The 60948-nt window shown below is 42.8% G+C and overlaps 1 protein-coding gene across 1 annotated transcript; it reads right to left on the bottom strand.

Moving 5' to 3' along the window:
* Positions 1-12822: 12822 nt before the first annotated feature.
* Positions 12823-29102, bottom strand: GFER (growth factor, augmenter of liver regeneration). Its single transcript, XM_073636461.1, has 3 exons — positions 28859-29102; positions 25764-25969; positions 12823-24195 (listed from the first exon to the last, which is right to left on the bottom strand). The coding sequence occupies exons 1-3, from the start codon at positions 29039-29041 to the stop codon at positions 24033-24035; spliced, it is 552 nt and encodes a 183-aa protein (XP_073492562.1). The 5' UTR covers positions 29042-29102; the 3' UTR covers positions 12823-24032.
* Between the last annotated feature and the right edge of the window lie 31846 nt (positions 29103-60948).

Here is a 60948-nt window from a genome sequence, read left to right as displayed (position 1 = left end):
TGACCTGCAGAGAGAGCTGGGACCAACGTAACAAAGGCTACCATCAGTAACACACTACGCCGACAGGGACTCAGATCCTGCAGTACCAGACGTGTCCCCCTGCTTAAGCCAGTACATGTTCGGGCCCATCTGAGGTTTGCTAGAGAGCATTTGGATGATCCAGAAGAGGATTGTGAGAATGTCATATGGTCAGATGAAACAAAAGTAGAACTGTTTGGTAGAAAAACAACTCGTCGTGTTTGGAGGAGAGAGAATGCTGAGTTGAAACCAAAGAACACCATACCTACTATGAAGCATGGGGGTGGCAACATCATGCTTTGGGGCTGTTTCTCTGCAAAGGGAACAGGACAACTGATCCATGTACATGAAAGAATAAATGGAGCTATGAATCGTGAGATTTTGAGTGCAAACCTCCTCCCATCAGCAAGGGCATTGAAGATGAAACGTAGCTGGGTCTTTCAGCATGACAATGATCCCAAACACACCGCCCGGGCAACGAAGGAGTGGCTTCGTAAGAAGCATTTCAAGGTCCTGGAGTGGCCTAGCCAGTCTCCAGATCTCAACCCCATAGAAAACCTTTGGAGGGAGTTGAAAGTCCATGTTGCCCAGCGACAGCCCCAAAACATCACTGCTCTAGAGGAGATCTGCATGGAGGAATGGGCCAACATACCAGCAACAGTGTGTGACAAAAGTAAGTGTAACCTCGCGCCAAAAAAATTGGATATGTGTGACTAAATAAATTGTGAGCTGCTAACCCCCGAACTAGATAGGATTTCTAGTGCAAGTGGAAGAGTATATGTGGTGGGGAGCGCTGAAACTATATATACAGTGGGCTAAATAGCATCTAGATATTTATGCTCAGACAGACTGAATGTAAACACTACAGTGTACCATACACAAAAAAATATAAAATAAAAATAAAAAAATAAAAATATATGTATCAAACTTGCATATTACAAGAGAATGACTACCATCCAATCTCTGCATAAATAGCACAATATTATCTTTGTGAAAAACAATAAGAAAATTCTAATGCTGAAAAAATACTATATACGCCTCTGGCGTGCCTGGTTACACAATCTTCATCCCTTTCCGGTCCGTGTGGTTGTCGGCAGCTGATGGTGAAGCGCACGCCAGTTTCCACACACAGAGCGGAGCTTTCATATTAGACGAGTAGTATAGCCTCAGTGCTGGGCGAGGGCACTTCCTAATGTAAGCAGCCATTTGGCTTTTTTGTTTTTAATCATTTTAATAAATGGGATTACACTATTTTGGACTTTCTTGTATCCTTCTATATATTGCCTGATGTTCCACTGGGGGAGAGGAAGAGGTTACCCACAAGGCTTATCCACATCATGGTAGCAAGCCATTTATTGCTAAAAGCTATAATTGACCTCTTTTTAATTAAAAAGGTCAACATCTTCTGGTAAGCGGACATCCACTTACAGAGCACATAGTGTGTGTTATGCAGCTGGTGAAGGTCGTTTATTCACACAGAGGAAGACTCACCTATATTCACTATATTCATCTTGTGTTATTCTGATATAGCGGAAGATTAATGCATATTGATGTGCACCATTTTTAATTGCATGTGGACTTTATTTTAGTATTTTTTCAGCATTAGAATTTTCTTTTTGTTTTTCACAAAGATAATATTGTGCTATTTATGCAGAGATTGGATGGTAGTCATTCTCTTGTAATATGCAAGTTTGATACATATATTTTTATTTTATTTTATTTTATATTTTTTTGTGTATGGTACTCTGCAGTGTTCACATTCAGTCTGTTTGAGCATAAATATCTAGATGCTATTTAGCCCACTGTATATATAGTTTCAGCGCTCCCCACCACATATACTCTTCAACAGTGTGTGACAACCTTGTGAAGACTTACAGAAAACGTTTGACCTCGGTCATTGCCAACAAAGGATATATAACAAAGTATTGAGATGAACTTTTGATATTGACCAAATACTTATTTTCCACCATAATTTGCAAATAAATTCTTTCAAAAAGCAGACAATGTGATTTGTTTCCACATTTTGTCTTTCATAGTTGAGGTATACCTATGATGACAATTACAGGCCTCTCTCGTCTTTTTAAGTGGGAGAACTTGCACAATTGGTGGCTGACTAAATACTTCTTTGCCCCACTATATATATATATATATATATATATATATATATATATATATATATATATATATAATATATATATGAAATACACTGCAGCTAACTGAATCACCTGCCTGCCAGAAGTATAGTAGAAACAGTACACCACCAGGAATGGACTGCAGTGAGATCTAGCTAAACTGTATGCAGTGGATATATATATATATATATATATATATATATATATATATATATATACTAGACTCACTGTATATATATATATATATATGAAATACACTGCAGCTAACTGAATAATCTGCCTGCCTGCCTGCTCAATCTAAACGATATTCTCTCTCCGTCCATGCCAGCAATGACACACTACACGAGGCTGATGTGCAGTCAGCCTTATATAGTGTGGGCGTGGACTTAGTCCCCCTGAGCCATGATTGGCCTTTGGCCATCTATGGCTCTCTTAGCTGAGGGTGCTGTGATTGGCCAAAGCATGCAGGTCATGGTGCATGCTTTGGCCAATCATCATACTGCAATGCACTGCGCTCCCGCAGTGCATTATGGTCCGTTACGTGCCGCTCGAATTTGGCGTGAACGGCCCATAATGTTCGGTTTTCAACGAACGGGGGAACAGCCAATGTTCGAGTCGAACTCATGCTCGATCCGAACAGAAAGCTCATCCCTAATCACAAGCAACTACTATTAATGTTGAGATGTGCAGCATAAGGGAGGTAAAAGGGTTAATATACAGGTCACTAGAGATAGGATGAAGATCAGATGTACGAGACAGGAGGGGAGGTGAAAACATTGAAAATGATTCCACAATCAACCCCCTCCTACCCTGAATCTGCTGATCCGATGATCTGGAACCAATGCATAAATCATTAATTTATTAGTTCTTCTTTTCTATGTAAGGCAGTGGTCTCAAAACTGTGGCCCCTTACTTGTCTTTACCTGGCCCTTGGGGCACTTTTCCTTCCACTGATACCAACAATGTTTCAATGTTCCTGCAACTGACACCAACAAGGGGACACTATTTCTCCCACTGATGCAAACGATGGGGCACTCGATGGGGCACTATTCCTCAAAATGACTCCAATGATGGGGCACTATTCCTCCCACGGACTCCAGTGATGGGGCACTATTCCTCCCACGGACTCCAATGATGGGGCACTATTCCTCCCACGGACTCCAGTGATGGGGCACTATTCCTCCCACGGACTCCAATGATGGGGCACTATTCCTCCCACTGACTCCAATGATGGGGCAGAATTCCAACATGGATTCCAATGATGGGGCACTATTAATCCAACTGACACCAATGATGGGGTACTATTTCTCCCTTTGATACCAATGATGGGGCAGAATTCCAAAACGGATTCCTATGATGGGGCACTATTAATCCCAATGACACCACTAATGGGGCACTATTCCTCCCCCTAATACCAAAAATGCATTGCTTCCTCCCACTGACGCTAGGACAATTTCTACTCCCAACGGCCACAGTCCAGCCCCACTAAAGTCTGGAGGACAGCAGACAGGCCCTTTGTTTAGAAAGTTTGGAGACCCCTGTTGTAAGGAGAAGGGGCGGGCTCTTCAATGTAAACAGTACACTGTTTGCATATAGAGCTGTTCGGATGGGCTCTGTACACTGTGTCTGTGAACCAAGCCATCCGCTGATTGCTCAATCACAGCCATTAACGGATACACTGAACACGTGAAGGCTATTTCTGAAGTTCCATTTATATAGAGCACTTGAGATAAAGACATCTGCCTCTTAGTACAGCGATGGGGAGTTTATCAAGGGTATGAAAAAATGTTGAAGAGAGCAGCATTTTTACAGCATTTTTAAACTAAGATCAAGAAGAGATTATAACATGTATGGTGGGCTTAAAATAGATCTAAAACCCCAACTGGGTAACATTTATGTCGCTATAGCACTATCATAAACAGCTGCCATTTTTGACTCAAAGCATTGTTCTTCACCTTTTTTGCATCTCAGTGCTGCTGGTCTCCTGCAGCCTCTTCCAGCAAAGTCTTCCTTATAAGCGTTAATTTAATTATCACATCTTGGCGCTACACCAGCTTCCTGATAATGACAAAGGTGGGCTCTGTCTGCCCAGTGTGTGTTGGCACAGCTGCTTATAGTCACAGGAGCACATGTGACAAGTTGACAACTCAGCCACATGAATATTTGCCAGCACACCACTGATCTTCACAGTTGGCACTTTTTTTTTTCATTGAAGAGAGATCACATCACAGCAACAAAGTGCAATGTTTCTGAGCTGCGCAGGACCCCTTCCTTAGTCGTGTGATGCTCCTGAGGTTGACAAGTCAAGAGCACAATAGATAGGGGGACAGTTGTCACCCCTCTCCCATGGCAGGATCACCAGGTATTTTCATAAGGAAAGCCACATTTGCCTGGCTGGCTCTGGCTTCAGTATTACCTAAGTCACAAGCCCAGAACAAGTCTATAGCTAGACCCATTCTGCACGCTTCAGGCCAGTATTGAAGCATACCTCCCAACTTTTTGAGATGGAACGAGGGACACCTACTAGGAAAATATGTAGGCATAGGACACACCCCCTGCCATGCTCCCTTAAAGGAGAATTATACAAAAAAAATGATTTAGTTAAGCCCACAAATTCTTTTTTTACCACTATTATTCCATTATTCTGGTTTTTGACATTTACAAAATGCAGCAATTTAGAAATTGGATGCACTGGGAAACACTTTTTATAGATAAAAGGTGCATTTTATACAACTATATAGATCAGACCAAAATGAGGAACAAATGAATAGGAAAGAGGGACAGAGGGACATTGTTCCAAATCAGGGACAGTTGGGAGCTATGATTGAAGCCATGGGATCAGTACAACAGCCAGACAACTAGCATTTTCAGAAGTAAAACTCAGCTCAGCAAAAGTTTAAATTAAAGGTATCAGTAGCACATTTGTAAAAAAAAAAAAAAAAGCACCACTTACTTCAATAGTGCAAATCATTACTGATCCTCTGTACTGATCTGTAACGATAACCTTTCTCAGAAGAAACAGAAATATCACTTTCATGGACCAATGAAGATATACGAGATGCTGCAGATGACACCTGTATTGGTTACTGATGTGGAAGGATCACCTTTACCAGTGTGTTCTGCCAAGAAAAAAAATATTCTCTTCCAGCTTGACTTGTTTTGAGGCAGGCTCGCCTTTGTGGCACGGATCGCAGATTCCTAGGCTGCAGACGCCATGTACTCATAGCTATGGAAAAGTGGCTCCTTCAGCCCCCATTCACACCTCAGCATTTTGTAGCTTGAAGCTCGAAGCTCAAACGCTGGAGGAAAAAAAAAAAAAGAAAAACAACAATTATTCTCTATGGAGATGGTTCACATTTCCACTACAAGTTGCCTGAAGCTCAAAAAAGTTCTGGAGCTTTTTTTGTAGCTCAAATTGGGCAGATTTGCATGCTTCTTTTCCCAAAGAAATGAAGGGAAACGCACTATTTGCAAATTTTTGTGAACATTTGTGTGTATTGTCGCACATTTTTGCATGATTTTCTGCTCAAATGAAAAAATGTAAAAAAAAAAATAGTAATAATACAGTATCTCACAAAAGTGAGTACACCCCTCACATTTATGTAAATATTTTATTCTATCTTTTCATGTGACAACACTGAAGAAATGACACTTTGCTACAATGTAAAGTAGTGAGTGAACAGCTTGTATAACAGTGTAAATTTGCTGTCCCCTCAAAATAACTCAACACACAGCCATTAATGTCTAAACCGCTGGCAACAAAAGTGAGTACACCCCTAAGTGAAAATGTCCAAATTGGGCCCAAAGTGTAAGTTTGTGTGGCCACCATTATTTTCCAGCACTGCCTTAACCCTCTTGGGCATGAAGTTCACCAGAGCTTCACAGGTTGTCACTGGAATCCTCTTCCACTCCTCCATGACGACATCACAGAGCTGGTGGATGTTAGAAACCTTGCGCTCCTCCGCCTTCTGTTTAAGGACAGACAGATACTTAATAGGGTTTAGGTCTGGAGACATGCTTGGCCAGTCCATCACCTTTACCCTCAGCTTCTTTAGCAAGGCAGTGGTCATCTTGGAGGTGTGTTTGGGATCGTTATCATGTTGGAATACTGCACTGTGGCCCAGTCTCCGAAGGGAGGGGACTATGCTCTGCTTTAGTATGTCACAGTACATGTTGGTATTCATGTTTCCCTCAATGAACTGTAGCTACCCAGTGCCGGCAGCGCTCATGCAGCCCCAGACCATGACACTCCCACCACCATGCTTGACTGTAGGCAAGACACACTTGTCTTTGTACTCCTCACCTGGTTGCCGCCACACACGCTTGACACCATCTGAACCAAATACGTTTAACTTGGTCTCATTAGACCACAGGACATGGTTTCAGTAATGCATGTCCTTAGTCTGCTTGTCTTCAGCAAACTATTTGTGGTATTTCTTGTGCATTATCTTTAGAAAGAGGCTTCCTTCTGGGACAACAGCCATGCAGACCAATTTGATGCAGCGTATGGTCTGAGCACTGACAGGCTGACCCCCCACCCCTTCAACCTCTGCAGCAATACTGGCAGCACTCATACGTCGATTTTACAAAGACAACCTCCGAATATGACGCTGAGCACGTGCACTCAGCTTCTTTGGTCGACCATGGCGAGGCCTGTTCTAAGTGGAACCTGTCCTGTTAAACCGCTGTATGGTCTTGGCCACCATGCTGCAGCTCAGTTTCAGGGTCTTGGCAATCTTCTTATAGCCTAGGCCATCTTTATGTAGAGCAACAATTCTTTTTTTCAGATCCTCAGAGAGTTCTTTGCCATGAGGTGCCATGCTGAACTTCCAGTGACCAGTATGACAGAGTGAGAGCGATAACACCAAATATAACACACCTGCTCCCCATTCACACCTGAGACCTTGTAACACTAAAGAGTTACGTGACACAGGGGAGGGAAAATGGCTAATTGGGCCCAATTTGGACATTTTCACTTAGGGGTGTACTCACTTTTGATGTCAGTGGACAATGGCTGTGTGTTGAGTTATTTTGAGGGGACAGTAAATTTACACAATGTGTATGTTGAATACATCTATGTAACAGAAGTCACAGTAATTCTTATCCTATTTAAGAAAGTTACTTTCTCTGTCAGTAAATCGTTCCTGCAAGGTGCAGGGCAGGTTTACAGCACAGCATTGTATAGAAGGCAGAGAAGGTCAGGACTCACATGTGGAGAAGATGCAGGCTGCCATCCATCCTCTGAGATCTTCACTCTGCCCCAGGGAGAGCTGTGTTGTGTGCTTTGGCAGGAAGCATGATCGGAGCTGTACTGATCTCTTCCTGCTCCGCCCACCTGTACTGATTTCTTCTTGCTCCACCCACCTGTACTGGAGCTGTGAAAGCCCCAACTCAGCCAGAGAAAGGAGGACCTGAGGAGGGAGACAGTCTTCCCTTTTCAGCTTTCTGAAGCAACACAAAGCATAGAATGGGGTGGGTTCTGGTAACCACTAGCTCCTGTGAAGACTGCAGTCACCAGCTGTGAAGTAAGCAGTGAGGAGTTATTCCATGCTGCCTCTAAAGTCCCGGCTACAGCATCTCTGATAGCAGGTGGTGGAGTGATATTCAGCTGTCAGTGTCAGGGATGCAGTAGCCGGAACTACAGAGACAGTATCGGAAAATGCAGCTGCCTGCCTGCTTACTCCACAGCCAGTGGCTGCAATTCTCCCAGGAATTTGGCATCCAACTGAAAGATAGTCCCACTGGCACCACTACAAGTTAGCAGGGGTGCTGAAATATAGTTATCACAAACACATTCTGACCCTGGGGCACACCCAGCACAGCTGTGCACACGTCTATGCCTGCTCCCCATTCACACCGGAGACCTTGTAACACTAATGAATCACATGACACCAGGGGAAAAAAATGGCTAATTGGGCCCAATTTGGTCATTTTCACTTAGGGGTGTACTCACTTTTGTTGCCAGCGGTTTAAACTTTAATGGCTGTGTGTTGAGTTATTTTGACACCAAATTTACACTGTTATACAAGCTGTACACTCACTACTTTACATTGTAGCAAAGTGCCATTTCTTCAGTGTTGTCACATGAAAAGGTATAATAAAATATTTACAAAAATGTGAGGGGTGTACTCACTTTTGTGAGATACTGTATATGAATAGATAAATGTAAAATAAATACACAAATAACTAAAAATCATTATAAATAAATAAAATAGATTAAGAATATGTAATAATACATAAATAATAATTAACGCCTACCCTAAAAATAATGTATTAGCTACATTATTATTAATAATAATAAAATAATAATAAACACCCAAACCTGAACAAAAAAAGTAAATTATTATTAATAATAATCATAATAATAATTTATGTATTTTGTGTTAGGGTGTTTAATTCTTTTTTTAAGGGTTAGGGGTTAAGATCGAGGCTTAATAATTTACTTATTGTTACATAGTATTCATTTTTTTGTATTTATGTATTATTTGTGTATTTATTTTACATTTATTTGTTCATTTTTTTATTCTCATTATTATTAGTAGTAGTATTAATAACACTCTAACCCTAACAAAAAGAAATAAATAATAACCATAACCCCTAATCCTATCCTAACCTTTATTCTAACCCCTTACCCTAACAAAAAAATAAAAAATAAAATAATAATAATAAATTAGTAATAATAAAAAAAGAAATAAAAGCAGATGGAAAAGCTATAAAAGCTGGAAAACCTAACAACAAATGATGCAACAGATGATAGTTTTCTCTATTGGTTAATTAAAAAAAACCACCAAAGCTCAAAAATGCAGTATAAAACTGCTCAAATCACGCATAAAAATGCACCAAAATCATGAATGCAGCCTCAAAGAGCAGTGTCACCCAGAACAGATGTGCCAGGCAGAATGTGCACAGTCATCACCATGTGAGCACAGAACAGCACGTCCCTCGTGTGGCTCATCAGTGTCAGTACCAGCACTTACAGAACATCAACGAATTCCATGCAAATATAGGTCATTATCAGGCTCACAATGCAGATGAGATTTGCTGTTGAACAGGATTGTGTTAATGGACTTGTAAACAGCAAAACTCTGTTACAGCGTAAATGATCGTTAAACCTGCACTCAGAGAAGTACGGAGGATGCAGTTACTGGCCTCGTCTTATGAAAATGCGCCTTGCCTGGCTGCCATGCCGATGGTTTCAATGTTGATATGGGTTTCAGCATTAAATGTACCAGACACGGTATTAAAACATGAATGGAGCAAATAACCGCTGAACCAGTGCAGTTTAAAAATTGGTATCTGGGATTCAAGTGGTTAATAAAGCAAATGTGATAATCACATGTGATAATAGAGTTCGGTATCACACTTTTAAATTGTGAGATCACATTTCACAGCTGGATGATTCAGGCCCATGGCAAGTTAAAGGTCAAATATAAAAAAGTGTAGCGCTAAAAATAATACATGAAGTGATAAAAAAATGTTTCTAATATTTATAAATGTCCATTATATACACTAGTGAATCATAGTCCATCGTTGTGTGAAACCATTGTGGTCACCATGTGCGTAAACAACTAGTGAGAATACCATCACCAAAATAAATGGAGGCGTACCAGAAAGTTTGAACCCGAAATAGCATATGCTATGTGGGTCAAACCAGCCTATATTGCCCACCGGCAATGGTAGGGAAGTTGTAGTAATCAGCCAAAAGTATAGTCCTGGAAGCCTTCACGAGAGTGTCGTATATATAAATCAAGGATGTGAAGATACCACCACCCAAGTGAACGGAGGCTTACCGGAAGGTTGGGACCCAAAACAGCATATGCTGTAAGGGTCAGACAAGCTTATATTGCCCACCGGCAATAGAGGGGAAACCCTAATGGCCAACGGGGGATGAGGTCCTAGGAGTCTTCACAGAAGTGTCTTCTCCATACAGATGTTTAAACGTCCCCGAACATAACCCATATAGGATAAAGAAGGGACCATATAGTGTAATTCCGTAAACAACGTAAATTTTAATAAAAGAGAAACACTTACATTTAAGTAGTTAAAAAAGCGCTTGTGTGTAAAATAATGGCGGCAGTGGAGCCCTCTCGTGAAGGCTTCCAGGATTATACTTTTGGCTGATTACTACAACTTCCCTACCATTGCCAGTGGGCAATATAGGCTGGTTTGACCCACATAGCATATGCTATTTTGGGTTCAAACTTTCTGGTACACCTCCATTTATTTTGGTGATGGTATTCTCACTAGTTGCTTACGCACATGGTGACCACAATGGTTTCACACAACGATGGACTATGATTCACTAGTGTATATAATGGACATTTATAAATATTAGAACATTTTTTTTATCACTTCATGTATAATTTTTAGCGCTACACTTTTTTATATTTGTCGTTTACAGCAAAATTTCTATTTGTCGTGTTAGCCGCTTGCACAATTGAGTAAGCGCAAAGTTATTTTGTTTTTTCTGTACAAGTTAAAGGTCATGCTGCCACTGCGTCACTGGAAACGTTTAATCCTTAAGCAGGCCATACATGGTCGAATTTCAAACAAATTTTCTTTTTAAAATCAGAAAGTTTTTTTTTTGTGATCCTATGATGCCACCATTGATTTTCGAAATTCGGCCGACCAAGTCTTCAATTTCACCGCATGTTGCTACAGAAAAAAATTTTCGTGGCTGGGAATCTTCTTTTCTCTCCATAAATTTTCTTTTCTTATTTCATTTCTCGCACGATTCTCCCATCATTGATTAGAAAATCGTTTGTTTTTCTAAAAATTTCCAACATGTCTGATTCCTCAAATTTGATTGCCGCACAAAAATCAGCCGTTGTTGCAGCCCACTAATGGTGCGAAATTTGTACGAAAATTCTTTCATACGATTTTCGAAAGAAAATTCTTACGAAATTCGAACCGTGTATGGCTGGCATTACATGGAGTTCCAAAATGCACTGGTCCAGTAATCAGATGGTTCCAAATACTGGAGCCTTGGTCATGTGACCATATCTGAAAGGGTTCAAGCAAAGCTTGCCATTCAGGGGCACTTTCTGAATTCTGTTCTCCTCTTTCAGGAGCGAACATGTGACCAATGCCTTTGGTATTTGATCACATGAATGGTGCTAGTGGTGGGAAGCTATTATGGCTCACCAATGAGAGAAGAATGTACAGTAAAACTTTGGATTGCAAGTATAATTCGTTCCAGAAACATGCTTGTAATCCAAAACACTTGTATATCAAAGCGAATTTCCCATAAGAAATAATGGAAACTCAAATGATTGGTTCCACAACCATTTATTCATAAGTCTTTTAGTTTATAGTCCATATAAAAAGATTATAGCAATGTGATAGGTTGTGTAATTATAAAATGTCCATCCTCTGTGACAAGACGCTACTTGTATACCAAGTCAAAATTTATTAGAAATGTTGCTTGTCTTGCAAAACGCTCTCAAACCAAGTTACTCTTAAACCAAGGTTTAAACCATTCTCGAAAGGCGGAAACATAGCGTGGGTCGAGGTCAGGGGTCAGGAGTCAGGAGGACCAGGATTCATCTGTCCTCCCACAAAGTTACAGCTGGCCTGCTCCCTGCCGCAAAACAGGACCCTGCACTGCAAGCAATGCTTCAATCCTTTTGAAAGTGGGCGCTGCTGCGGTCAGGCTGAAATGGGGGGTATGGAGGGATGGGGCGCCAAAATTCAAATCCAATCCGGGGACAATGTCCTCCCCGGGGACTGTCCCTGGAAACTGGGGATGTCTGGTCACCCCATCCTGGGAAGCCGGCTTTGAATGCCATGGACTGCTAGTTATCTCAGTGGCTGGTGTCCATTCTGTTATTTCCTCTGTCTCCTCCCTATTTAGTCCAGTGCCTTGAAGCTACCCCTCGCCCATGTGGCTTGGGGGAATATTGGGGGCGATCTTCACCGCTGATGGCCATCTGGTGATGAGGGGTATCAGTTACACCAAATAAACTTTTATTTGCTGTTGGAAGTTGTGATATTTTCGCTTTTGGTCCCTGAAGAAGCATCTGTCCAAGCTGCGAAACACGTCAATTTGAAGAAGGTGCTAAAAACCAACGAATGGACTATGTATACCTTTTTCTTTAGTATGGGAAAATGGTACTGATTTATGATATGTGTAAAAATCACGGAAGTGTATCAATGCAACTAGTTGTCATTTTATCAACCAACTGTGACTAATAAAATTAGAATTTTTATACTTCTTCTGTTAAAGAGGAGGTCCGCCCACTGCTGCAAAAATTAAAAGCCAGCAGCTGCACATACTGCTGACTTTTAATAATCGGATACTTACCTGTCCTGGAGTCTAGCGATGTCGGCACAGCAGCTGATGTTTCTATCAGCTGTCTGGTGCATGCCGCCTCCATTGCGAGTAAGGGAACCTGGCAGTGTAGCCTTTCAGCTTCACGCTGGGAACTCTACCGCGCATGCACTTTTGGGTGAAACTCCACTTTAATGTTGCCTCTAGTACAGTACCTTTAAAGTCTAATGCAATCAGTTGGTTCCTGAATATATTTTGAATATATATATATATATATATATATATATATATATATATATATATATATATATATATATAAAACAGAGAGAGAGAGAGAGAAACACACACACATACATACATACATACACATATAGCAGGTAAAATAAGTATAGCACACGATGGTGATATTGACAAATTAGTTTTATTATTATAATACAGGATTTATATAGCGCCAACAGTTTGCACGGCGCTTTACCACATGAGGGCAGACAGTACACTTACAATACAAATCAATACAGGAGGGATCAGAGAGCCCTGCCTGTTGGAGCTTACAATCTAGAAGGGAGGGTCAAGTGGAAACAAAAGGTAATAACTGTGGGGGGTGATCTGATGGAGAAAGTGAAAAAAAAACAGTTGTTAAGTGTGGGTAGGGTAGGCTTCTCTGAAGAGAAGGGTTTTCAGGTATCGTCTAAAAGCTAATAGAGTAGGAGATAAGCGGACAGATTGGGGTAAGGCATTCCATAGGACTGGAGAGCCTTTGGAAAAGTCCTGGAGGCGAGCATGGGAGGAGGTGATGAGGGAGCTAGACAAATTTTCACATGTTGTTAACAACCCATACATACAAAGAGACCAAAACAAATAAGTTCAGAAATAAAGTGTAATAAAATGGAATGACACAGGGAAAAAAGTATTGAACACGCTAACTGAAATGTATTTAATACTTCATACAAAATCCTTTGTTGGTAATGACAGCTTCAAGACGCCTCCTGTATGGAGAAATTAGTCGCATGCATTGCTCAGGTGAGATTTTGGCCCATTCTTGCACACAAACTCTTCAAATCTTGAAGGTTCTGTGGGCTTCTTCTGTGAACTCTGATCTTTACTTCTTCCCATAGATTTTCTATTGGATTCAAGTCAGGTGATTGGCTGGGCCATTCTAGCAGTTTTATTTTATTTCTTTGAAACCAATTGCCTTGGCTTTGTGTTTGGGACCATTGTCTTGCTGAAATGTCCACCCTTGTTTCATCTTCATCATCCTGGTAGATGGCAGCAGATTTTTATCAAGAATGTCTTGGTACATTTTTCCATTCATCCTTCCTACAATGATATGAAGTTTGCCAGTACCATATGCTGAAAAACAGCCCCACGCCATGATGTTCCCACCTCCACACTTCACTGTTGGTATTGGGGTGTTTTTGAGGTGATGTGCAGTGCCATTTGACCTCCAAACATGGTGTGTATTATGCCATCCAAAGAGTTCAATTTTGGTCTCATCTGACCAGACTATATTCCCCCAGTATTTCACAGGCTTGTCTAAATGTTGTGCAGGAAACTATAAACGAGCTTCAACATGCTTTTTCTTCAGCAATGGAGTCTTGCGTGGTGAGCGTGCATACAAGCCATGGCGGTTGAGTGCATTACTTATTGTTTTCTTTGAAACAATTGTACCTGCTAATTCCAGGTCTATCTGAAGCTCTCCACAGGTGGTCCTTGGCTCTTGGACAACTTTTCTGATAATTCTTCTCACTCCTCTGTCAGAAATCTTGCAAGGAGCACCTGGTAGTGTCCGGTTTATGGTGAAATTATGTTCTTTCCGCTTCCAGATTATGGTCAAAACAGCGCTCACTGGAACATTCAGACATTTAGGAATCCTTTTGTAAACAATGCCATCAGTATGTTTTGCAACAATAAGGTTGCAAAGGTCTTGAGAGAGTTCTTTGCTTTTACCCATCATGAGAGGTTTCTTGTGTGACACCTTGGTAATGAGACACCTTTTTATAAGCCATCAGTTGAGACTGAACCAGCTGATATTAATTTGCACTGACAAGGGGCAGGATTGCTTTCTAATTACTGACAGATTTTAGCTGGTGTCTTGGCGGTCCATGCCTTTTTGCACCTCCCTTTCTTCATGTGTTCAATACTTTTTTTCCCTGTGTCATCCCATTTTATTACACAACTTCTGAACTGATTTGTTTTGGTTTAATTGTATGTATGGATTGCATGGGTTGTAACCGACATGTAGTGAATATTTCAGGTCAATAGCACCTTTAGAAATATATTTACCTAGAAAAAAGGTGACAAGTTCAATACTTATTTTATCCGCTGTACACACACAACCTTTTTTATTTATTTTTTTTATAATTGATCACATACGCTCTGTTTTCTACTGCAAAAAGAGCTCAGAGAGCTGGAGGTGAATAATCAGCAGCACACTGATCTTCCCCGTAAATGTTTGTGCAGGGGGTGGAGTGTCAGGACAAGTCTGATCATTGGAGGAAAGCGGGCACAGCTAGAAAACAAACCACTCTGGGCTCTGATGCTTAGTGGTCATTTTTTAATAGGAAAGCAGAGGGACTGGCAGGAACACCAGGGATTTCACACAAAGGAAGCAACACAAAGAACATGATATTTTTCTATACAGGTACATGGTACAGCAGGCACATATCAGGAATATGAAATGTTGGATTTCAGCATACTCTTAGGGGTCTATTTATAAAATATTTGCTGCACAAACATCACAAGCATTCACGCAAATTGAACAAAATGTTCCTATTTTTTTCTAAATATAACGCCTGTATCACTTGCGCCATCTAGTGCCTGTACTGCAGTATAGTTTTTTCATTGAAGTATTTTAGTTATCTATACTGAATGTTGGTCGCCAGATGCAGCTGATAATACAGGCCTTCATCTGTTAGAAAAAATACAGGACATTTCATTCAACTTTTACAAATACTTCTGACATTCACGTAACAAATGTTTTATAAATACAGTAGATCCATTGGTGTAAAGTGATTCTGGAAAGTGTAGGAGGGGGTAGTGCCAAACAAATCACATAGGCTTGCCCTTGCTAGCAGTTCGGCCATGCAAAATAAACGGATTTCACGATTTAGGCAATACGCATGGACCTTTAAAACTACATGGTTTTCAAGAGGACCCGTTACCACCAACAGGCTGCATTTGTAGGTACCTTTTTGTTGTTACTCAAGTCAGTCAAATCAGATTCTTGCAGAACAAAGCAAAATGTGATAAAGCATGGCAATGCGTGTTACTGCATGGATTAGAATGAGAATATGTCCTATGTGTAGCCAATACATCTCAGCCCTGGATATAAAATGTGACATATGTTCATGTTGTGGTGAACCGATAATAAAAACTACAGATACATATTTTTCTATTAGCAGACAAAAGAAAAAAAAAAAAAACAATTTCATATTTTATTTATATCAAAACATATACAATATAGAAGTTGCTCTGATCAACTATCAAACATTTCAACAAAATAGATCATTTCAATTCTGATCACCGTACAAAATCACAGAATGTTCAATAAATAGATCACAATCATATAAAATGATTACAATGTTTGGAGCAGAGTTAATCTGGCTCACACATTGGAATGAGCCTGTACAATCTCTAAGATTCACCAACAATTACATACAATGGCTTACCTAGTCAGTTCAATCAATTAATATCCAAGTCAGGTACAGTGCCTTGAACAAGTATTCACACCCCTTGAAATTTTCCACATTTTGTCATGTTACAACCAAAAACGTCAATGTATTTTATTAGGATTTTATGACTAACACAAAGTGGCAATGATAAAAAGTTTTCGACATTTTTTACAAATAAATTTAAAAAGTGTGGGGTGCATTTGTATTCAGCCCTAGTCTGGTTCTAGTGGAACCAATTTCCTTCAGAAGTCACCTAATTAGTAAATAAAATCCACCTGTGTGTAATTTAATCTCAGTATAAATACAGCTGTTCTGTGAAGCCCTCAGAGGTTTGTTAACTGAACAAACAGCATCATGAAGGCCAAGGAACACACAGGACACACCAGACAAGTCAGGGATAAAGTTGGAGAAGTTTAAAGCTTGGTTAGGTTCTAAAAAAATATCCCAAACACTGAACATCTCATGGAGCACTGTCCAATCCATCATGTGAAAATGGAAAGAGTATGGCACAACAGCAAACCTACCAAGAGATGGCCGTCCACCTAAACTGACAGGCCGGGCAAGGAGAGCATTCATCAGAGAAGAGCCAAGAGGCCCATGGTAACTCTGGAGGAGCTGCAGAGAATAAACAGCTCAGGTGGGAGAATCTGTCCACAGGACAACTATTAGTTGTGCACTCCACAAATCTGGCCTTTATGGAAGAGTGGCAAGAAGAAAGCCATTGTTGAAAGAAAGCCATAAGAAGTCCAGTTTGCAGTTTGTGGGAAGCCATGTGGGGAACACAGCAAACATGTGGAAGAAGGTGCTCTGGTCAGATGAGACCAAAATTGAACTTTTTGGCCTAAAAGCAAAAACGGTATGTGTGGTGGAAAACTAACATTGTACATCACCCTGAACACACCATCTCCACTGTGAAACTTAGTGGTGGCAGCATCGTGTTGTGGGGATAATTTTCTTCAGCAGGGACAGGGAAGCTGGTCAGAGTTGATGGGAAGATGGATGGAGCCAAATACAGGGCAATCTCAGAAAACCTGTTATAGTCTGCAAAAGACTTGAAACTGGGGCGGAGGTTCACCTTTCAGCAGGGCAACCCTAAACATACAGCCAGAGCTACAATAGAATGGTTTAGATCAAAGCATATCCATGTGTTAGAATGGACCAGTCAAAGTCCAGACCTAAATCCAATTGAGAATCTGTGGCAAGACTTGAAAATTGCTGTTCACAGATGCTCTCCATCCAATCTGACAGAGCTTGAGCTATTTTGCAAAGAATGGGCAAAAATGTCACTCTCTAGATGTGCAAAGCTGGTAGAGACATCCCCAAAAAGACTTGGAGCTGTAATTGCAGCAAAAGGTGGTTCTACAAAGTATCGACTCTGGGGGGGTGAATACAAATGCACACCTGACTTTTCACATATTTATTTGTAAAAAAATTTGACAACCATTTATCGTTTTCCTTCCACTTCACAATTATGTGCCACTTTGTGTTGGTCTATCACATAAAATCCCAATAAAATACATTTTTGGGTGTAAAATGACAAAATGTGGAAAATTTGAAGGCACCGTAGAAAGTGGTTTTAAATGTGTATAGGGGGAGCATAAACCTTTCACCTTTAGGGTGAAGTTCCACTTTAATGAAATTAATTAAAGGGGGGGGGACCAGCCACTGCACTGTAAGGCATTAGCTGGTGTGAACATACCCTTTATCTAAAGCTGGCTATACTGGCAGTTTAGGAAAGCGATTAATCAGCATTGCAATTGAGGAGGCAAATTGCTAGTTCTGATCGACTGCACGGAGACGGGAATGAAGTTGCCTGAATAAATGTGACTGAAAAATCTGATCACTTTTGATCAAAGTGGTGTCACACCCCCCCCCCCCCCCCCCTTCATTCAGATATCATTTCAGTTGGATTTTTTTATAAACTATACTGAACTTGTCATGTTACTGCCTAGTGTTGACTTCACAATCTGCTTAATTTATGAAGGTTGATGGGACTCATGGTTAGAAGATTGCCTAGTTTCTGGTAATTGCCTGCAAGCTCACTTGCAAGACCCAACGCCTCACAAGTGGTTAAAACGTACCAAAAACTGCCATGTGTTTATAGTCAGCTTATGATTTTGCCAACTCATTGAAGCCTATGCACTCGCTGTGTGGCTGACGTCGCAGCAGCTGTCAGGTGGTAAGCAGGTTGATTAGCAACTAGAGGGTCTGTGCAATCTACAAATCTCCATTATATATATATATATATATATATATATATATATATATATATATATATATATATATATATATATATATAAAAAAACATTTATCCCTTGTTCACACCAGTGAGTGCATTACTTAAGTCATGCGACTTGACAGTTCCAAATCACATGACAAGTTGCAGCCCATTGTCAACAATGGAACCGTTCAAATCAGCAGTGCAAATCCCACTGATGTGCGGCTTTGATATCGCACTGAAGTAGCGCAATTTCAAAGCCTCACTGCGTGTGAGTGGGGGCTAAAGAATGAAAGGGCACACATGTGAACAGGTAAATCAAGTGTCCAGTTTAGGTTTGATGCCTTGTCAGTGTTTTATTGCTGTCCGTATAAAGCAAACAATCAGCTTCTATTTCATGAAGCCAGTGCAGATTAGAACACAGAAGCATAAAGCTGATTTTTTGCCAACGGCAACACAGACAGTTCTTCTTACAAACATGCTTATAAATTATGGCTGCCATCTCTGCTCTGGAGGAATCTCAAATAATTATCTAAGATTTACAGAAGCATATTTAAATATGCAAAGAGCAAAGGCACAGCACAAATTAATTTGCCAATCACACCAAAAGAAGAGAAAATATAATCCCTGGAACCATTAACGTTGTTAACATACATTGAATCCACAACACAAGGAGATAAAACAAACACAAGCCTAAGCACAGTACCATTTTAAGCTGTAAATTATATTTACTGCCGCAGCACCTGAAGTTTATGGCTGGAGGGTATGGAAGGGGGGCAGATTTCCACTATAAGAGCCAGCACCAGCATGTTACGTCCATTGTGCCGATTTTGTTTTAAAAAATGGTTTCCTAAATTCAGGCTTTAAGCCTATCCTTGTCATTCTACTGTCAAATACCAGCGCATATAAAATGCCTTCTTAAAGAGGTTGTAACCCAAAAAATAAAAAAAATATAGATATCCTTTTCCTTTAAAGTAGGTTAAACAGCATAGCACTTGTGCTGTCTAATCTGTCCCTTTCTATGCTGTAAAAAACCTGGTCAATCCTGCCTACTCCTGTGTCCCCCTATGTAAACTGACCCTGGTAATCATGGCTGTTGGTCCACACTTCTTTGGTCAGTTTACAAGCCTGCGTCATTCCACTGCTCTTATCTTTCCCCCCTCCCTCCCTGCCTATCAGCTCCTGTGTGTGAGCGATCTCTTCCCTGCCCCTCCCCTCTTGCTGCCATTAGTAGCTGGCAGTAAAGTCAGAGTAGGATTACTGCCAGACCTTCTGTTATACCAAGCTATACAACACAGTGTAAATGTTTAAAATGATACTGCTGATACTGATACCCACCGCTCTCCTCCCCCGATCTCAGAGCTGCAGCCAAAGCCACATGACCTCCCAGGTGACATCCGAGGGGGCTATCAGCCCCTCCTGCTGTAACCCTTAGGCCCCTTTCACAGGGACGGACCATTCAGGTCCCCCTGTCAGTTTTTTAGGCGAACGTGAACGGACGCTCCATGCAGGTCTATGGAGCGACGGACATCAGCGGTGACCATGTCCACTGACATCTGATCCGCTAAAATCCGACGTATGGCGATACGGTCGCATCCGTCCTGGAGGATCGGATGAGATCTGATGAAAACAGACATACTGTCTATTTTCGTCCGATCCCTCCATAGAATCAGCGGCACTCTGACAAGCCCCTCCCCGCTCAGTGAGCAGAGACAGACCTGTCATTCACCGACTCAGCGGAGATCAACGGAGAGATCTCCTGCTGAGCTGGCGGACTCCGCCTCGCATGGAAGGGGCCTTAGATTGGGAGAGTAGAGCGGCCGGAGGTCACGTGACTGAACAGAAACAATCTAAAATAAGGTGTTTAGCGGCATATCTCGATACAAACATTTACACTGTGTAGTATAGCTTGGTAGAACAGAGGGGCTGGCAGCATTCCTACTCTGACTTTACAACCAGTTTAAAGTGATCCAGATTCTGCACACTAATTCACATATTCTGAACAAGCTCTCATTCATATTTGTAACTATAGGCATTGTTAGGAAATTTGTCTTCAAAGTTCTGGAAACTTACCCACCCCTCCTACCAATCTTTTGGACCATCACTACGATGGGCAGCCCCAATGTAAGGTGTGATAGGTAGTAAGACATGGGATAGCCTGCAAACCACCAACAAATGTGCATTAGGAAGCCAAGCTTACTGCATATGCCCATTTTTCCATCTTGGGATAATCATAAATACAGCCAGTTAAAAATGCTCTGTTTTCCTGCAATGGGAGAGCAGCCCAGTATCAGACACCTTGAAAAATTGTGTGTCGATCTTCTCCCTTTAGTCATCCACAGCACAGCAAACTCTGGGATGATGAGGGGCAGCCATGCACATGAACAGAAATTCAAACCCCTCTACAGGTTTTTTTTTTTTTTTTGTTCGTTAGAGCTTACAATCTAGGAGGGAATACAGGGGGGATATATCCATAGTTTTATGGGTCCGTTACTCCAATTAGAAGTCTGATCAGGAGGACGGGGTGGGGAAGGATATAAGCTTTTAGATATAACACTAGTTATGTTAAAAAGACCTTATTTGCGCATTCAGGGCACAGTAACAAGTGTCCTGTATAGCTAGCCCCTTTCCACTACATACCTTTAATTTGGTCCATTATACTTTCTGGAGCCCCCTCTGTAAATTCCAGGTCAATTTAAGTAAGGCTTTACACAGGTTTAGGACATAGGCCCAGGCCCCCCACCCCACTTCTGACAATGCTTGGGCCTAGCGATTGGCCACTTAGGTACCAAGCACTGCAAAAGACACCCATGTAGGGTAAAGGTCATGTACTTTACCCCCCCCCCCCCGGCTTGGGTATTGCGTGGAGCTCTGTAGAGTATCAGCTGCACGGGAGGGCTATCTGGGGAAGATGAATGGCCATATATCTTGGTTTCTTATGCCTGTAAAGGCTCTTGATGTACACATTACCAAAGGTATTGGGACGCCTGCCTTTGCACACATGAACTTTAATGGCGTCTCAGTCCGTAGGGTTCAATATTGAGTTGGCCCACCCTTTGCAGCTATAACAGCTTCAACTCCTCTTGGAAGGTTGTCCTCAAGGTTTAGGAGTGTGTCTATGGGAATGTTTGACCATTCTTCCAGAAGCGCATTTGTGAGGTCAGGCACCGCTGTTGGACGAGAAGGCCTGGCTTGCAGTCTCTGCTCTAATTCATCCTAGAGGTGTTCTATCTGGTTGAGGTCAGGACTCTGTGCAGGCAAGTCAAGTTCCTCCACCCCAAACTCGCTCATTCATGTCTTTATGGACCTTGCTTTGTGCACTGGTCCAAATCATTTGGTGGAGGGGGGATTATGGTGTGGGGTTGTTTTTCAGGGTTTGGGCTTGGCCCCTTAGTTCCAGTGAAGGGATAAATGTCAGCATACCAGGGCAGTTTGGACAATTTCATCGCTTTTATGGACCTGTAACTTGTAAGAAATTGCTTCTGGCTTGTTTTATTCTGGGGATTTACTCCGAGTTTAAAACCTGTGTGTGCAGCACTGCAACACTGCCAATAAAAATGTAATGCCGCGTACACACGAGCAGAATTTCTGACAGAAAAATCTTGGATGGTTTTTCCGACAGAATTCCGCTCAAGCTTGGCTTGCATACACACGATCACACAAAAGTTTGCTTAACTTTCGAACGTCAAGAAAGCGGTGACGTACAACACTACGACGAGCCGAGAAAATGAAGTTCAACGCTTCCGAGCATGTGTCGAATTGTTTCTGAGCATGCGTAGGAATTTTGCGCGTTGGAATTGGTACAGACGATCGGAACTTTTTCCGACCAAAAAATTGAGAACATGCTCTCAATCTTTTGCTGGCTGGAATTCCGCCAGCAAAAGTCCGATGGAGCATACACACGGTCACATTTTCGGACCAAAAGCTCTCATCAGACTTTTGCTGGCGGAATTTCCGCTCGTGTGTACGCGGCATTACACTACACATTACACTATCTGGAGTCTCTTGTCTCTTTGCATATACAAACATCTTGCTGCTTTGGCTGTCTGAACTTCAGGCTTTTGATCATCGCCCGATGCACACAGAGGCCGATCGTGGGACACGCTTGGACACCTCTCTTCAGTGGATCCTTTGATCCAACAAAGCGCTTTGTGACCCCCGAGTAAGGGTGGTCGCAGGCTTTCTGGTAAGCCTTTAATCCTACTATGGTGATTGGCATCACGCTGTCAAGTACCTGATCAATGCTTTACACCAGGAGTATGCAATTAGAGGACCTCCAGCTGTTGCAAAACTACAAGTCCCATCATGCCTCTGCCTCTGGGTGTCATGCTTGTGGCTGTCAGAGTCTTGCTATGCCTCACTTGGGACTTGTACTTCTGCAACATCTGGAGGTCCGCTAATTGCATATCCCTGCTTTACACCTATATGGGATCTCCTTTATTGAATATCAGCTACTGAATTTCAGTCACATATGAACTTTTTTGCTTGAATTATTTTGTCACTATTTTGTCATTAATTATTGCACATTGGTCTTAGTTGTCATTGCACTTTATGGTTTCTTATATGCTTAATATGCATTGTGCTATTGATACATGAATTTAGCTACAGTGGAACCTCGGAAAACGAGCATAATCTGTTCCAGGAGTATGCTCGTAATCCAAAGTACTCGCATATCAAAGCGAGTTTTCCCATTGAAGTCAATGGAAACGAAAATAATTTGTTCCGCATTGACTTCAATGGGATGCAATACCGCATGCGGCCAGAGGCGGGGGGTGCCGGAGAGCCTCGAAAACGGCTGAAAAGGCCCAAGCACACTTCAGCAGACCTCGACAAACCTCGGAAAGGCTCCGTTCAGCCGAACTGTCCTCGGGCCTTTCCAAACGCAGACGATCTGCGACTTTCGGCTCTGCTCGGCTTCGGCGCCCCCCACCTCAGGCCAAAAGCGGTACTGCACTCCGCTTTTGGCCTGAATCCTGCTTGTTTTGCGAGACAACACTCGCAAACCGAGTTAGGATTTTTAGAAACACAGTGCTCGGTTTGCGAAGCGCTCGTTAACCGCGTTACTCACAAACCGAGGTTCCACTGTAATTTATTTTTTGTTTTACTGCATATTAGTCAAAGTTGTCACCATATATTGATTTATTGCACGTATGCACCGTATGTTCATCACATGCTATATATGCAGTGTGTCATCGTGAATTGTTTAGTTTAATTTTAGCGCTGCACTTTATATTCTGAATTACATTTTGGTGCCCAGTATCTGGGTTATAGTGTTCAGCTGCTGTTTTTTTGTTTCACCAAGCGCAGGTATAATTCTCTATATATTAACCCATAGATTTAATAGTTTTAAAAAAAACTGTTACATTTCCGGCGCTGCCCTCAACTAAACTGTCAAACCATCTAATGGCTGGTGTCATAACTGATCACATGTGCAGCGTTATGGCAGTTGAAGATCAAACAGAGGCCAAGATGGCAGCTTCCATGGCTAAAAACGATAGGATGGTTTACTTCCACGTTAACAACTACAAATTGTTATTTTTCTCATGTTTAGGACCTATAAAAAAAAAAAAGCATCGAACTAGTCAGCTGTTGGTAAAAGCTACATTCTGGAACAGCAGAAAGGTCACAACTGAAGAACTAAAGCAAACATAAGTTATGGCTTTGTACTGGTATCTGTTGAAAAGGTATCAACTGTTCTAAAGATCCAGACAAGGAACGTCCAATCAATCACAGGATCCATCCTTCCAGCCGTCACGCCACCTCTCGTCCACCTTGGAACAGTCAAATTCTACTTTGCCCAGCTTCCTGTTGACATCATTATGAAGTATACACATCCACTGGGACAGGTTATGTCTGCTGCTTGTGTCAGGCTGAGTGCTAGTTAGCCTGGAAATGGGAAATTCACACTGGTCATTATTTTACTGGCTTAAAGCTAAACTTCAAACAGCTAAATACACAGGTGAAATGCATATATGGGAGTTGGTTGACTCAACAAAGGATTTGTATTTATGTCCATCTGGTTCTGAAATTTTTACAGCCCTGCCATGCAACACAACCTTATCTGGCAGCTGAGGAGACCTTATCTCTTCCTGCTGCATTAAAATTGGAAATAAAGGCAACATTACAAAATGTATGTGCAGTAAACATATGCAAAGTCTCACCTGCAATAAAATAAACCTACCTGCCTGCTTACAGTCTGTGGCATGTCAACTAAGCAGTGCATGCGCAGCCAAATTTACATCTCCGGCATGGGCCCCATGTGCCGGGATAACGACTCCTGCACATGATAATAAAGTGGAACTTCCACTCATCGGATCCCCCCCCCCCCCCCCTTCCGGTGCCCCAATTGGCACCTTTCAGGGGGGAGGGGGTGCAGATACCTGTGTAATACAGGTATCTGCAGCCACTTCCGAGCTTAGACAGCTGCAGAATATCCACAGATGCCCGCCCCCAGTTGTGTTCTGGGAAACACACAGTTCCCAGCACACAACGGGGACCAGTGCAGAGGCGCAGCGCGACTCGCGCATGCACAGTAGGGAACCAGGCAGTGAAGCCGCAAAGCTTCACTTCCCGATTCCCTGACCGAGGATGGCGTCGGGGGCAGCCGAGAGCCGAGCGGTTGATCGGCTCCGGCTGCCGACATCGCTGGACCCTGGGACAGGTAAGTGTCCATTTATTAAAAGTCAGCAGCTGCAGTATTTGTAGCTGCTGGCTTTTAATAATTTTTTTTAAGGTGCAGCTCCTCTTTAAATAGTGAATGATAGGGGATAGCATACCCGGTTCTGTGATTTGATATTGTTATGCACTGAAGAATCAGAAGCTTGGGAACAGTATATTAGGTCAGGGCAGCAACTACTAATCTCCAGGTGACCTATGAATCTCAGGACTGGGTAGACGAGAAACAAATCCCTTATGCCGTGTACACACGACCGGACTTTTCGTCGGACGGAACTGCGAAGGACTTTTCGATGGAGTTCCAATCGGACTTGCCTACACACGATCACACCAAAGTCCGATCGTTTCAAACGTGATGACGTACGACTGGACTTGAATAAGGAAGTTCATAGCCAGTAGCCAATAGCTGCCCTCGCATCAGTTTTAGTCCGTCGGACTAGCATACAGACGAATGGATTTTTCGACCGGACTCGAGTCCGTCGGAAAGATTTGAAACATGTTTCAAATCTAAAGTCCATCTGATTTTTCGACAGCAAAGGTCCGATGAAGCCCACACATGATCGGATTGTCCGGTGGATTCGTTCCGTCGGACCTTTGCTGTCGAAAAGTCCGGTCGTGTGTACATGGCATTATATGCATTTCATCTGTAAATATAGTCATTTGCCTGGAGTTCAGCAATTTAATATTTATGAAAATAAAAAAAAAGTGATAAATGGTTCTTTTGTATATAGTTAAACTGATACACTAAAAATAAAGAGGAAAAAAAAACACCAACAAACCTCTCTCTTAGGTCATCTGCACATTCCTCACAGGGATAGAATTTGGAAAATATGTTAATGAAGCTTTTCATTTCTTCTTGCTGCTTAGTGCTGGGACTATCTGGGTAATAGGCAGCCATTGTATGTAAGAAAGACCAGGTACTTCGGCCGAGCTCCTCCCGGTCTAGTGGACACTCTGGGGGTCGTTCCTTATCAATGTCAACTTCCTAAAATAAAAACATTTTTTAGACATGATTTTCCATATCTATCTAACCTACCTTGTCGAGGAGAGTGGGGGAAGCTCTTCCATACAAGGCGAGCAGAGTGGGGGGGGGGGGGGGGGGTCCTCCATATAGGGGGAAAAATGGTTCTCCATACAAGACAAGGAGGAGGGAAAGAATGGCCCTCCATATAAAGCAAGGAGGTGGGGTAGGGATTTTGGTCCTCCAAACAGAAGGGGGGGAATGGTCCTCTATATGAAGGGGGGGGGGGGGGCAAAGGTCCTCTATACAAAGCAAAGGGAGTGAGGGGGGAACATTCCTCCATTCAGATGGAGGAGAGTGAAGGGGGGGGGGGTTGTCCCCCATACGTGGTGAGGAGGGGTAGAAGAATGGTCCCCCCATACAATGCGAGGAGGGGGGTGGCGGTATTTGATCCTCCATAGCAGGGGGGGATAGTCCTCTATATAAGGCGAGGCGAGGAGAGGGAGGAATAGTCCTCCATACCGGGCAAGGAGGAGGAAGAGGGGAATGGACCTCCATACGGGGGGGGGGGGGGGGAATGGTCCTCCATACAAGGGGTGGGGCATGGTCCTCCATATGGAGCAATGTGCTCCATACAGGGTGATGAGGGGGGACATCCTCTATATGAGGTGATTGGGGGGGGGGGTTGGAGTTATATATAATATGCGGTAGGGCTGGGAGATCTTCTAAAAAAAAAAATCTGCGATTTTCTTTAAAAAAAAAATAGAAACTCTATTCACGATTTGAATCGAGTTTTTTTTTTTGGACACAGCGCTGGTCCTGAGGAGCTGCAGGCAAGAGTTTTTAGGCGAGGCCGCGGCGTCCAGCCTCGCGGACTAGGCCGAAGCCACGGCCTCGCCTAAAAACTCCTGCCCGCAGCTCCTCAGGACCGGCGCGGTGAAAAAAAAAAAAATCTAAAAAAAATCGATTTGCTTACATTTTTAATCGATTTGGCCTCAACTGGATTCAAGATTTAAATCGATTTTTTCCCCAGCCCTAATATGGGGGGTCCTAGAAAATTAATAAGCGATGGGCTTTCATGTAGAAGTGAGCAGCACTTGTACAGGGCACAGAAGGTCCCCCTCCTCCACCACCAACTTTACTGGACCCTCCCTCACGACGGAGGAGCCCCGAAATATTGTCGCTTGGTCCCACTGTACACTCAGAGGTGAGGAAAGTACATCCATACCCGCCTCTCATTTGTAATGTAAGAAACCAGAAGTGATGAGGATTTTGTCACTTCCAGTTACTATTTGATGTTTACTCGCCATTAGCAGCTTGTACAGCATCTGATCGAACCGATCTCAGTTTATCAGATGCTTTCATGGCGGAGGAGAGATCTGCAGTCTAATAGACCCTAGATCTTCCCATAAAGAGAACTTGTCCTGCTCATTGTTATCACAAGGCGAATGTGTACACAAGTCCCACCCGTATATGTAGATGATGATCGCACCACACATTTGGTACAATAATTCTAGCACCAGTCCTCCTGTGTAACACTAAACTGGTAACCTGTAAAGGCTTTTAAAGCGTCACCTATGGAGATTCTTAGGTACAATAGCTTGGTACCATTTGATTGGTGGGTGCAATTTGTGTGACATGTTAGGCATCCATTTACTCGGCATAACATCATCTTTTAGATTTTCCCAACAGTTAGGTATTGTGTTTGTGTGCACTTAAATTCATCGAAGTGTATTTTCTCCTAAAAATGTGCACGTTAACCACTGCGCTGTATAGTCAAATGACGGCGACTGGGATCCCCTCTCGTTCTGGGACAACATCACATGACATCGCCCCGGTCTCACCCGCGCCCATGGTGGCACGTAGCAGGGAGATCGTGGGCGCGATGTGTTCCCGGGACACGCCGCGACCTTGATAAAGAGCCGATGATGCGGCTCTTTACCAATGTGATCGGCTGTGTCCAATCACAAGTAAGCACTAAGGATGGGCTCGGCAGTGTTCGCACACCCCACGTGCAGAGCCCGCTAGGAAGTCGGCACGGCGCTCCGCTAATCACAGGCAGTGAGACATTTACCCGATGTACGGCTCCAGAGATCGGGAAATGTCTCACTGCCTGTGATTAGCGCTGTGCCGACTCCCTGGCGGGCTCTGCACGTGGGCTGTGCGAACACGCCGGAGCTCATCTTTAGTAAGCACCATTTATCGGCTCTCCTCACCCTGACAAAGTGTGAGGCAAGGAGAGCCGATCAGCCGCATCTCCTCACAGGGGAGACCTGTACAGGTAATCAGTGCAGCCCCCAACAGTGATGCCAATCTGTGCTGCCCATCAGCATCGCCTATCAGTGCGGTATATTAGTGCCACCTCATCAGTGCCCATTAGTAAAGGAGAAAAATTATTTACAAAATTTTATAAGAGAAACTAAGAAAAACATTTTATTTTTTTTCTAAATCTTAGGTCTATTTTCTTTTTTTTAGCAAAAAATAAAAAACCCAGTGGTGATTGAATATCTCTAAAAAAAAGCTCTATTTGTGTGAAAAAAAATGATTAAAAAAAACGTAATTTGGGTACAGTGTCGCATGACTCTCATTAACAGCGCTGAAAATTGGCCTGGGCAGGAAGGGGTAAAAGTGCCCGATATATTGACATGGTTAAAAATGTCGGTGCAAATATTATGCAACATATAAAATTGCAACAGCCACCATTTTATTCTCCAGGGTCTCTGCTGCCAAATAATATACAATGTTTGGAGGTTCTATTTTTGCTGATTTTGACCTGTATGAGAGAAATCATGTCAGACTCAGGTGAATGTCCCTCCCTATGTGGTGATGGGCGGGGAATGTTCTCTATATAAGGTGGGGGGGAGGGGTTCTGTAGATTGAGGTGAATGTCGTTCCTGTCTTCCTCCTCCTCACCTGGGGGGTGGCACTCTGCCTCCTCTGGTCCTTCATCCAGCTCCGGAAGTCCACACACGCCCGGCACGGCTTCTTCCCCTTCCCTTCCGTGCCATGTCCGTCCTCCTCCACCTTTCCTCCGGGCACAGGCATCGGGAAACCAGCCATGGGACCGGCGCGCTGTCTATCACTGGGCGCCGCCATCTTGGATGTCGCAGTGCATGCTGGGGGCGGAGCCCGGCCGCTGGGATGAAGCGCCTGTCCCTGAGGGAGGAGCAGGGGATGACGTCAGCACACCTCCAGGAAGGACACACCTCCTTCCTAAGTAACCACTTGAAGAGAAGCTATCCTCAGGCAGACATGACATGGTAGTGTGACCTCTCACAATACCACCTGCCTGGCTGCCATGACTAACCTGTGTGTTTGTTGCAAGTCAGTACTGACACCAGCAGGTTGGTGTAACAGCCAGGCAACCAGTATGACCAGAGCGGCAGCCTCTGAATCTCTCATTAATTTGGTGTTTTTATGCTCAACTCCGGGCTGCTTTTAGGGCCCCATTTAAACCTAGTGTTGTGCGGTTTTGCGCACTTTTTTTTTTTTTTGCTGGACGCGCATAGGGCGGAGCTTTCATCTGAAAGGGTTACCCTATGCACGAGCAACATACTAAAGAAGCGTCTGCAGCTTTTGGGCGTGGAGTGTTTTTGCAACATGTGTTTTAATGACTGTGCGTTTTGTCACATGCAAAAAATACACGTCTGCTGGCCACGTTTGGGGTGCCATTAAGGATTTACGGTGAGGGGGGAAAAAAAAGTATTTGATCGATTTTGTACATTTGCCCACTGACAAAGAAATGATCGGTCTATAATTTTAATGGTAGGTTTATTTTAACAGCGAGAGACAGAATAACAACAAAAATATCCAGAAAAGAACATTTCAAAAAAAGTTATAAATTGATTTGCATTTTACAGAGTGAAATAAGTATTTGATCCCCATCAATCAGCAAGATTTCTGGCTCCCAGGTGTCTTCTATACAGGTAATGAGCTGAGATTAGGAGCACTCTTAAAGGGAGTGCTCCTAATCTCAGCTTGTTACCTGTATAAAAGTTACCTGTCCACAGAAGCAATCAGATTCCAATCTCTCCACCATGGCCAAAACCAAAGAGCTGTCCAAGGATGTCAGGGACAAGATTGTAGATCTACACAAGGCTGGAATGGGCTACAAGACCATCGCCAAGCAGCTTGGTGGGAGGGTGACAACAGTTGATGTGATTATTCGCAAATGGAAGAACCCAAAAATAACTGTCAATCTCTCTCGGTCTGGGGCTCCATGCAAGATCTCACCTTGCGGAGTTTCAATGATCATGAGAACGGTGAGGAATTTGAACCCTTAGCAAAACATGACTTAGTACTTGGTTGCAAAACCCTTGTTGGCAATCACAGAGGTCAGACGTTTCTTGTAGGTGGCCACCAGATTTGCACACATCTCAGGAGGGATTTTGTCCCGCTCATCTTTGCAGATCCTCTCAAAGTTATTTAGGTTTTGAAGCTGAGGTTTGGAGACTCGAACCTTCAGCTCCTTCCACACTCCCTTTAACCGGTTCTTGACCAGCCCCTGCAGTTATACTGCGCCAGGATGTCTCCCCTGGGTGAGTCGTCGTAGCTGTATGTTGGCTCTTTAAGACGCTGTAGGAGGCGCGTGAGCCCCGGCAGCGTGTCCCCGGAGCCGATGCCAGTGCCTGGCGGGCGCGATGACCGCCGGGCACCTGCGATCGCTCGTGACAGAGTGAGAACCGGGATCTGTGTGTGTAAACGCACTAATCCTGATTCTGTCAGAGGAGACAGATCGTGTGTTCATACTAAGTATGAACGGCGATCGGTTCCCCCCCCCCCCCCCCCACAGTTAGAACACACCTAGGGAACACAGTTAACCCCTTGATCGCCCCCTAGTGTTAACCCCTTCCCTGCCAATGACATGTATACAGTAATCAGTGCATTTTTATAGCACTGATCGCTGTATAAATGTCACTGGTCCCAAAAATGTGTCAAAAGTGTCCACCGCAATATCGCAGTACCGCTAAAAATCGCAGATCGCCGCGATAACTATGAAAAAAAAAATAATAAAAATGCCATAAATCTATCCCCTATTTTGTAGATGCCATACCTTTGGTGCAAACCAATCAATATAATCTTATTGTGATTTTTTTTCTTTTTTACCAAAAATATGTAGAAGAATACATATTGGCCTAAACTGAATTATTATTTTTTTTTTTTTAAATTGGGATATTTATTATAGCAAAAAGTAAAAAATATTGTGTTTTTTTCAAAATTATCGCTCTTCTTTTGTTTATGTAAAGAATAAAAACCGCAGCGGTGAAATATCACCAAAAGAAAGCTCTATTTGTGGGGAAAAAAGGACGTCAATTTTGTTTGGGAGCAGCGTCACACAATTGTCAGTTAAAGCGACGCAGTGCTGTATCGCAAAAAATGGCCTGGTCAGGAAAGGGGTAAATTTTTCCAGGGCTGAAGTGGTTAAGCGAGTGCTCCTAATCTCAGCTCATTACCTGTATAGAAGACACCTGGGAGCCAGAAATCTTACTGATTGATAGGAGATCAAATACTTATTTCATTTATTAAAATGGAAATCAATTTATAACTTTTTTGGAAATGCATTTTTTTGGATATTTTTGTTGTTTTTCTGTCTCTCACTGTTAAAATAAACCCACCATTAAAATTATAGACTGATTATTTCTTTGTCAGTGGGCAAACGTACAAAATCGGCAGGGGATCAAATACTTTCTTTCCCTCACTGTATACCATTACAAGCATGCATTTTAAACACATTTTTCGCACATTCAGGAACTTGCACAGAACTGCATGTTTTTGCATGCCTTCCCGGGACATGCAGGTGTGAATGTAGCCTAAAAGTACCCATTCGGTTGTGTCCATCCCTTCCCCCCGCACTGCATGGATGAAATGGGTAGGGAGAGAAATAGATACAAATACTTATCATATTCCTCACTTACCTGGCTGCCAGCACTACCAGGTGTCCTGGTTTGTTGGCGGGTCCTCACCGTTCTGGTCCTGGGTTGTAGGTGATGACAACAAACAAGCTACTCTTGTGCACGAATGTGTTAGCCAAGCAGTCCAAAGTTTCAGGATGGATAATGGCTAGCGGCCTTGCTGCCCTCCAGGATAGGGGTATCCTAGCAATCAAACAGGAAAACAGAAAAGAGAGGGCGCACCAGCCTTGTGCATTATCCTTTGGTATATTTATTAAGAAAAAACATTATTAAAAACTACTCACAAAGGTAGAAAGAAAATCCCGCTTGTAACATTCTTTGAATTGTGACAGTCCGTCCACCGATCGCAGTCTCCAAGTCTTGAAGAGAGGATGTGCGAACCGCTGCTGGCTGACGCGTTTCGAAGGTTTACCTTCTTCCTCAGAGCCTCAGGATTTTGTTTTACCAAAAATATGTAGCAGAATACATATTGGCCAAAATTTATGAAGAAATTAGATTTTTTTAATGGGTGTGTTTTCTAGTAGAAAGTAAAAAATATTGTTTTTTTTTTTTTCAAAATTGTCAGCCTTTATTGTTTATAGCGCAATAAATAAGAAACGCAAAAGTGATCAAATACTCAAATACCACCAAAAGAAAGGTCTATTTGTGGGGGGAAAAAGGACATAAATTTTATTTGGGTACAGTGTCACACGACCGCAGAATTGTCAGTGTCATCAGGTGACAATTCAAAAAAAAAAAATGGCCTGGTCATGAAGGGGGTACATTTTCCAGAGGCCAAGTTGTTAAAGTATAACAAAAGGCAAAACTTTTTCTTTTTTGGACAAAATGGAGACGGATTAGAACACCTGTCAGTTTTTATTGCTGTCTGTGCTCCAGTCACCCAGAAAATCACAAATTTTGGGTTGTCCCCATAAAATTAATAGAGGGCAAATCTTCCAATGGGTACACTAGTTATAGTCATCTTCAGTGGGGGCATCTGAAGCCACAGTGACCTTCCTGGATTCTGTGGGTGCGTGCACCTAGCATGCACCTGCCGATCTCACGCATGTGTAGTGTGGTGCAATCTTTGTCAGCTTGCCATGCCAAGCTGACCAAGATTTTCCATAGACGCCAATTTTAAATGTTACTGGAGCCGTGCCATGCCAAGCTGACCAAGATTTTCTATAGACGCCAATGTTCAATGTTACTGGCGCCGTGCCATGCCAACCTGACCAAGAATTTCCATAGACACCATTGTTAAATGTTACGGGAGCAACGCCATGCCAAGATGACCAAGATCTCCCAGGAGCCAATGCAAAACTGGATATGACGTATGGCACCGCAGTAGCAAAAGGAGGAGATAAAATTAGATATAGGCATAAATCAGGTAAGTGAACAGAAAAAAAAATGCCAATTAATTTTAAGGATGCACATTAGTACTGCATGGTGAGGAGTGAAAAATGTGGGTGGAACTCTGCTTTAAAGTATAACTAATGGCAAAACTTTTTTTTATTTAAATGCTCCCATTAGGGAGATTTCCCCTCTCTATTGGTCCTTTTTACCATTATCATTGAAAGTGAAAGTAAAAAATAATCCCCAATTTTGGGTTGTCTCCAGAAAAGTAATAGAGGGAAAATGTTCCAATGGGGACACTAGTTCTGGTGACCCGGGGGGTCCAAAGAGATTCCCTTCATTTGCAGGAATTTCCTCTCACTTCCTGTTTGGCTATGGGATGGGAAGTGAAGGGAAATCTCCTCAATGGGACAAAGATGACATAAATAAATCTTACAGGGATTATAATCCTCCCTTAATCTATCCAAAATGGAAAAAAAAAAAAAGTTTTTGCCTGTAGTTCTACTTTAAAGAATGAATCTGAAACAAAACTATTTTTAATTTGTCGTGCACATATTTATAGTGTATCTCCCCAGTAAGTTCTTAGGCAGCAACAAACACCAAAAAAAGGTTATAACCCTTCTACGCTATGCAAAGCTAAATAAAAAAAATAAATAAAGAATACTCCAGAAAACAGCTTCCCGAGAACACTATTCAGACAAAATGCGTTGAGGCGAAGCTGCATCTGTCATTTCTGGTTCCTTGCTGACGTCACATCTGGGACGCAACTTCCGGGTTGGTGTCGTTCCATTCTGTACAAAACCAGGCTGTGACACATTTATGTGATGCTATCAGATTTAAAATAAATGCTATACTATATTAGCTTTTCTTTTGGCATCTGCTTACTCTTACACTTGAGGGGGAAGGAAATGAATGAAATCTCCAGGCCATTCAGGAAAGCAGTGAGCATGTACCTATGGGGGCTTGGAGCAACAAGGCGTTGTTTGACCTTCCTGTAAAAGAGGGTCAAAAAGATTTGGTGAGTTTGTATTCTTTACTAATGCGGTGACACCTTCCTGTCTGAACTCACGGTGAACGAGGATTGCAGAGGACTGTTAAAATTTGGGACTTAATCTTGGTGATGTCGGGGCACTTTCTACTCTGGATTTTCCTTTAGACATATTTAACTACTTAACGACCAGCCTTCGCAGTTGTACTGCGGTAGGTTGGCTCTCCTGTTCGAATCACCGTCATTGTACCTCGGGCGCGTACACGGCGATCTGTGGAGCCCATTCGCTAGTGGGGGAGCCAATCAGCGGGTCCAGCGGACTCGATGTCTGCCGGCTACCCGCGATCGCTCCACAGAGAGTCAGAACGGGGATCTGCCAGTGTAAACAAACAGATCCCCGTTCTGTCAGGGGAGTAGAGTGAGACTGTGTGTTCCTAGTGGTCAGAAACAGCGATCTCTCTCTACTCCCTGTCAGTACACCCCCCCCACAGTTAGAAGCACCTCCCTAGGGAACACTTAACCCCTTGATCGCCCCCTAGTGTTAACCCCTTCCCTGCCAGTGTCTTTCATACAGTAATCAGTGCATTTTTATAGCACTGATCGCTGTATTAATGTCATTGGCCCCACAAAAGTGTCCGACCGTCATTACTAATAAAAAAAAAAAAAAGAATAATAAAAAGTCCACAAATCTATCCCGTATTTTGTAGACGCAATAACTTTTGTGCAAACCAATCAATATACAGTTATTGGAATTTTTTTTAACAAAAATATGTAGAAGAATACATATTACCCTAAACTGAGGAAGAAATTCATTTTTTTAACATTTTTTGGGGGGATATTTGTTATAGCAAAAAGTAAAAAATTCTGTTTTTTTTTTTTTTTTTTCAAAATTGTCGGTCTTTTTTTTTGTTTATAGCGCAAAAAAAATAAAAACCGCAGAGGTGATCGAATACCGCCAAAAGAAAGCTCTATTTGTGGTAAAAAAGGACGTCAATTTTGTTTGGGCACAGCATCGCACGACCGCGCAATTGTCTACTAAAGCGCCTCAGTGCTGCATCGCAAAAAATGGCCTGGTCATTAAGGGGGGAAATCTTCCGGTCCTTAACCACTTGCCGACCGCCTAACGTAGATATACGTCGGCAGAATGGCACGGGCAGGCAGAATCACGTACCTGTACGTGATCTGCCTCCCGCGGGCGGGGGGTCCGATCGGACCCCCCCCCGGTGCCAGCGGCGGTCGGCTTGTGACTGGGAGCGTTGGGAGGCGAGGGGGAGACCATCCGATCGTGGCCCCCCCCCTCGCGATCGCTCCCAGTCAATCGGAATCCTCCCCTGCCTGTGTGTAGTTTCACACAGGCAGAGGATGTGATGTCATCTCTCCTCGGCTTGGCAGTTTCCGTTCCAGCGCCGAGGAGAGAAGACATGTAAGTGCACAAAACATACACACACAGTAGAACATGCCAGGCACATAAAACACCCCGATCCCCCCCCCCGATCGCCCCCCGATCCCCCCCCAGTCACCCCCCCTGTCACAAACTGACACCAAGCAGTATTTTTTTTTTTCTGATTACTGATTGGTGTCAGTTTGTGACAGTTACAGTGTTAGGGCAGTGATGTCGGGGCACTTTCTACTCTGGATTTTCCTTTAGACATATTTAACTACTTAACGAGTGGTAGCCCCCTTTAGGTCTAGGGTACCCCCCTAACCCCCCCCTAATAAAGTTTTAACCCCTTGATCACCCCCTGTCATCAGTGTCACTAAGCGATCATTTTTCTGATCGCTGTATTAGTGTCGCTGGTGACGCTAGTTAGGGAGGTAAATATTTAGGTTCGCCATCAGCGTTTTATAGCGTCAGGGACCCCATATACTATCTAATAAATGTTTTAACCCCTTGATTGCCCCCTAGTTAACCCTTTCACCACTGATCACCGTATAAGTGTTACGGGTGACGCTGGTTAGGTCGTTTATTTTTTATAGTGTCAGGGCACCCGCCATTTATTACCGAATAAAGGTTTAGCCCCCTGATCGCCCGGCGGTGATATGCGTCGCCCCAGGCAGCGTCAGATTAGCGCCAGTACCGCTAACACCCACGCACGCAGCATACGCCTCCCTTAGTGGTATAGTATCTGTACGGATCAATATCTGATCCGATCAGATCTATACTAGCGTCCCCAGCAGTTTAGGGTTCCCAAAAACGCAGTGTTAGCGGGATCAGCCCAGATACCCGCTAGCACCTGCGTTTTTCCCCTCCGCCCGGCCCGGCCCAGCCCACCCAAGTGCAGTATCGATCGATCACTGTCAATTACAAAACACTAAACAAATAACTGCAGCGTTCGCAGAGTCAGGCCTGATCCCTGCGATCGCTAACAGTTTTCTTGGTAGCGTTTTGGTGAACTGGCAAGCACCAGCCCCAGGCAGCGTCAGGTTAGCGCCAGTACCGCTAACACCCACGCACGCACCGTACACCTCCCTTAGTGGTATAGTATCTGAACGGATCAATATCTGATCCGATCAGATCTATACTAGCGTCCCCAGCAGTTTAGGGTTCCCAAAAACGCAGTGTTAGCGGGATCAGCCCAGATATCTGCTAGCACCTGCGTTTTGCCCCTCCGCCCGGCCCAGCCCAGCCCACCCAAGTGCAGTATCGATCGATCACTGACACTTACAAAACACTAAACGCATAACTGCAGCGTTCGCAGAGTCAGGCCTGATCCCTGTGATTGCTAACAGTTTTTTTGGTAGCGTTTTGGTGAACTGGCAAGCACCAGCAGCCTAGTACACCCCGGTCGTAGTCAAACCCGCACTGCAGTAACACTTGGTGACGTGGCGAGTCCCATAAGTGCAGTTCAAGCTGGTGAGGTGGCAAGCACAAGTAGTGTCCCGCTGCCACCAAGAAGACAAACACAGGCCCGTCGTGCCCATAGTGCCCTTCCTGCTGCATTCGCCAATCCTAATTGGGAACCCACCACTTCTGCAGCGCCCGTACTTCCCCCATTCACATCCCCAACCAAATGCAGTCGGCTGCATGAGAGGCATTTTCTTTATGTCCTCCCGAGTACCCCTACCCAACGAACCCCCCCAAAAAAGATGTTGTGTCTGCAGCAAGCGCGGATATAGGCGTGACACCCGCTATTATTGTCCCTCCTGTCCTGACAATCCTGGTCTTTGCATTGGTGAATGTTTTGAACGCTACCATTCACTAGTTGAGTATTAGCGTAGGGTACAGCATTGCACAGACTAGGCACACTTTCACAGGGTCTCCCAAGATGCCATCGCATTTTGAGAGACCCGAACCTGGAACCGGTTACAGTTATAAAAGTTAGTTACAAAAAAAAGTGTAAAAAAAAAAAAAAAAAACACAAGCAAAAATATAAAATAAAAAATAATAGTTGTCGTTTTATTGTTCTTTCTCTCTCTATTCTCTCTATTGTTCTGCTCTTTTTTCCTGTATTCTATTCTGCAATGTTTTATTGTTATTATGTTTTATCATGTTTGCTTTTCAGGTATGCAATTTTTTATACTTTACCGTTTACTGTGCTTTATTGTTAACCATTTTTTTGTCTTCAGGTATGCCATTCACGACTTTGAATGGTTATACCAGAATGATGCCTGCAGGTTTAGGTATCATCTTGGTATCATTCTTTTCAGCCAGCGGTCGGCTTTCATGTAAAAGTAATCCTAGTGGCTAATTAGCCTCTAGACTGCTTTTACAAGCAGTGGGAGGGAATGCCCCCCCCCCAACGTCTTCCGTGTTTTTCTCTGGCTCTCCTGTCTCAACAGGGAACCTGAGAATGCAGCCGGTGATTCAGCCAGCTGACCATAGAGCTGATCAGAGACCAGAGTGGCTCCAAACATCTCTATGGCCTAAGAAACCAGAAGCTACGAGCATTTTATGACTTAGATTTCGCCGGATGTAAACAGCGCCATTGGGAAATTGGGAAAGCATTTTATCACACCGATCTTGGTGTGGTCAGATTCTTTGAGGGCAGAGGAGAGATCTAGGGTCTAATAGACCCCAATTTTTTCAAAAAAGAGTACCTGTCACTACCTATTGCTATGATAGGGGATATTTACATTCCCTGAGATAACAATAAAAATGATTTAAAAAAAAAAAAAATGAAAGGAACAGTTTTAAAATAAGATAAAAAAAATAATAATAATAAAGAAAAAAAAAAAAAAAAAGCACCCCTGTCCCCCCTGCTCTCGCGCTAAGGCGAACGCAAGCATCGGTCTGGCGTCAAATGTAAACAGCAATTGCACCATGCATGTGAGGTATCACCGCGAACGTCAGATCGAGGGCAGTAATTTTAGCAGTAGACCTCCTCTGTAAATCTAAAGTGGTAACCTGTAAAGGCTTTTAAAGGCTTTTAAAAATGTATTTAGTTTGTCGCCACTGCACGTTTGTGCGCAATTTTAAAGCATGTCATGTTTGGTATCCATGTACTCAGCCTAAGATCATCTTTTTTATTTCATCAAACATTTGGGCAATATAGTGTGTTTTAGTGCATTAAAATTTAAAAAAGTGTGTTTTTTCCCCAAAAAATGCGTTTGAAAAATCGCTGCGCAAATACTGTGTGAAAAAAAAAAAATGAAACACCCACCATTTTAATCTGTAGGGCATTTGCTTTAAAAACATATATAATGTTTGGGAGTTCAAAGTAATTTTCTTGCAAAAAAAAATTATTTTTTTATGTAATCAAAAAGTGTCAGAAAGGGCTTTGTCTTCCAGTGGTTAGAAGAGTGGGTGATGTGTGACATAAGCTTCTAAATGTTGTGCATAAAATGCCAGGACAGTTCAAAACCCCCCCAAATGACCCCATTTTGGAAAGTAGACACCCCAAGCTATTTGCTGAGAGGCATGTCGAGTCCATGGAATATTTTATATTGTGACACAAGTTGCGGGAAAGAGACAATTTTTTATTTTTTTTATTTTTTTTTTGCGCAAAGTTGTCACTAAATGATATATTGCTCAAACATGTCATGGGAATATGTGAAATTACACCCCAAAATGCATTCTGTTGCTTCTCCTGAGTACGGGGATACCACATGTGTGAGACTTTTTGGGAGCCTAGCCGCGTACGGGACCCCAAAAACCAAGCACCGCCTTCAGGCTTTCTAAGGCCGTAAATTTTTGATTTCACTCTTCACTGCCTATCACAGTTTCGGAGGCCATGGAATGCCCAGGTGGCAAAAAACCCCCCCAAATGACCCCATTTTGGAAAGTAGACACCCCAAGCTATTTGATGAGAGGTATAGTGAGTATTTTGCAGACCTCACTTTTTGTCACAAAGTTTTGAAAATTAAAAAAAGAAAAAAAAATGTTTTTTCTCGTCTTTCTTTATTTTCAAAAACAAATGAGAGCTGCAAAATACCCACCATGCCTCTCAGCAAATAGCTTGGGGTGTCTACTTTCCAAAATGGGGTAATTTGGAGGGGGTTTGTGCCACCTGGGCATTCCATGGCCTCCGAAACTGTGATAGGCAGTGAAGAGTGAAATCAAAAATTTACACCCTTAGAAATCCTGAAGGCGGTGCTTGGTTTTCGGGGCCCCGTACGCGGCTAGGCTCCCAAAAAGTCCCACACATGTGGTATCCCCGTACTCAGGAGAAGTAGCTAAATGTATTTTGGGGTGCAATTCCACATATGCCCATGGCCTGTGTGAGCAATATATCATTTAGTGACAACTTTGTGCAAAAAAAAAAAAAAAATTTGTCACTTTCCCGCAACTTGTGTCAAAATATAAAACATTCCATGGACTCAACATGCCTCAAAGCAAATAGCTTGGGGTGTCTACTTTCCAAAATGGGGTCATTTGGGGGGGTTTTATGCCATCTGGGCATTTTATGGCATTCAAAACTGTGATAGGTAGTGAGGAGTAAAATCAAAAATGTACGCCCTTAGAAATCCTGAAGGCAGTGATTGGTTTTCGGGGCCCCGTACGCGGCTAGGCTCCCAAAAAGTCCCACACATGTGATATCCCCGTACTCAGGAGAAGCAGCTAAATGTATTTTGGGGTGCAATTCCACATATGCCCATGGCCTGTGTGAGCAATATATCATTTAGTGACAACTTTTTGTAATTTTTTTTTTTTGTCATTATTCAATCACTTGGGACAAAAAAAATGAATATTCAATGGGCTCAACATGCCTCTCAGCAATTTCCTTGGGGTGTCTACTTTCCAAAATGGGGTCATTTGTGGGGGTTTTGTACTGCCCTGCCATTTTAGCACCTCAAGAAACGACATAGGCAGTCATAAATTAAAGGCTGTGTAAATTCCAGAAAATGTACCCTAGTTTGTAGGCGCTATAACTTTTGCGCAAACCAATAAATATACACTTATTGACATTTTTTTTACCAAAGACATGTGGCCGAATACATTTTGGCCTAAATGTATGACTAAAATTGAGTTTATTGGATTTTTTTTAGAACAAAAAGTAGAAAATATCATTTTTTTTCAAAATGTTCGGTCTTTTTCCGTGTATAGCGCAAAAAATAAAAACGGCAGAGGTGATCAAATACCATCAAAAGAAAGCTCTATTTGTGGGAAGAAAAGGACGAAAATTTCGTTTGGGTACAGCATTGCATGACCGCGCAATTAGCAGTTAAAGCGACGCAGTGCCGAATTGTAAAAAGTGCTCTGGTCAGGAAGGGGGTAAAACCTTCCGGGGCTGAAGTGGTTAAGTGGTTAAAACCAATGCTGCGGAAGTAACGGAAGTATCAAGAACCAGTACAGAAAAAGAAAAAAAAAATTGGGGGGGGGGGGGGGGATTGTCCAAAAAACAGTCCCCAAATGAAGGCAGCACATTGAAAATAGTTCCTACAATCATACACATTTTTTCCTGGTGCTTGTTGCCCCGTTTATATCACTCTTCAACTTGGCAGGTCTGAAGTGATGGTGCCCTAAATTTGCCATTTGTTTTGCTGATGATATAAGTAGTTCCTTTTCACCTTTTCATTTTGTTAGAACATTTTTGTGAATATTTTTATAAGTTGTTAAACAGCATTTGGTATAAGTTTCTTCTGGGGGCAGGGACTAATGTGAATGATCTAAAACAATTATAACTTAAAGTGGATTTATCAAGCGACTTTATCTGGGTTTAACAATAATGCATGATGACCAGCAGAGGGCAGTCATGTTGTACCAATGGAATTGTATATACTATACTACTTGAGATTGTCACTTCAGAGATTTTTTTAAGCTTATTAATAAGGCATTGCCAAGAACAGCTGTGATGTGCAGAATGCCAGAGCACCCAACAAGGTTTCAGTTTACTAAATTTACACCCATGGGAGATAAGTTAACTTGTTCCAAATTTTGTTATGTTACAGCCTTATTCTAAAATGGATCGAATCCGTTATTTTCCTCAATATTCTACAAACAATACCCCATTATGACAATGTGAAATAAGTTGGTTTGAAATCTTTACAAATGTATTAAAAATTAAAAACGAAAAATATTACATAAGTATTCACAGCCTTTGCCATGACACTCAAAATTGAGCTCAGGTGCATCCTGTGTTCACTGATCATCCTTGAGATGTTTCCACAACTTGATTGGAGTCCACCTGTGGTAAATTCAGTTGATTGGACATGATTTGGAAAGGCACACACCTGTTTATATAAAGGTCCCACAGTTAACAGTGAATGTCAGAGCACAACCCAAGCCATGAAGTCCAAGGAATTGTCTGTAGACCTCTGAGACAGGATTGTATGGAGGCACAGATCTGGGGAAGGGTACAGAAAAATGTATGCAGCATTGAAGGTCCCAATGAGCACAATGGCCTCCATCATCCATAAGTGGAAGTAGTTTGGAACCACCAGGACTCTTCTTAGAGCAGGACGCCCAGCCAAACTGAGCGATCGGGGGAGAAGGGCCTTAGTCAGGGAGAACCCGATGGTCACTCTGACAGAGCTCCAGCGTTTTTCTGTGGAGAGAGGAGAAACTTCCAGAAGAACAACCATCTCTGCAGCACTCCACCAATCAGGTCTGTATGGTAGAGTGCCCAGACGGAATCCACTCCTCTGTAAAAGGCACATGACAGCCCGCTCATCACCTGGCCAATACCATCCCTACAGTGAAGCATGGTGGTGGCAGCATCATGCTGTATGGATGTTTTTCAGCGGGAGGAACTAGGAGACTAGTCAGGATCGAGGGAAAGATGAATGCATGTACAGAGACATCCTTGATGAAAACCTGCTCCAGAGCACTCTGGATCTTAGACTGGTGTGAAGGTTCATCTTCCAACGGGACAAAGACCCTAAGCACACAGCCAAGATAACAAAGGAGTGGCTACGGGTAGACATGTGCAGAATGAAAAAATTAGTTTTGTTTCCTTTCCTTTCGATTTGTTATTTACATAAATGTGTTTAGTTAAATTTGTTTCATTCGTTTTTGGATTCAAAAAGTTTTCAAATTCAAATAGTTTTCCAATCTCCAAAGAGAAAAAATTGAATAGAGAATAAAGGAATAGAATAGAAAAAAGATAGAATAGAATAGAAAAGAATATAACAGAAAATAAAAGCATATGATAGAATGGAATAGAATAGAATGAAAAGGAATAGGATAGAATAAAATAAAAAGATTATAACCATCTTCTGAAATTCGAATAGAATAGAAAAGAATAGAATTAAAAAAAACAATAGAATAGAAATAATATAACCATTTTACAAAATTCAAATAGAATCAATTTGAATTTGAATAGAATGGAAAATAATAGAGTAGAATAGAATAGAAAATAACACAATAGTATAGAAAAAAAACAACAGAATAGAATAAATATAACCATCTTATAGTGTAATATTCTATTCTATTTTTTTCTATACTATTCTGTTATTTTCTATTCTAGCCAAATCTATTCTTTTCAAATTCGAATTGATTCTATTTGAATTTTGGGAAATGGTTATATTCTTTCTATTCTATTGTTTTTTAATTCCATTTATTCCCATTGTTTTCTATTCTATTATAGTCTATTCTATTCTTTTTTCTATTCTATTCTTTTCTTTTTTATTCTATTATTTTCTTATGTGTTCAAATGTATTATATTTGAAATTTGAATTTCAGAAGATGGTTATATTCTATGATATTCTATTCTATTCTATTTGTTGTTCTATGTTCTATTGTTCTATTATATTCTAGTCTATTCTGTTCTTTTATTTTCTATTTTACTTTGTTCTGTTTTACTCTATTATATTCTATTTTATTTTCTGTTATATTCTTTTTTAGTCTGTTATTTTTTTTTTTTCTGTTCTATTGCTTTATTTTCTATTTTATTTTATTCTCTTTGGAAATTGGAAAACCATTTGAATTTGAAAACGTTTGAATTAGACTTTGAATACTATTCGAATTTGAAAAGTATTCAAAAACGATTTGAATTTGAATTTAGGCCGAATTTTTTTTATTTTTGTTATTTCAGATTCATTTAAATTCGGTACTATTTTAATTCGGAAATTTGGACACACCTGAATTTCAGAAAAACAAAAATTTGTCCAAATATCAATTCGGAACAAAATGAACTGCACATGTCTAGCTACAGGACAACTCTGTGAATGTCCTTGAGTGGCCCAGCCAGAGCCCAGACTTGAACCTTATTGAAAATCTCTAGAGAGATCTGAAAATGTCTGTGCACCGACATTCCCCATTCAACCTGATGGAGCTTGAGAGGTCCTGCAAAAGAAGAATGGGAGAAACTCCCGAAATATAGGTGTGCCAAGCTTGTAGCATCATACTCAACAAGATTTGAGGCTGTAATTGGTGCCAAAGGAGCTTCAACAAAGTATTGAGCAAAGGTTGTGATATTTATTAACATGGGAATTTTTATTTTTTTATTTTTAATGTAGCACGACCCCCTAAGAGGCTGCTTTGATTTAATTGCTCATCTACACTGCCATGACCTGATGACCTGACACTCTGGGTTCAGACATCTTTGCACCACTTCAAAGCAATAAGTTAGACAACTCTGTATTCTCTTTATAGTCTGATAATGTTTACTAGGACAGCTCATAGAAGATATTGTCACAGTAAGGAGGAAATAGATCTGCTGAGTTCTAGGCAACAGCACCAACTCAGCAAAGGAATTCCACCCAATAACACAAGTCAAGATATTTGCAGGTAACAGTATATTATATACACATGTACAGTGGAGTACTGCTTGCACCTGAAAGGATAAACAAGGTTAAATGGTTATACTGAACACTTCTAATATGGGAAAACCTTGCCCAGCCTATAAACCTTAAACCCTAATAAGAGGTCAGACTTAATGACAATGGTATAAGGGCCCTTAAAGCAATAATGACAGCAATGTCCTTATTGCAGATCTGATGGTCTTCACCGGCATGTAGGAGCTCATTAATTGTATCCAATAAGGTGTAATAGCAAGCAATAAGATTTCTTGATATGGTAGAGGCTAAATGTGTCTATGCACAGTGTTCAAATTAGGTTCAGTAAAGTATTCCCAAGGTAAAGATGTCTGTGCAAAGTGTCCCAGTGAAACCATAAGAAAGGATTTGTAAATGTGGGCGATTGCCCTCTCACCAAAGACCAGGCAGATTTAATGCCTTCCAGACAGCAGCCCCTGAAGCGACACAGGCGCAGCGGATCCGCTGTGCCGACTTCCCGATGCGAAGCGTAGAACACAGGTTGGCAGGTGACCAAAGTGGTGCTGGATGGATGTCCGACAAAACAGCGAGCAGTGATAGGCCCCTCTTATCTGGGTTGGAATGTTTGCACCGCGTGGTAGGCCGCGACTTCTCTCTCTCTATGCACAGGGAGGTCTGTCTCGCGTCAGGCCCAGGAGGAAGAGAGCGCGGGGCCGGGCTTTGGCTTCTTATATAGTTCCTCCCAGCGATCTCTTTGATGGTGGCAAAGATCCCTGGGATGTGTTGTCCAGGCACAGGGTCATGCAAAGCAATTATCAATCCGTAGAACTACTCGTCCCACAATCCCTTTAGAGTGGCTCGCTAATATGATGTCAATTGATAACGCTGAGCACTAGAGGGACATGCAATGCATAGAAATACCAGAGGATCGTTGTACTTTATAATTGTAGTCCACAGTACTACATTAATACATTTGCAAAGATTTCAAACTTCTTTCACCTTGTCATTAATGGGGTATTGTTTGTAGAATTTTGAGGAAAATAATGAATTTAATCCATTCTGGAATAAGGCTGTAACATAACAAAATGTAGAATGAGTGAAGCGTTGTAAATACTTTCCGGATGCATTGTTATTTAATTTTGAACTTGTTTTTGTATATTAAATTCAACATGCTATAAGAGATAAAGTGCCGTCATTGTTGAGGTCTGTATAAGTTGCCTGTTTTGCAGAACCTCTTGATTCAGTATTTTCTTAAGAAAATCAGAGGTCCTTATCTGCATACTTGTTCTAAGTCAAGTATTAAAGCAAGCAAATGAACATGAGAGCCATGCAAATAAAATTTTGCATGTGTTTTCACTATACGATCATTGCTGATACATAACTCACAGGAAAGTAAGGCCACTTTCGCACTGAGGCACTTTACATGCGCCATAGCGCTAAAAATAGCGCCTGCAAAGCGCCTTTCCTGTCAGTGTGAAAGCCAGAGGGCTTTTATATTGGAGCGGTGTGCTTGCGGGATGTTAAAAAAAGTCCTGCAAGCAGCATCTTTGAGGCGCTTTAGGCGCGGTGTATACTCCCACTTCGCCTAGGCAATTGGATTGGAAGTTCAGCAGCTGAGAGCCGGCTGTGAAGCTGCAGGGAGTCACTGCCGGCTTCCCACAGTCAATATGGCAGCTTTGGCAACCAGAAGACCAGCGAAGAACCAGCCTGAGTGAAGACAGCGCTGGATCCCTGGACAGGTGAGTGTCTGTAAGGACCAAAAGAATTTGCCCCCTTAATGACCAGTCCATTTTTTGCGATTCGGCACTGTGTCGCTTTAACTGACAATTGCGTGGTCGCGCAACGCTGTACCCAAACAAAATTGATGTCCTTTTTTCCCCACAAATAGAGCTTTCTTTTGGTGGTATTTTATCGCCTTTGCGGTTTAAATTTTTTGCGTTATTAACAAAGTGCAAAATTTAGAACAAAAAAATGTTTTTTAAACTTTTTGCTATGATACATACCCAAAAAAAAAAATATGTCTTCATATTTAGGCGGATATATATTCTTCTACATATTTTTGTTAAAAAAAAAATCTCAATAGGCATATATTGATTGGTTTACGCAAAAGATATTGTGTCTACAAACTATGGGATAGATTTAGGGACCTTTATTTATTTTCTATTGTTTTTAGTAGTAATGGCGGCGATCTGCAATTTTTAGCGGGAATGCAACATTGCGGCGCACAAATCTGACCCCAAATGACACTTTTTGGGCACCAGTGAACCTGTGTAAACAAGAGACTTTATGGATATATAGTTGAAATACTTTGATTCCAAATGGCTTAAATAAGGAACTACATATCAACACCATCAAAGAAGTGCAACTGCCAGTACCGTGCCAAACATTCTCACACAACCCACACCCAACATTCAACAATTTCTAACTCCGTAACAGAAGCTTTTATAAAATAGGTTTTAAGTATTTCACATAAAGGAAAAGCACCATAACTCAACAAGAAAATTCTTGTAGAAAAGAGTGTCCACCCCGGCCAAATATTGTATATTTTGTGCTACTGTCTCATGGCGGTGAAAATATGATTGACGGGTGTTGTTGGTGCCTAAACACTGTAAACTCAACAGCAAAATCCTGAAGAGTACAGAATTGGCCCTGCTTTAACAAACATTCATGTATGTGCAATTGTGACAGAACTGTGAAAAACTGGGCTTTAGGTGTAGATTGTGCTCAAACATAATAAGCCCACAGAAATATTCCTACAAAGGACAGGATAGACCCCTTTAATAGAAATTTACATCTTCTGCAACTGTGAAAGAGTTGCTAAAAAATTGAGAGTGCCACATACATTAACATAGCTGTTGTAAAGAACGTTTTCATGCCCCGTACACACGGTCAGATTTTCCGATGGAAAATGTCCGATCAGAGCGTGTTGTCGGAAATTTCGACCGTGTGTGGGCTCCATCGGACATTTTCCATCGGATTTTCCGACACACAAAGTTTTAGAGCAGGCTATAAAATTTTCCAACAACAAAATCCGATCGCGTCAATTCCGAACGTGTGTGGCCTGTTCCGACGCACAAAGTGCCACGCATGCTCAGAAGAAATTCCGAGACGGAACAGCTAGGTCTGGTAAACTTAGTGTTCGCAATGGATACAACACTTTCGTCACGGTGCAATGTTAAAAATGGTTTAATACAGCGTACTCTCTTCTTCTTTATAATGTGAGAAGAATGAAGTAGTTTTGCTGCTCAAATTCACACACACTTCTCACAAACTTCTTTCTTTATTATTTATCGGGATTCCCTTAATATATTTTGATTTGTCACATCTGACAAAAATATTTTTATTTATTTATTTTTTTTAAGGGCAGATTTTTTTTTATTTTAGGTTTGTATTTTTTCCAAGGCTTATCTTTGTTTTATTTTATTTTTTGTTTTGCTCCAGAATATTTTGTGTGTGTTTTGTGTGTCAAGTTACCACAACACCATTATTATCTTGTATTATTTAATCTCAAGGAGATTGTTTGGTGTTGGTGTCCCTTGTTAATTTCACATTGTATTTTTGAAATGTACCTGAATCCTCACAAACAAACTGTCCTTTTTGAAGGAAAACACACATAGGCGAGTATAATTGAACCAAAAAATCCTTTATTAAGGGCTCAGAACCAAACAAAGAGGGAGGCAACGCTGGAGAAACAGCAGAAATTAGCGAAGCCTTGGACCCCCAGGGCAGACATCAATTCTTGAACATCAAAAAATTGGTGGCCTGAGGAGTCCATATGTAAGGGAGTGCAGTCTGGTCCAGAAGTCCCAGAGATCCAGAAAGCAGCAGATGACATCTGTGTCCCCAGGCTGTTGTACCACAAGAGGCTGCATCTTTTGCCAGACCAGACTGGATCCAGGGTCCTCACTTTCTGGTCTAGAACCTGGAGGAGCAGGAGGACTAGTAGGACCTGGAGGAGGAGGAGGAGGAGGAGTAGTAGGACCTGTAGGGGGAGGAGGAGGAGGACCATGTGTGAGGTCACAAATGTGGGTCTCTGATGTTATTTGGGCCCTCAACCGTTTATTGAGAGCTTCCAACATTAATGAGTCACACATGAGTTGTTGGCCCTCCTCCATCCGCTGCATTTTACAGGCAATTATAGCAGCAAAGTCCTCCTCCACGGTGTGTGGTGCTCCCAGGGCCTCTGTAGCCTCCCAAAAGAGGCCTATGGCAGCCTCCTCTAGGGTACTCCTCTTCCTGCCACTTTCTCTTTGCAGGTGTAGGGGAGGGACCTGCATATCAGGCAGCCTGCTCGGCCTGGCCACCTCCTGGCTGAGACTTCCCTGTGTATGAAAAAGGGACATGGTTGTAATGTTTTGCATTATCAATCACAATCATAAATTAGTACTCCAAACTAACATCTAGTTAACATCATTGATTGGACAACCTGAAATATTTAGAGGAATGCTATACCTAGCTCCCCCACATGTTGCTGCCTGGAAGGCCCAGGTTGGGCGTCAGAAGCCTCAGCTAGGGGGGGAGGAACCGTGGAAGGAAGACTGGAGAGTGATGGACTGGGTTCAGTCTGGCCTGCCAGAAAATGCAGCCTGTCATAGTACCACATCCTGGGGACATAGATGTCATCTGCTGCTCCGGATCTCTGCGAATCCTGGACTTTCTTGCGCTCCCTTACATATGTGCTCTTCAGGCCACCAATTAGGATCTTCAAATATGTGATGTCTGCCGTGGGGATCACCTGCTTCACAATTTCCAACAATTGATCCAGCGCTGCCTTCCTCTTTGTTTGGTTCTTATAATGTGGGTGGTTTATGTCCCACAGACAAGGCAGCTCCCTGGTACCTGTATTGGATCCCTGTTTTTAAACATTTGTATAACTCAAATAAACTGGACATACTAGACCACGGAAGCCCCCTGTTTCTTTCTTTCTATCTAATGGAGGATCAAACAGGTTGATGGTGGAAAATAGTGGAGGAGCCTAGTCCTGGAACACCTGGTAGGAACCGCGAATAACTGGAGGGAGCTTACGGAGCAGGGGAACGGTAGCCTAATCTGGTCGCATTTCACCACCCCAAGACACCCACTCTATCGCTTGGTACCCCTGTGGGGGTGATTGTTTCTGGTGAGTGGGGGAGCACGGGGGGGAGCACTTCAAGTCACCAGCTTTAAAGAGCACGGAAGTCACTGTTTACTGCTCCTGGCATCCATGAATTGCATATTCACTGGACTTTGCTTCATACTTCTATTTTTTTTGGAGACTCTCGGGCATTTCAAATGTATTATTGCTTGTTATTATCAACTGCCTATATAAGCACATAAGCTGGCTGTTATAACCCTGTATATAACGTATGAGCCTTACTGTGATATATCACATAATAGCATACAGGTCAGGTACTGACCGGTTAAAATTAAGAGGTCATATAGAAGTCATACATATGGTGGTACTGGCACTTAATATCAATAATAATTAGAATTTCTCACTAATAGTGCTAGCCCCTAGGGGGCGCTACACTGTCACAAAACTTTAGATTCTTGGGGTTACTAATGCCCACACAAACTCTTACACATTTATTAAAAAAATTTTTCACATATATCTATATAATTATAATTTTACTTATACACGGCACCTATTCATATTTTTAATATATAAGGATTGTCTACATAGCTTCATTTATGTTCAATTTTTTCCCCTTCTTTCTTTATTACTATTATTATTATTTTTATCTCCATACATATGGCAGCTTTGGTATAGATTTTAATTCAATTTCACATAAAGTTTGTAGAAGATAATATCTTATTTTGCTAATCCCTGTTTCACAAAGGATTACACATTCCCAATTAATTAAGTACTGCTAGTAGGGCAGCGCCAATTTTTCCCAATTACCTCTTATAGCTCCCTGAACATGTCAATGAATATTGCCATGAAGTCGGTATCGTTCAAGATATCCATTTTCACTGCAAGACACAACACAAGACAAACCCTAATGTCAGCCAAAACTCTCCTAATCTTTTTACAATATAGGCCTCAATCTAGAAGCAGTATAGGCCCAAGTTTGTCTCTTACCTTCGTTCTTACGATCGGCGCCTCCGATGCTCCTTCCTCCGCTCACAGATCGTACGTAATACGCACGCGTGTTGCGCTTTATACACACTGCGCATGCGCGTAACTCCGCCCGCCCCTGACGTTCTTTCTAGTCTATTCCCCGCCCCTTTTCATTTGGCGCAGTGGGGGAAGAGCACATGGCGGATACACAGCAGGTGCGTGCTAATTACAGGAACGAGGAGGAGGAAAGCCCGGATCCAGACACGTCCCGATCCAGAAGGAGATTTAAGGCCTCAAATATGTCCTTTGGGGAGATGTTGGAGATGGTCGACATCCTGAAGAAGGCCGACTATGATGGAAAGTATGGACCTTACCCCAACCGCAATGTCAGAAAGGCCAAGATCATGGCGAAAGTGGTCAGGAGTCTGCACCGGAATTTCGGGGTACGTCGATCGAAAGATCAGCTCAGGAAACGGTGGTTGGACCTGAAATTACGAGAACATGAGCAGTACAGAAAGATCCGGCGAGTGCTGCAAAAAAGTAAGTAGTTGTGCTGTGTTCCTATTCTTTATGTTTATTACGTTCGTGCTGCTCCATGTGCTTTTCTTAAAAGTGTACATTTTAAAATGGCAACTTTCATGTTCATGGGCACATTATTCGTTCGTATCCAACATTTTTCTTTCGGCCTATAAAACACCATTGTTTTGGCCATATGCATTTGGCCACATTTTTTACGCCCTACTTGTATGAAACTAATTTGGTTGTGTAGATGGCTTTGTTACTAGAATGAAATGCAAACTAGATTCTGTGTAAGGAGAGGACACTCAGCAGCTGTTTTCACATCTGGACACTGGAGCACTAGTGTTGGACACAAGAACACCATTTTTATTAGGGGGGCCCACACAGGTGCTCCAGTGTATACTATAGGGGGGTCTCCATCTGTGAAGCTTGTACCAAACAGGTAAAGTATTGCAGCTTGACAAAGGACACTGAAAATGCTTCATTTTTTAACTCTGCCGAAATAGACAATTGTACCCCACTTCCAAGCAATGTTTCCTATTTATAGTTCTGCCATCAAATATCTGTGTGTTAAGTATAGCATTTTTGTTTTACATAGGGGAGAAAAGACTCGGAGGACACCCCTCATCCAAGGAGACCACAGACCCCCCACCTCTGGAAGAAGGGGAAATCCCCCCAACCCAAGAAGAGCAAGAGGAGGAAGACGTGGTGGAAATTGTCACCACAACAGGTGAGTGTCTGCGACCACAGGCTCAGGTAAGAGATGGATGCCGGCATGTTTTTGATACCTGTTTTTGTTTGGTTTCTCTCTTTTTAGGTGATCGTGATGTTGTGGATCCAGATCCTTTCACATCAGAAAGTGCCCAGATCCTGATCGGGGAGATCATGGGGTGTAATTTACAATTGGAAAACCTCAAGAAAAACATCAATGATGTTATTCAAAAAAATAAAAACATCATTAATGTTTTGGGGCGAGTTTAAAACCCCTCCAAATCCCTTTGTTTTTTTGTGTGCTACAATGTTAAAAATGTTTTAGCGATTTTTAGAAAAGCCAAATTTGGAGGATGCACACAATGTGCCAACATGTGCTATCTGCCATCACGGTAGATCAATGGACGCGTTTTGGGGGTGCAGCCCCTTCCTCAATAATAAAGTAGCTGAGAGGAAGGGGTTTCACCCCCAAAACACGTCCCTTGATCCCCCGTGATGGCAGCTAGCACATGTTGACATTGGGAAATTTGTGTGCATCTTCCAAATTTGGCTTTTCCTGGGGTGACTTCACCCCATCTGAACGCAATATCAAACACAGTTCCTAAATACTCATGTCTGATATTGCCTTCAAGTTCTACCAAATGTGAACTTTGTAAGTTCAAGATTTGTGTCTTTCTTGTTGGTTTTACACATGCCTGTTTTATCTTAAATGGACATTTCTTTTTTTTTATAATGCCCCCCCAAAATTGTTATACAACAAACATGTTGGTTTGTTTTAAAAACCTTTTCTAGATGCACATGTGATTGTGCAGGTATTAAAAAGATTGTTAATCAAGAATGTGTGGATAATTGTCTCAACGCTACAACACTTTTGTGGTGATGTAATTGCTGCTTTATGTGAAAATGGGGGTTATTTCCTAAAGGCAAATCCTCTTTGCACTACAAGTGCAGTTTCAGTGCAGTTTCAAGTGCACTTGTAGTGCAAAGTGTCTTTGCCTTTAGTAAATAACACACAACAGTGCTTTGTATAAGGTTACACAATCACGCCATTTTCAGGACTCCCCACATTTCTGTCAGGGTCAGCTAAAACAAACACAAGCAGTAAATGTCAACAAAGATTTGCTTTTTTTTTGTTTTTATTTGATAAAGGCTTCACAAATTTGCTGGCATATTGATGGCCCCCCTACCCGCAAAGAACTCAAGGTATCTTAACCGGACATCACGGACACTCAGGGAGGGCAAGCCAGGACGGCCACTTTCAAGCGCCGTCAGGGTTGTTTCATTTAGAATTCCAGCCTCAGGCCCAACTGAGCCAGCATAGTTGGCAGAATGTTGGCGTAAAAAGTTATGTAGAACACAGCAAGCCAGGATTATATGATTAAGTTTATACTCCACCATATGGATGGGTGTCAGAAATAGGCGGAACCAGCTGGCCAGGATTCCAAATGTGTTCTCCACCACTCTTCTGGCTCTGGCCAGCCGGTAATTAAATACCCTCTGTTCCGGGGTGAGGGTCCTCATCGGGAATGGCCGCATAAGATGGTCCCCCAGCGCAAATGCTTCATCCGCAACAAAGACGAATGGGAGTCCTTCCACATTCTCTTCTGGAGGTGGCAAGTCCAAGCTGCCATTCTGGAGACACCTGTAAAACTCTGTCTGGGCAATGACTCCACCATCGGATATCCGGCCATTCTTCCCCACGTTCACATACAGGAAGTCGTAATTAGCCGACACCACCGCCAACATCACAATACTATTGAACCCCTTGTAATTATAATAGTACGACCCCGAGTTGGGTGGTGGGACGATGTGGACGTGTTTACCATCAATTGCCCCTCCGCAGTTAGGAAAGTCCCACCGCTGGGCAAAGTGGGAGGCCAAAGTCTGCCATTCCTGTGGCGTGGAAGGAAACTGTTGAGAAAAACAAAAAAAACTTAGTATTTTTGCACATAAACATGGAAAGCAGATTAGACACAAACATTTTTGGCCAACATCCAGATAACATTTCTTAAGGGGAATTTTACAACACCAAAGTATAAGGTACACCTATCATATCCCCCCCCCCTCTCATGGGCCATTTCTAACATTATAGGGGGGGAATCTTGGACAGGTAACCCTCTTCACTTCATTGAGAGATGAATGCCTAAATATACTTGGAACAGCCCCTCCTTAGTTACACTATTGGCAGCCCACTGGACAGGTAAGAAGTGTCAGAATACAAAGATATAAATACACATTGTACACATTTGAGCACATTTGGACATTCTGCTATTACCTACCAAGATAATAATATAATACAAAAACTTTAAACAGTACCATTTGAAAGTATACCGGCAGGCCCTTGCACTACATGCTTTGGGTAATTCATCCATAAATCTGACCACAAAAGAGTTGGGTATAGTGTGTATGGCTTTGGCAAAGTCAGCAGATAGATGATTGAGGATAGATAGAGAATTGGTATCAGCTGACTTAGCAGTTGGGGGGAGGGAGGGTTAATAAAAATGATTTGGGGACACCACAAAAAAAAGCCTCTGGCACTCTGCCTGAATTGAAAGCACAAATCACATTTCTAAACATTTTAGGGGGTGTTTGGGGTAAAGCACTACTATGGAGCTGATAAAATACATTGTTAAGTGACTACATGAGGTGAATATAGGGCAGGAGAACATGCTGGGGAGGTAAGTGAAGGCAAATATGTATGAAGGACTAAAAAAATAATTACATAAAAATACAGCATGCATGAGAACAAAGGGGACATTCACAGCATGTTACAGTCATGGTAATTAGGGAATGAGGAAAGAAATACAATACATTAGCAAACATTAAATACAATAAAATGTGATATTAAATGATACAAATCTTACCTTCATATACTCCTTCTGCAGGACCTGGATGATGGCAGAACAGGTCTCTGGGATAATGATACCCAGAGCCTGGGGGGAGATGCCTGTCGAGAACTTCAAGTCCTGCAGACTTCTCCCTGTCGCCAAGTACCGCAGGGTAGCGACGAGCCTCTGCTCCGGAGTGATGGCTTGCCTCATGCAGGTATCCTGCCTGCTGATATAGGGGGTCAGCGAAGCCAACAAACGGTGAAAAACGGGGTCCGTCATCCTGAGAAAGTTCCTGAAATCATCAGGATTATTCTCACGGATCTCACGGAGCAAAGGCATATGAGAGAACTGGTCACGCTGAAGCAACCAATTCTTGGTCCATGAACTCCTCCCCACCCTGTTCATGGACTGGACTTTTGTCAAGGTCAGGACCCCAACACCAAGCCCCCGCACAGCACGAACTCTATGAGGAGTACGTATACGCAACATGGCTAGAAAACGGTCGGCTGCTCAGAACGAAGTAACAGAACGCACTGAAGAACAGCAAGGCCTGTGAAGAGCGACCTGAAAAACAGTAATGAACGAACAAGAACACAATGACAAGTCAAGGGTACTCGCTGCACGCACTGAAGAGCAGATACAAACCCACAAGCACAAACTGAATGGCAGAAAACGATCTGAAAGCCACGAGTCTGAAAAAGCACGAATCGTCTCTCACCAAACTTTTACTAACACGAGATTAGCAAAAGGAGTCCAAAGGGTGCCGCGCTTGGTTCTGAACTGGCCTTTTTCAGTCTCGTCGTACGTGGTGTACGTGACCGCGTGGTTGGCGATCATAAATTCTGACAACTTTGTGCGACCGTGTGTACGCAAAACAAGTTTGAGCCAACATCCGTCGGAAAAAATCCTAGGATTTTGTTGTCGTAATGTCCATTCAATGTCCGACCGTGTGTACGGGGCATTAGACTGTAACGATACCATTGGGCTAGACTGGGCCCAAGCCCAATAGGGGGCCCCGCCTGTTTACATTTTAAATATCTTCATATTCGTTACAATTTAATTATCATTTTATCAATTTTTATTGCTTTTATTAATCTCCTGGTTCGTTTTTTATTATTACATTGTTTACTGTGTATATGGTTGTTCCCGCACATCCGGCTACTTCCCTTAAGCATGTATGTATATATATCTGACCTTGTGAATGGTCAGCTAGATTGGATGAAACAGCGGATGCAGTGAAATGCGTCATCTCATTGGCCACAACGTCACTTCCGGTCCACGGTGTTTGCATTCCACCTTGGAACGCACTTCCGGCCTCTGTCTTACGGTTCACGGACGCCATTGATACTGTGCGGCGTGAGCCCAGACTTGAACCTTATTGAAAATCTCTAGAGAGATCTGAAAATGTCTGTGCACCAACACTCCCCATTCAACCTGATGGAGCTTGAGAGGTCCTGCAAAAGAAGAATGGGAGAAACTCCTGAAAAATAGGTGTGCCAAGCTTGTAGCATCATACTCAACAAGACTTGAGGCTGTAATTGGTGCCAAAGGAGCTTCAACAAAGTATTGAGCAAAGGCTGTGATATTTATTAACATGGGAATTTTTATTTTTTTATTTTTAATGTAGCACGACCCCCTAAGAGGCTGCTTTGATTTAACTGCTCATCTACACTGCCATAACCTGATGACCTGACACTCAGGGTTCAGACATCTTTGCACCACTTCAAAGCAATAAGTCAGACAACTCTGTATTCTCTTTATATTCTGATAATGTTTACTAGGACAGCTCAAAGAAGATATTGTCACAGTAAGGAGGAAATAGATCTGCAACAGCACCAACTCAGCAAAGGAATTCCACCCAATAACACAAGTCAAGATATTTGCAGGTAACAGTATATTATATACACATGTACAGTGGAGTACTGCTCGCACCTGAAAGGATAAACAAGGTTAAATGGTTATACTGAACACTTCTATTATGGGAAAACCTTGCCCAGCCTATAAACCTTAAACCCTAATAAGAGGTCAGACTTAATGACAATGGTATAAGGGCCTTTAAAGCAATAATGACAGCAATGTCCCTGTTGCAGATCTGATGGTCTTCACCGGCATGTAGGAGCTCATTAATTGTATCCAATAAGGTGTAATAGCAAGCAACAAGATTTCTTGAAATGGTAGAGGCTAAATGTGTCTATGCACAGTGTTCAAATTAGGTTCAGTAAAGTATTCCCAAGGTAAAGATGTCTGTGCAAAGTGTCCCAGTGAAACCATAAGAAAGGATTTGTAAAAGTGGGCGATTGCCCTCTCACCAAAGACCAGGCCGATTTAATGCCTTCCGGACAGCAGCCCCTGAAGCGACACAGGTGCAGCGGATCCGCTGTGCCGACTTCCCGATGCGAAGCGTAGAACACAGGTTGGCAGGTGACCAAAGTGGAGCTGGATGGATGTCCGACGAAACAGTGAGCAGTGATAGGCCCCTCTTATCTTGGTTGGAATGTTTGCACCGCGTGGTAGGCCGCGACCTCTCTCTCTATGCACAGGGAGGTCTGTCTCGCGTCAGGCCCAGGAGGAAGAGAGCGCGGTGCCGGGCTTTGGCTTCTTATATAGTTCCTCCCAGCGATCTCTTTGATAGTAGCAAAGATCCCTGGGATGTGTTGTCCAGGCACAGGGTCATGCAAAGCAATTATCAATCCGTAGAACTACTCATCCCACAATCCCTTTAGAGTGGCTCGCTAATATGATGTCAATTGATAACGCTGAGCACTAGAGGGACATGCAATGCATAGAAATACCAGAGGATCGTTGTACTTTATAATTGTAGTCCACATTAATACATTTGCAAAGATTTCAAACTTCTTTCACGTTGTCATTATGGGGTATTGTTTGTAGAATTTTGAGGAAAATAATGAATTTAATCAATTTTGGAATAAGGCTGTAACATAACAAAATGTAGAATGAGCAGTGGCGTAGCGTGGGGGGTGCGAGGGGGGCGTAGGCCCCGGGCGCAACATTTGGGGGGGGGCGACATCCTTCTCCAGTATGTGTCACCCTCTCTCCATACAGCTAAATTCTGTTCCGTGACCCCGCGCTCCGGCTGCCATGATAATTCTCAGGCCGGCCCCTGGCGCCCTGTGATTGGGCGAAAGGGGTCATGTGCGGCAGGTGGGGCTGGCCTGTCCTCAATCGCAGGGGGGAGCGGGGCTGGCCTTCGTTGTGGCCGCCGTCTTATCCTCCTCCTCCTCTCCGGCCCGGGTCACCAATCATGTCGGCCGTTGCGGAAGGCAGTCTGTGGCCGCTGTCTTCTCCTCCTCTCCGGCCCGGGTCACTGATCAACATGTCCCCGCCGGGGCAGGCAGTGTGACAGTCGGCGGCGCAGAGGCAGAGCAGATAGAAGAAAGAAAGGTAAGAGACTCACTCGGCCTGGGGGGAGTAGATATGGTCTGGGGAGAGGGAGCAGCCAGAAAGTTAGTGTATAGTGTAATGTATAGTGTTGTAGGTAGCGTATAATGTATTGTGTGTAGTGTATTGGTCTGTGGGTAGAGTGTTGTGTAGCAGTCAGTATGTAGTGTATTGAGTAGTAGTGGTCTGTGGGTAGTGTATTGTGTAGTGGTCAGTGTGTAGTGTAGTGGTCAGTGTATTGTGTAGTGGTCAGTGTGGTGTGTAGTGGTCAGTGTGTAGTGTAGTGGTGTGTAGTGGTCAGTGTGTAGTGTAGTGGTCAGTGTGTAGTGTAGTGGTCAGTGTGGTGTGTGGTCGGTGTGTAGTGTAGTGGTCAGTGTGGTGTGTAGTGGTCTGTGTGGTGTGTAGTGTAGTGGTCAGTGTGTAGTGTAGTGGTCAGTGTGTAGTGTAGTGGTGTGTAGTGGTCAGTGTGGTGTGTAGTGTAGTGTAGTGGTCAGTGTGTAGTGTAGTGGTGTGTAGTGGTCAGTGTGGTGTGTAGTGTAGTGGTCAGTGTGTAGTGGTGTGTAGTGGTCAGTGTGTAGTGTAGTGTGGTGTGTGGTCAGTGTGTAGTGTAGTGTGGTGTGTGGTCAGTGTGTAGTGTAGTGGTGTGTAGTGGTCAGTGTGTAGTGTAGTGGTGTGTAGTGGTCAGTGTGTAGTGTAGTGGTCAGTGTGTAGTGTAGTGGTCAGTGTGGTGTGTGGTCAGTGTGTAGTGTAGTGGTGTGTAGTGGTCAGTGTGTAGTGTAGTGGTCAGTGTGGTGTGTGGTCGGTGTGTAGTGTAGTGGTGTGTGGTTGGTGTGTAGTGGTCAGTGTGTAGTGTAGTGGTGTGTAGTGTAGTGGTCAGTGTGTAGTGTAGTGGTCAGTGTGGTGTGGTGTGTAGTGGTCAGTGTGTAGTGTAGTGGTTAGTGGTGGTCAGTGTGGTGTGTAGTGGTCAGTGTGTAGTGTAGTGGTGTGTAATGGTCAGTGTGTAGTGTAGTGGTCAGTGTGGTGTGTGGTCAGTGTGTAGTGTAGTGGTGTGTAGTGGTCGGTGTGTAGTGTAGTGGTCAGTGTGTAGTGTAGTGGTGTGTAGTGGTCAGTGTGGTGTGTGTAGTGTAGTGGTGTGTAGTGGTCAGTGTGGTGTGTAGTGTAGTGGTCAGTGTGTAGTGTAGTGGTGTGTAGTGGTCAGTGTGGTGTGTGGTCGGTGTGTAGTGTAGTGGTCAGTGTGTAGTGTAGTGGTGTGTGGTTGGTGTGTAGTGGTCAGTGTGTAGTGTAGTGGTGTGTAGTGGTCAGTGTGGTGTGTAGTGTAGTGGTCCGTGTGTAGTGTAGTGGTGTGTAGTGGTCAGTGTGGTGTGGTGTGTAGTGGTCAGTGTGTAGTGTAGTGGTTAGTGGTGGTCAGTGTGTAGTGGTCAGTGTGGTGTGTAGTGGTCAGTGTTGTGTGTAGTGGTCAATGTGTGGTAGTGTGTAGTGGTGTGTAGTGGTCAGTGTGTAGTGGTTAGTTGTGTGTAGTGTAGTGTAGTGGTCAGTGTGGTGTAGTGGTCAGTGTGTAGTGGTCAGTGTGTAGTGGTCAGTGTGTAGTGTAGTAGTCAGTGTGGTGTGTAGTGTAGTGTAGTGTGGTTAGTGTGTAGTGGTCAGTGTGTAGTGGTCAGTGTGTAGTGTAGTGTGGTCAATGTGTAGTGGTTAGTGGTGTGTAGTGGTTAGTGGTGTGTAGTGGTCAGTGTGTAGTGGTTAGTGGTGTGTAGTGGTCAGTGGTGTGTAGTGGTCAGTGTGTAGTGTTTAGTGGTGTGTAGTGTAGTGGTCAGTGGATAGTGTATTGTGTAGTGGGTAGTGTAGTAGTATAGTGTAGTGGTCAGTATAGGAATCAGGTAGGTTGGTGTGGTGTGTAGTGTAGTGGTCAGTGTATACTGGATTGTATAGTGTAGTGGTCAGTGTGTAGTGTAGTGGTCGATGTAGGAATCGTGTAGGTTGGTGGGGTGTGTAGTGGTCACTATAGGAATCAGGTAGGTCAGTGTGTAGTGTAGTGGTCCTTGTAGGATTCGGGTAGGTCAGTGTAAGGGTCAGTATAGGAATGAGATAGGTCAGTGTATTGTGTAGTAGTATAGTGTAGTGGTCAGTATAGGAATCAGATTAGTGGTCAGGTAGGTCAGTATTATTGTAGGAAGGGAAGGGACTCAGGGAGTGCGAATTGTCCGCAGGTTAGGGGGCGCAAATTACTTGCCTTGCCCCGGGCGCTGGCAACCCACGCTACGCCACTGAGAATGAGTGAAGCGCTGTGAATGCTTTCTGGATGCATTGTTATTTAATTTTGAACTTGTTTTTGTATTAAATTCAACATGCTATAAGAGATAAAGTGCTGTCATTGTTGAGGTCTGTATAAGTTGCTTGTTTTGCAGAACCTCTTGATTCAATATTTTCTTAAGAAAATCAGAGGTCCTTATCTGCATACTTGTTCTAAGTCAAGTATTAAAGCAAACAAATGAACATGAGAGCCATGCAAATAAAATTTTGCATGTGTTTTCACTATACAATCATTGCTGATACATAACTCACAGGAAACTAAGGCCACTTTCGCACTGAGGCACTTTACAGGCGCCATAGCACTAAAAATAGGGCCTGCAAAGTGCCTCTCCTGTCAGTGTGAAAGCCCGAGGGCTTTTACATTGGAGCGGTGTGCTTGTGGGACGTTAAAAGAAAGTCCTGCAAGCAGCATCTTTGAGGCGCTTTAGGCGCGGTGTATACTCCCACTTCGCCTAGGCAATTGGATTGGAAGTTCAGCAGCTGAGAGCTGGCTGTGAAGCTGCAGGGAGTCACTACCGGCTTCCCACAGTCAATATGGCAGCTTTGGCAACCAGAAGACCAGCGAAGAACCAGCCTGAGTGAAGACAGCGCTGGATCCCTGGACAGGTGAGTGTCTGTAAGGACCAAAAGAATTTGCCCCCTTAATGACCAGTCCATTTTTTGCGATTCGGCACTGTGTCGCTTTAACTGACAATTGCGTGGTCGCGCAACGCTGTACCCAAACAAAATTGATGTCCTTCTTACCCCACAAGTAGAGCTTTCTTTTGGTGGTATTTTATCGCCTTTGTGGTTTAAATTTTTTGCGTTATTAACAAAGCGCAAAATTTAGAACAAAAAAATGTTTTTTAAACTTTTTGCTATGATACATA

Source organism: Aquarana catesbeiana, linkage group LG06, assembly GCF_042186555.1.
Source record: "Aquarana catesbeiana isolate 2022-GZ linkage group LG06, ASM4218655v1, whole genome shotgun sequence".
Taxonomy (NCBI): Eukaryota; Metazoa; Chordata; class Amphibia; order Anura; family Ranidae; genus Aquarana; species Aquarana catesbeiana.
Note: the sequence above shows the minus strand (reverse complement) of the source record. Positions and strands in the feature narration are given on the sequence as shown.

What these genes read in the sequence shown, in the direction of transcription:
- GFER (XM_073636461.1), bottom strand. Translation starts at nt 29,041, where the DNA reads ATGGCGGCGCCCAGTGATAGACAGCGCGCCGGTCCCATGGCTGGTTTC. An exon ending in GGCAGAGTGCCACCCCCCAG is followed by an intron (nt 25,970 to 28,858) that starts GTGAGGAGGAGG and finishes TTTTTATTTTAG; the next exon opens with GAAGTTGACATTGATAAGGA. An exon ending in GCAGATGACCTAAGAGAGAG is followed by an intron (nt 24,196 to 25,763) that starts GTTTGTTGGTGT and finishes TCCCATTTCCAG; the next exon opens with GCTAACTAGCACTCAGCCTG.